We start from the raw sequence: 72,089 nt of genomic DNA, 5'->3' as shown, positions 1-72,089 counted from the left end.
TTTTAGATAGCAACCAGCCTAAGTTCCACATGCAAAAAGAATAAAATCCTGATCCCTGTCCTAATTATAAGCCTCATGTTTGCAAGGATCTGAAAGATGCGCTAGTTACTGGCACTTACCATTGACTGTAACGGAACTTTAGGTAACAGAGACACAGAAAATAACATGCAGTCAGTCTATATATAAGCACCACTCTCAGGACCATCAGAACTAGAGGATCTTACTAGACCATAACACAGACCAGACCACAGCTATTGCCATGAAATAGAGAGAGGGGAAAAGAAGAAAGGGGAAGGAGGGGGGAAAAAACCTGAAAAGCTTAACTGGTCCACCTAGAAATATAATATATAGAAAATAGGAATTCTCTTTGAGAGGCAGTCATCATGGGGATCATGTGAGGAAGGGGCAACAGCAAGTTCATTTTTAAAGTATATTTCTTTGCTGAGTAATATTTTAAGAAAACTTCTTGCCTGTCTGATATTTTAAGACCTGAAGGAAAAGTCAAATACATGTTCCTGTCATCTTTGATAGAACGACCTAATTTCTTGTCCTCTGTCATAGAAAAGGCTTTTCTTATGCAAACCCTCTCTGAAAGAAGGTTGTAGCCAGGTGGGGGTTGGTCTCCCAGGCAACCAGCAACAGGACAAGAGGACACAGTCTTAAACTGCACCAGGGGAGGTTTAGGCTGGACAGTAGGAAAAAGTTCTTCACAGAAAGAGTGATTGGGCATTGGAATGGGCTGCCCAGGGAGGTGGTGGAGTCACTGTCCCTGGAGGTGTTTAAGGAAAGACTGGATGTGGCACTTAGTGCCATGGTCTAGTTGACAAGGTAGTGTTAAGGTCATAGGTTGGACTCTATGATCTCAAGGGTCTTTTGCATCCTAGTTGATTCTGTGAAAAGCTACCAAAGTAGAAGAGAGAATGTATTCCCATCATTGAGCACACCATATGCTGTCCTGAACTGACTCAGTATCTCTGGTCAGGAAACAGAGAAAAACCACAGTGGCTCAGAGGTGGTCCCTGGTGCTTGCACAGCCATGCACATACTCCCATTTGCTACAGGAGGAAAGGAACACCTCCATTTCCAAGTTCTCTGCTCGCTTATTTTTTAGCCTAAGGAGATAAAAGAAAATACTAGCCAAGTCAATACATAGTACAATTGCTGTTTATTCCATCACTGCTACATTCAGTGGTGAAGAACCATCAGTATTGCCAATTTCTTCATATCTGTTTCTCAACAAAGAAAACCAGAAAAGGTAAAGCCCTTGATATTTTCCTTCCTAGGGTTTCCTTAGTAGCATTCAGTGAAAGGGCACTACAGTGTCTACAATTTCCAACAAAGCAGCTAGCAAAACTACAGCCTAGTCACTCCCTGCAACAAGTATTCAGACTGAATTCTACACTGCATTAACTAGGAGGCTTGTAAAAAACATTAACTAGTTCTTCACAAAAGAAAAGGTTTATTCTAGCTGAGGAAAAAAAAAAAAACAAACAGGTTTTTCAGGGATGAAAATAATTACCCTCCGCAACCAGAAAACATCCTTCCTGAAGTCACACACAAGTGAAGGATGGCTGAGCAAAGTTTGGGAGAAAATATCATGACAAGAGTTTTAGTTCATGTTTGGGACCTGGTTGTATATTCATTCAAAGTTCAATCCATAGCGCAGGTAGAACCCAAACAGTTTATTCTGTTAAAATCAAGTTTCAGCTCATATCTAATACAGCACAACTGCAAGCTGTCACCAGAGAAACAGTACCGAGAACTGAAAGCCATAAGAGATCATTTTTATTTATCTGCCAACTCTGGACTGCTCCTTCTGTTGTCACAATTGTTAGCATTTTGTCAAGCTTTAAACAAGGTGGGTTTTATTAATTTCCTTTGATATTAAACCTCATCTTGACCTGCTTCAGTCAGAAAACTTGATTTTACCCCCAGGTTTTCCTACTTTATTTTGAGCATTATTTTTCTCATGATCACAACTTCTGAACTTGATGTCATGTGTAAATTCGCTTATTCTTGTTATGTTGCCCTAGAATTTTCCATGAGGCCAGGTTTATCCAATCAACACCAAAATGATACCAAACTATCCAAAAGAGATGAAGGATTAACAGTTTTTACAACTTCAAACATACTACACGCTAGAAAGGAGCAGGTAAATCAAGTGCCCTCCACGCAATTTTATCAAAAAGTCATCCAGACTGTTCTTGTGTGTTTAACATAAAAAAAATTAGGAAACTAACTAGGAAGTGGAAGATAAATTTCATTTTGCTTTTTTAAAGAAGATACCAAAGAGAAAAGTTACATGATGTCAAACTGCCAAAATTGTTATCACACTTAACTCAGTATTTATTTTCTTTCCAACAAAAAGAGGGGTGAATCACCCTTAGACTTCTCCTAGACCCACAGTCACTGCTCCAACTCCCCATCTTTACCTTTTTCTGCTCGTTTGGACTTATATGTTGTTTGGCTGCCATGTGTTTTCTGTCTCTGAAAGGAGGTTCTCACTCTCCTCTACCATTTCTTTCCAAACCAGACTAGCTTATAATAAAACTGAAGAATGTGCAAAGAATCTTTTTTTTAAGTTTGAAAAATCTGAATTAGCAAATTTTTCTTAAAAGCTTCCTTCCTGGTGATAGACCAGTAAGAATTTTTTTTAACAGGAATTTATTCACACTTTTTTTTTAAAGCTTACATTTCCTTTTAAATATATTTTTGTATTCTGCAGGATCATTCATTACCATTCTATACTAAACTAATAGCCCTTGAGCCCACAGACATATGCTGACTTTATATACTGTGCAACGCAACATTAAAATGCCTATGTAAAGCCTGTTTTAGAAAACATGCCAAGAAGATATGTCACCTATTTTACCATCAATCTAAAAGACCAAGCACTCTGCTACAAGATCAAGTTATTAATTTTGAAAAAAAGGGACTTGTACTCCTCACATCTCAGCTTATTTATATTAATTGCAGCACCTCACCCTTAGAATTCTGAGACTGCATCTGGAATATATACTTTGCTAACTATGGTGTTCAACTCTAGCAACAGTATTAAAATATTACAGGTATCAGCTTTAGAGATCATATTGTGCCTCAGCCTAAATTATCCTAAATGCTGTATGTACATTAAATCATTTACAATCCACACAATTCCAAGACAGAACATATACATGTACTTGGGCAATTTTATCACTATCAGACAACTAAATGCTTGACCCATTTCTTTCCTTACAGAACTGCCAAATTATAGCCTTCAGTTCAGCTAGAGCAAAGACAGGTAATTACTCCTTATTTGCAATAACAGAAGTTATTTGGATTTGAAATATGCATCTTATTGCATTTTCACAGCACTTTAAACACACATCCCAAACCCACCCACCTCTCCACCTATCAAGAGTCAAGAATTACTGTTACCACAACCCCTACACTAAATTCAATCATTAATACACCTCCTTCTAAAAGGCATGTAAGAGCAAATGGCCTTGAATTTGTCTGAAAGACTACAGACTTGACTATTTCAAGTAGCTTAACCTAGAGAAGAAAGCTTTGAGGAGGGTGTGTCAAAGCATATAAATACCTGAAGGGAAGGTGCAAAGACAGAGCCAGGCTCTTTTCAGCAGTACCCAGTGACAGGACCAGAGGCAATGGCCATAAAGTGTTTTATGATTAAAAAACCCCACAATTCAGTTAACATTTTAAACCAAATAGAGGAAACAAAAAGGTTTTCAGAAGCCATATGCTTAATTCTCTATTATTATATCCATCATCCTCAAAACACTTAAATACAGTTAAAAATAACAATTCATTTTCTTTGCTCAAAAGCAATCTCAATATGGTCTCTAAAACATCATCCTACTTCCAGGAACAGTATTTTAGTCATAAGAAATACAACTGAAATGTTCTAGATGAAGCCTATACCACACAGAATAAAACTGCAAAAAAAATTCCTCTCTCTACAGCTAACCATTAAAAATGTTTAGGAATATGATCATGGCTACTGAATTTAAATTTTACATCTTCAACCATAGGGCTGCCTAATAGATTAAGATGAGTACTTCCCCCCCACATTAAACCAGGTTTTAAAAAGTACAACCTAATAATTTAAATCTGGAGGTTAAGAAAGTGTTTGTGTTTTCTCCATTTAACTTTGGATTCAAATAGTGAATAATCCTGTAACACAAATTCCATTGAATCTGCATCTTTCGCAGATCTGTAATAAACAGTGGTTCCTGTACGATAAAGCAAAAAAAACACCCCAACCATAAAGTTTACAAAATAAATACTACTTTGAGCAAACCTTAAGTCTTGAGAAAAATCAAAGATCTCTCAATATGGAAAACATTTCATCGTTTTTAATGCAAAATGCTACACACATCCAGGTTAAGAACTCCTCCAAGCTCATCTACTGGAAGACTGATTTAAGAAGCTGGGGAGGGAGGGGAAAAAAGCTTGGCAAGTTTACCTTCAAAAGAAGCCACAGTGTGTTGCAGCTTTCACAAAGACAGTTGGAAAAAGAAAAACAACTCAAGAGAACTGAGAGTAGAAACAACTCCAAGGGAGCTGAGCAAAGTTGTTCACATAAGCTATCTTACAAGCTTTAGTCTAGAGGGAACATAAATAAAACAATATGCTCAGCAAAATAATTATGCTATAGTAAAAGCAAGTTGAGCAAGCCACGAGATCTTAAGCATCAGATTATATCACTTCTAATTTGTCTTTAGTCACTGTTTACTCTTTGCAGCATTGCAAAGTAGTGGGAAGAAAAGGGATGAGGGTACCACACCTGAAGCAGCCTGCAGGAGCCCCAGGCAGATAGGTAGTTCCAACAAACTCCCAGTTTGGATGGCCAAAATTAGAGTGTGGACTTTCACATCAGAACAAAACAGAGAGAGAAACCCTCTGTATTATTTTTGTAAAATATGAACTTGAGGCAACTGTAAAGGAGCTACTTCACAACCTTTAATCCTGGCTCTCACTTTAATGAGCATAATCTGATTAGGGAAGTTATATGAAAAACAGTACAAGTCCAAACTAGGTCTCTGAGAAGCAAAGAGGACATAATGGGCTACAAACAAGCAGATTTTATCAGAAAAAAACAAACCCATAAATTCAACAAAAAGCTCCAGCGGAGTAACAACACTTACATTTCCTCTAGCACCTTCCATTCAATAATTTGAAGTATACAAATACAACACTAATTTTCTTTAATCTGTCATTTTACAAAGGGGACAAGTCACTTGGCTTTTCTTTTACCAAGGTCATATGAGGCTTTTGCAAACCCAGGCACAGAAAACAGGTCTTCAGAGTCCTGCTCACGTGCTTTAACCAAATACGAGATAAAAGTAAAAAATATTATTAAATTATATTCATTTGTATTCCTAGTCTTTCATGAAGTACCTATTCAAGTACTGATACTAAACATCACAGAAATTGCAAGCAAATATTACTATTATTAGTAATATTATCAATGCTAATTAACAGAATATTAACAGTCTATAATACATAAATTTCTCAAGCCCTATTAATCAGCATACTATTCTGCTACAATCAGTAAGTATCACTAGGGGGACACCAGCAACAAATGTAAAACATAGCAAGAAATGGCAGTCTATGAGGAAAGCATTACATATAAATCCATGAAAGAAATATAAAACACCAAAAACCTGCTCCTAAGTTCTATAAAGGTAACTTGAAAATTAGAAAAACAAAAAACCACCAAAAACCACCAAAACCAAGCCCCCCGAATAACAGACAAGATTTTTTGGTTGGGTTTTCTCTTAGCTTCCTTAGATTTTAGTGGTGAGTCTGTAACTCCAAAGTCCTCTTGAACTGTCAAATCCTTTTGTGACTCATAGCATCAGGAGCTTTTTTGAGGACTGGCCAAAACAATGCAAGTGAAATAGTCTGAATTTCTGAATTTCCATGCCTTTGTTTTTATTACTTAAAACACTTTAAAAAAAAACAACATACTGATAAAACCGCAACTAGAACAGAGCTTGCCCCATTCCCACTCATCCCTACCTCCTTTAAATTGTTGAGGTTATAAACACAGCTGGCTCATTTTCCACAAAATTGATTTACACTAGTTAATCCAGTTTCTCAATGTAACCCTCCAGAAGTCCCAAACATCATTAATGCTACAAAGTGATTTAGCCTTACTTGCTTTCAAGTTACCTAGAGTAAGGTTAAAAACACATTCTTTAAACAAGTTAGATCAAACCACCACAGAAAGATCAGGCCCAGGTATCAATATTGAGGGAATTGCTAAAAGGCCCTGGTAAATATTAAAAAAGCAAAGCCTCGGAAGGCTGAATTGCTACCATTTGTCGTGAAGGGCTCTGTTTCAATGGCAAGTGCTACTTCCCCTCCCCTCACATCCAGCTCCAATGTCTCTTCTTGAAAACAGCTGCTCTCACACCAGAATAGCCCCTCCATTTCACCAGGCACCGCCACCACCACCCCAGAGGCTATCACACCTTGATCTGCTACTGTATTATAAGCATTCAGTATTCACTCAAACTGAAATTACTAAGAACCGATTACTGCTTGGTAGCTAGAGGCAAAGCAGGCTGGCCCTCATGAGCTTCCCCTTACATAGCTCCACACCAAACCCGAAGTTTCTGTTCCACAAGACGGCGTGTTCCTTTGAAGGTAATCAAGGGGGCCCTGCATATCCATACACCAAGCTCAAAGGTGCACCAGGGCCCTTTCTATATCCAGTTTCTTGCAGAAGGGTTTCTACCAGCTCACTTTTCTGCTGTAATTTTCTTCAGCAACAATAGCAAACACAGAAGAGGTTTCATTTTTTTGTTTTTAAATTTAAAAAAAGCCAGTCCAATAGTAAAGCCCTGCAATGACTAGCAATTCTCAACAAGCACACATAGTCAGGGGTGAGGAAAGACTAGGCAGAAATGGTTAACAGAAATAACAGTTCATTTATTGCCATGTCCTCAAGTAACCTAGTGTCACTGCCAATATGTTATCATCAGTGAATTCTGTAGCTGTGACTGAGACACAGCTGCCCTACCACACCACTGAGGGAGCACCGGGGAAGGAGATGAAAACATGAAAGTAACACCCTACACAAGGCAGAAATCAATAGTTATTCACCCACTTGTTCCCTTCCCATGCTACCAGCCCTCCTTTGGCCCAACTCGACATTCGATAGAGGTCCAAAGACATGCCTCCCTCCACCAGATGCACTTTTCCGAAAGGTCCACTGCACAGCCCACCCTTTCTTCACACCCAGAGGCCCAAGGAACCAGGAGAAGCACAAACCCTTCAGGAGAGAACATCCCCCCCCCCAGCTATAATGAGGAGAAGGGGGTGCAAGACTTCCTCTCTAGAATAGAAAAGGGCGGAAAATTAATCCACCTCTCCCGACACCCACCGGGTGGGCTTCCCCTCCCCACACGAACCCTGACTAGAACAGGGCAGGAGCTACCCGCAACCGCGGCCTACTCAGCGGCCCCTAACCACGCCTCTGAGGGAATGGGGGGGGAGGGGGAAGGGTGGCAATCTAGAGCAGGGCGAAGCTTCCCTTGGGCGGCCGCCAGCATAAGTAGGGCAGAGCCACCTCGCCTCACGCCACCACCCCCGTTCCCCCCCCCCCCCTCCCCCGCAGCTGTGAAGGGGTAGCAGGCCCGGCGGGGAGAGGCGGTCCCAGCAGACACCCGCCGCCGGAACAAAGCTCACACCAGGATGAGGAACCGGCCGCAGGCGGCGGGCCCGTCCCAGGGCGTCAGACCGCTGAGAGTCCAACAGCCGCCCCCAGACCGTTAAGCTGGGAAGGGGCATCGGACCTCCCTCGGGCGCGCGAGTGCACCGCAGCCGCTGCGCGCATGGGGCAGGCAGCGAAGAAGGGGGGCAGGCACTCGCGTATCCCCGTCCATCTGTTGTCCCCCTCCCCGCAGGCGGCGGCCCCAGTCCCTCTACGCGATACCTGCCCAATGTGCTCACAAAGCAGCAGTAGCGCCCACCACCGTCACGTGACCACTTGCCTGGCTCCCCTTCCTTCTCCACGCGCACACGAGGCCGCTCCCCCGCCACGCGACGTCACGTGACATCACATAGGACACGCCTCTTCCGCGCGTTTCACTCCTCATCGGCCCTTCCGCTTTACTCTGGTACGCATGTGACCGGGGCTTTGTCCCTCCCCCCAAACGCCCGCGCAGCGGAGGAGGATGGTTAAACCTCTTCATAGCTGCACTGTGGGGAGGTGGCGTAGGGTGCGTCTCCATGAGGGGTTGTCCTCGCACTGGTTCGTCGCCGTTGCCGGCTGCTCCGCGGACGGCTCTGAGGGAAAGCCGCAGCCGTTCCTGGGGTCGCTCCGTAGAGGGCTGATGCGCTGGCGGAGCCTGCCTGGGAAGGGCATTTGTGGGGACAGGCGCCTTAGCGCTCTGTCAGGCAGCGGGGAGGCAAAGATTTAGCACCCTAGGGAACAGCCTGGGCCCTGGTGGGATGGGTTGAGGAACAGGGCGAACGTTCAGAATCATGGTTCAGTACCTCTCACTGGCCAAAGGAGCAGTTCGAACTAGGAGCTCTGGGTTTTTTAGGCTTTATTACTTTTTAAAAGTGGCCTTTATTTTCTGCTCCACAGGGTTTTGGCAGGAGTCGTTTATGTCACAGATTAAAACCCATTCAGATTGCCAGATTATGTTCATTACATTTGGTGCCTCAGTCCCAGATAATGGTCAAGATGAAATTACATGGATTCTGTGTTTTCTAGAGCTCTTTTTGTTATCCCTAAAAGCTGGATTTGTCACCCGGTGTGCAGTAAGCCAATCTCACACACAGAGCTGAGGTATTTGTCTATTTCATATTTGTGCAAAGATGGGTGTGAAAGGAATGAGAGGGAGATGTCTTAAGAAACAAACTGGGCCTGCTGATAGGTGAAAGAAGCAATGGGAGGAACAATAAATTCCAGAGGAATTCCACTAATTGACAGAGGCTGTTGCTCACCCAAGGCTGTGCTAAATTCCTGGACTTAGAGAAAAAGAACAGAGGCACAAAGAAAAAGAAAAGGGGGGGGAAGGGAGGAATGCACATTAGAAGGGGATCTGTATTAGGTGATTCAGGAAGTCTGTACCTTTCAAGTACCTCAGCCAAGGGGGAAAAAGTGAGGTAAATGTGGCCGGGAAATAAGGATAGAAAGGAGGATGTGTCCTCTAACAATTTGAGAGACCCCATGGGAAATTGCCCCATGACCTCTCTCTTTATTAGTGAATAAAGCTACAGGACTCCTCTGTCTCCTTTTTGGACATAAACCTCTGGTGTTTGTGGATGAATTTTCCTGACAGGTGCTAGCACACTGATTCTCAAAACTTTATCTATACATTTTAGCAAGCAAAGAAATCAGGGTTCATTGGCTACAAGTTACCTAGTTCTCTTATTAATTAGTATTCTGCTTTCTATTGGTTGAATGATTCTCTGGCTTCTCATGCTAATTAGTCCACATGCTCAATCTTCTTTTGAGTCAGTGGGCTTCTTGAGTCGGTGGTCCCAATCTCCCACTGCCGGAATTGCCTTTAACCCAGTTGGCTCGGTGTGCAAATTGTAGATTGAGCTCTGGGTAATGGGAGCCCAAGACAAAAACTGGCATTACAAAGGACATGGGTATCTGTGGCTCCAACCAGGTGACAAGAGACAGAGCAGGAGCCCAGGACTCAGCAGGAAGACCTCAGACTACCCATGAAGGGTATAAAAGCCCAGGTGGTCCTTTGTTCAGGGTCCCTCCTTTGAAGCTTTGAGGCCTGTTTCACAACCCCCTTCTCATTCTCTGTAACTCTCTGGGTGAATTGTTAACTATTTCTGACCCTTAGGATATCACCTGCACTAAATATATTCCTCAACATTTGATATCTCAAACAATCCATATGTCTAGAGAATCAAAAGCCTCCTTCATGTTCTTTCTCCACAGTTTCTGAGTCCAATGCCTGAGTGGTTAGGAAATTGGAACCAATTCTGCACTTATGTGTTACATTCTTTTTCCAGACTGGACACAGGAAGGTCCCTCATTGACATGGAGGAGTCCCATGACAAAGGATAGCTACACTACAGGAGGAGAAGTGTAAGGAGAGTATACTAGGGATTAACAGAGAACAGGAAGGGGATGGCACAGCAGAAGTATGTCAGAGCATTTAGTGCAGCTTCTGGCAACCTAAACTGAATAGTGATGAGACAGGTGGCAAGAAAGGGAGGTTGACTCCCTAAAAAGAATAGTTTCAGGTTGTGAGCCAGGAAAAAAAATAACTTTTTCCCTTTAGGCTTTTTTTCCCTTGCTGTGCATTTTTCCCATTCTGTACAGCACCTTGGTTGCCCAAAATGTAGTGATTGAACCCTTCAGGCATCCCTTCTTTGTAAGGCATTATAAGGCTCTGCTCACTTAGCCTATGTGGAAATTGGTCCCTGCTTGGTGCTCTGCTGAGCAGGCAGGGTTGGTGAAGGTGATGGGGCACCAGATAGCAGACTGTTCAGCCCTTGGTGCCTCCAGTGATAACCTCCCATGGTTTTTGACCTTTTTTATGGTCTTATTTCCTTTACTGCTGTTTGCTCATCCTTTGTCCTTTATGATGCCTGATGGGTTTTTGTCCTTTTTATTTTACTTTTATACTCTCTTTATATATCCTTTATATATATCCTTTTACCCTTCCCCATTCCTGTACTTTTACTCCCTGTTTCTTAACCCTACATGTTTATCACCCTAGTACCCTTGCCCTGCTCAGAATCCTTTGGGGAAGACGAAACATCCCCACAATCTCAAAAGCATGAGGCACCAACCTTGAACAGGGCCCCCATCACTGAGACATGTTTTTTGTAAACTAAGTAGTAATCTTTTTGGGGGGAGGTAATTTTAATGAGGGGGGAATTACTTCATTTGTTAGACTTCTTATTGGAGACTTTTAGATAGGTATTCTAATCTAGGCTGTCCATAAATTGTATACAGGGGATATTGTCGGGGCTTGTTCATCGGTGTGCATCTGGGATCCTATTAAACCAAGGTAAAACCCTTTTCCTATACTGTGTGTTTGCGTCTCAAAATTTTTTACTAGTGATTTAAGGCATCATTTAGACCCCATACTCTCCATGTAAGTAGAGAGGACATCAAATCTCATTTTACCTTAAGCAGTATCTGAAAATTAGTCAGTGTTGTTCATGCTTCTCTTTCTCTGCTTAGACATAGTATACAGATTTAAGTGTCATGTGTTCTGGACTGACTCCCTAGCCAAAGTAACTATGACTTTCTTAACATGGGACTGAGCTTGATAACTGGGTGTAGCTGCAGAGATCATCCCTCCTCGTGGTCCTACTGCATGCTCTTCAGGTTAACCAAGTTGATGTCTGCCCCGATGTTTGTTGGGCTATAGCTGCTTCCTCCCTATTATTGGTTTCACTGACCAATGATAGTAGCTAAGTTGAAAACAAACTTTTGGTTTAACCAAAAGCTGGGCAACAGGCTAGTTGGTTGTTACCCTTCCCTAGTCAAGGGCAAGACTGGATTGGCCTCTGTGTTTTGCCACCAGTGAGCTCTGCTCTGGTCGCAACCTAGTAGGTGTTGAGAGGTGGAGATCCATGCCATACCAGACCTTGGTGATGGGGTTTGGGGTTTCCTCTAGTTTGGAGCCTAAAGGTATTCTGCCCACAAGTCCTAGTAGTTGGGCAAAGCCTGTTTTGGTACTGAGGGGTGCTGCCAGACTGAATTACCCTCATTTGTAACTTACTGATTTTGAAACAAGTGGACAAGCCACCTTCACTTAACCTGGAAAAGGGACATAGACTCATCATCTATAAGTCCAATAAATAGATGAGCAGGAGCTATGACAGTTCCTAGCGCTTGGAAGCAACAAGACCTTGCTAATCCCATCTTTTCCCAATGACATAGATGTGGTAAGAGAGGAAAAGGCTGTGGGCAGCCTAGACCTAAATAAGCTACAGCTGTGCCCCTAAACAAGCGAGGTAAACAACTTTGTTAGAGAATGAAGCAGAGAATGCAGACGTGTATGACTAATTAGAAAAGGCACCTGTGGATAGTTTACTAACCAACAGTAATGCAATAAGGAACACCTGTTATGCATGTGCAGAAAGAGTATAAAAAGGTGTACTGGGGAAAATAGGCGGCTGATGCCTACCACCATCTTGTGTGTTGGCCTTTGAGGCCACTGTCAGATGGAGGGTTCTTTAGCGCTAAATTGAAATTCAGACCAAACAGTGCACAGGTAGTGTTGATTTTCTTGAGGCAGCTGTTGATATTTTATTACTATTGGGGAGAAGCAATTAATTTTATTTCTAAATGAAGTTTCACAAACTTTGTAACAAACATGTCTGCAGCTCCATAATCTGTGCAGATTGAATCAGTCTTATTAGCAGTTTTTCATCATGACAATCCTTTGCTAATCAACGTGGATATTTGCTGCGTGGCACAAAACAACAAAGGCTGAGAGCTCTTGGGATGCGGTAGTCAGATGGTGTGGTGCCAGCTGGAATGTGTCTCCAAATATCACACAGAATCCAGCCCAGGAGCATTTAAAATAGGAGAAAATTAAAGATAGCAGGACCAAAGCATTGTAGACTCCTTTCTGCTGTACATGGAGTAAATAGAAATGAGAAAATGGTATACTTAACTGCCAAAGCTTCCAGAGGGAAGCTAAAGGAATAAACTGATGGAGGCTTGGGGACACAGACCCTCACTCCAAATATTCAGCACATTGGGCTTGGAGAGGAGACCCTGCACTAAACACAGGGAAGGTTTGACCAGGCCTGGCAGGCACGTTCTACCTACTGCCTGTGTCAGGGCTTTTATCTGCTGTTACAAAATTTGCAACCTTTTCAGTTTTCCAACCACTAAAAAACAGTCCAGTGCAGGTGCAAATCCCACCAGATTTTTTAAGCTTCCTTCAGGATTGCTTTTCTCAGTCATCTACTGCAGATTTCTTAAATAGCCTACAGTCTACATACCACGGACTGGAAACCACCATTCTGGTGCTTTGGCATTCTACTTGCCAGTCACTTTGGGAATGGGGATGTCACCAAAATCATTGTGAAGAAATGAAACTCTCCAACACTATCTTTTTAAGTGTTAGTGAGCCAGGCATTAATTTATTTTGGCTGGTGTATGTAGCAAATTATTCCAGCTACACATGCCCCTTTCAACACCTTTCACTTATTTATACATTTTTAGCAAATAAAGAAATTAATGTTCGTTGGTTCCGAGTTACATAATTCTCTTCAATAATTAGTATTCTGTCCTCTATTGGTTATTGATCTCTTGTTCTTCATGCTAATAAGTCCACATTTTGTAGTCCTCTTATAATCTTTTTCTCAGACAGGGAGTTGAATCACGCAAATCACGGTGTAGCAACTCCAGAGACTTTTCGTCTTTGAAGCAGGTATTTGTTTATTTGGTGCCGGTTGCATGGGGGATCGCTTCTCCTAACATGTACACCAGGCTAAGTCGCTTCCTCATTCTTATGCTGTGATCACATACATATTCACAAAGGGGAAGGCCTATTCTAAGACAAAGGCATGTCTAAGCTAATAAGTTCTTGGAATTAGGTTGCACAAGCTCGCGCAGCCGCAGTTCCTTCTGGTGGTCATACTGAGGAAGGCTCAACATCTTCCTCGGGGGTCCTTTTGATGGAGGCTGGTAGTCTTCCTCAGAGTGCACTTTTCACCTTTTCTTGAGGAGCATGCGCCGTCTCTCCCTTGCTGTTTCAGCAATTTCTACCCCAGTTCTAACCGCCTTTTTTCCTATTTTCGGCTGCTCCTGCTCCTGATATCTTTCCGGAGGACATTCTTTTTCTTAAGGCTATGGCTAATATTTGCTTACTCATTTGCTAACTTCTTGTTTGCTAATTTCTAGCGTTTGTTAATACTTACAGGGGTGAAATGGCTTTACCTCTTACAGTCTCCAACTCTCTAGACTGTAATGTCTTTGTTAATCTCCTTTGTAACTTCTGGTTACTCCAACATGTCGTTGAAGGGCCGTAAATTTAAGATCCAAGATATCCAATCTTCAACTCCCTCAGGCTTTGTTTATTGAAGCTTATCAGGTCTAGTCCAGTGAAACTAAAAGGCCCAGTAATTTATAGATCAAATTGTCTTAGTTTAAGAAAATTATATGGGGTGGAGATTCCAAAATGAGTTACCTCCCTGTTTTGGTTTAAGACAATTTAAAGGAAAAAACCTCTGTAATAAACACATATTATAGTATTGGCTTTTCACAAATATCAAAATGGATGCTATGTGTATGTTAATTCCTAAAGATATAGTTGTGTAATAATAACTAATGCCTTTATTTTTGTAACTAACTCAAACATCGTTGTGAAATAACTAATATGGTTGTTTTAGAGTACTTGTGGTTGATTGTTGCTGTTGGACCGCTAGCGGAGTGAAGAGTCAAGACCTCTTGAGTGCTAGAAAAAGATCTGCTTTTATTATTTATTTAACAATTTATATAGACATCAGAGGGCCATTCGGATTGGACCAATTTCATCCTCCCCCAGGGACTGATTGGTCCAGGCGTGAACCACCTGTTGTTGGAAAACGCAGTTTTCCAGCAAAACTTATGTTAACTGAATACATCTAAGCAGGGCCTCAGCATACTCAGGCCTCAGTAAAATCCTAACAAGCTACAGTGGCTTGTTTACCTGAGAATGTTCTGTGGGAAGAATGTCATGGGAAAGAATAGGGAGTCAGAAGTGTTATGAGAAAGAAAAAGGGAGTCACCGAGAAGATCCCTGAATGTGTGAGAACAGACTGCAGGTGTGTGTGTAGCTATAATTAGTAACTTCTGTAACAGTATATAAGTTTCTCGTTTGGTGAAATAAAATGGAGCTTACTCTATATCTCATATTGAGACTGCCGTGAGTTCCCTCTCGTCGTTATGTTAAATGGTGATCCCAACGACTACGGACACCAACAGCAGAGTTTTACGACCCTGCTTCTGAGAGCGGCGGGAACGGAGAGGCGCCGAAGCTGTGCAGCGATGGTGTGTCAAGATCTTCGCCCGAATCGGGGGAGATCCAGCGGCACAGGCCGAATAGGACCTGCCTACCGTGGGGGCTACACTTCGGTGAACTGCACATACTGTGGCGACCGCGAGCTCCAGCAGAATGTGGACGGCGGCGACCAGGACCCTGAAAACCAGCTGGACCATAATGGAAACAGAGGTAGCCCAATTTTTATTGTTATGCTTTTTAGAAAAGCACGGACTCAGTAAAAGTAGCCTATCACACTTAATGGGCCTGATAATGGTAGGACAAGCTTATGGATTTTTTACAAATCCTATTACAGTATTCGATGTAGGAGAGTTGTTGAATTATGGAGCTACTTTACTTTTGGACTGTGATAAAATTGCAAGAAAGCTTGGTAAACCATGGAGTACAGTCGTAGCCTGCTTACAGAAGCATTGCACGGAACAAAACCTTGTGTGGCTGACGGCACAGGAGATAACAGCTGCATGGAGCAGAGAGAAACCTGTGAGTTACTGTACTGCTTTTGATATGCGGGGAACTTCGGCGGCCGCGGCACAGCAGCCGGGGAAGCCCCCCCGCCAGGGAGGGGGGGGGGGAGAGAGGGCGCTCCGTGCCGGCAGCCGAGAATACAAAGTTACTCGATTGGATGAAAAAGCTATTCTTGCCTCAATGTATCACAGAGCTTGGCAACTTTACAACGAAAAACATCTTAGCTGCTTTGCTTGAGAGAGTCACTGTTGAATTTTTACCGGAACAACTAAATACGATGTTAGAGAGAGCTCAAATACCGCGGGTAAAGCACCAAAGTAGCCACAAATCATCCCGATGTTATCGATGTGGAAGTAAAAAACACATACGAAAGAACTGTAACGAAAAAGTTTGGTGTTCCCGCTGCAACAGAGATACTCACAGCACAGAAGCTTGTAGAAACAGGAAAAACAAACAGAAAGTGACCAATGACCGAGTAGCAGCGGCGGCCCCTACCCCTCACTGCGCACCGCCGGCATGGCACACAAGCAGACCTGTGGCGGAAGTTGCTCCAGCCGTGGTTTCCGGCCGAATGACGGCGAGAGCAGAGGTCCCAGAGGGTGCCCCAGTAGGCGGAGCCGCGAGCCATCCACGCCTCCTTCACTGCCCCAACTGTGACGTCTGTGGTGAAACTCTAAACTCTGCTCCTCCCCAAGGATGAGGAAATGATTGACAGCTTCAGCAGCGAACCAGAACTAACCAACAGCGTTGCCAGCAAAACAGCAGTTTGATACAGAATGGAGTTGTTTCTCCTCGTAGTCATGGAGAACTTTTAAGAGTTTCAAAGATGCGAATCTTCTTCAGTGCTCTGAACTAGAGGTCCTTCATCTCCCGCTCGGGAATCACGTCCATGTCGTTCCCCATGGCGGCAGCGATCCCGCCGCGCTCTCTAGCTTCAGAAACAAATCTTTGAACACGTTCTCCAGCTGTTTTCTCCAAAACCTCTAATTATTCGCTTTGCCGGGTGAAACACCCATTGCCCCATGTTGACCAGCAGCACAGCCTTGCTATAGCTGATCCAGTATAACCTTGTGACTTTTCAGCTTTTCCAGAGTTTCAGGAAAATGTCTCTGAGCTTGGCTTTTTCTGTAAGCACTTGTCCTGGCAAACCTTCACCACCTGACAGCTTCAGCAACTGAAACTCCCTGAAAATGTTCAAGCAGATGGAGCAGATCGGCTCTTCCTTCACCCTGGCTGCACTGACACCGAGACCAAAACCTATTTCCAGCATTTTACTAATAAAGAAGCATTGTAACAAGATATTATCCTGATAAAAAATAACACCTTGAATACTGAAGCCTTGAACGAAAGTTGAATTTTGCTAAAGCATTACTTAAAATAGAGTTTGTGTGTATGTGTGAATATTGTAGGCCTACTGAGAGTGTGTTGAGTGCTTTAATGTGTAAATGAAGCCTGTGACTGATGAGAGTGTGATTTTGATTTCTTGAGAGTCTTAATGTGTGAATGAAAACCTGTGAGTGAAGTTATACTAAATAGTTTAAACTACCTGTTAAGTACTTTTAGTTAAATATAGATTCTGTTAAAGTTAAGTGATGTTAATTTTAAATTCTATTAAGTTGTAAATTCTGTTAAAGTTAAAATTCTGTTAAGTAATATTAAGTGATGTTAATTTTAAATTCTGCTAAGTTTTAAATTTTGTTAGAGTTAAGTTGTTAAAGTGATATCAATTTTAAATTCCATTATAGTTAAGTCCTATTTGTTAGTTTAAAATCAGATTTATTAAGTTTTATTCATTTTCAGTGATATTGATTTTAAGTTTTAAATTTGTTAGTTTATATTATTATTCACAAAAGCTTTGCAGTTTCATCTTCCTTAGTTAAAGTCAAATGATAATGTCCACTGTTTTCAAATATTTCATCTCACCTTATATAGCTATCTACAAAAGTGGTAACATGTTAAGATACTCTCCTTATTGATATTAATCAAAGCTTGTTTATAAGATGTTCTAAGAAAACCCTTCTACTTAGCACCTAAGCTCTGGCCAAGCTTTGGTTCTAACTAGCTGGGAAACATGCCATGAGTCCCAAGTGTTCTGCACCAAAATGTGATCAAGTAATTTTGACTTGCCAAATTGAGTTCATAAAAGCTAAACCTTCTTCCAAGTGAACTTGGAGTCCTTGTCCGGAAAAGGTTCTCCAAGCTTTACCTGTGAAGTGAATGTTTTCAGCAACGACAGTTCCTAGACCATGGCAACATATCTAAATAACTAGTGAAATTTCCTTAGGTAAACTTATAACAATTCTAATAATAAGAATTACTTATAGCAAAGCAAATTAATCTGATAACAGACAACGTCTGTTCTCACAAGCGAAACGGGGGAACTGTTGGAAAACGCAGTTTTCCAGCAAAACTTATGTTAACTGAGTACATCTAAGCAGGGCCTCAGCATTCTCAGGCCTCAGTAAAATCCTAACAAGCTACAGTGGCTTGTTTACCTGAGAATGTTCTGTGGGAAGAATGTCATGGGAAAGAATAGGGAGTCAGAAGTGTTATGAGAAAGAAAAAGGGAGTCACCGGGAAGATCCCTGAATGTGTGAGAACAGACTGCAGGTGTGTGTGTAGCTATAATTAGTAACTTCTGTAACAGTATATAAGTTTCTCGTTTGGTGAAATAAAATGGAGCTTACTCTATATCTCATATTGAGACTGCCGTGAGTTCCCTCTCGTCGTTATGTTAACCTGTATCCAAAAGGCCATTTCAATAACATAAAAGTTTTATCTTTATAAAACATAGAAGAAGAGAAAAGTTCCCATGGGAAAGGATCTGTGTTGCCACAGCTCCCCCTTTTTATTTAAGAACCAGAAGGCATTGCTTGTGAATCTCTGTAAATTCAGCATAAAGGATCTGCTTGGTAGTGGCCAGTTACCAAACAGATCCTAGGTGGAAAACCAATAAGGGGTCTGCCCAGCGGTGGCCAGCCACCGAACAGAGCCCAAACCAGATGCTTATTTAAGGTGAACAGAGACTCTCAGCAATACCCTGGGTAAAGCATCTATAAAACCTAATTCTAAATACAATTCTATGATTCAGTTAAAACATGCTTTCAAAGTCCTTGCTTTCTGACTCCATAAAACTCAAATTTCAGTCTCTGCTTGTGGAAGGACTGTCTTCCTGATGGTCGGTGTCCTGGTCATCATCAGAAGGATCACTTGGTTGATGTCCTGCATTCTGGTTGTTATTTTGAGGTTGCTGGTTCTGTCTCTGGAGACGCAGGTCAGGGCGTATGCATTTTGCAGGCAGCCATCGTACCCCAGTATCTGTGGAGACACAAGCATACCCCCGACCCCAAGCAATAAGCTCATGTGGGCCTTCCCAGGTGTTAGTAAGTAGGTTCCATACACCTTTGCCCGGGGCAAACACAACTCGCCTGACGACTGCAATGAGAGAAAATGGTTCAAAATCACAGGATTATTCAAATTCGGTGGCACTGTAAGGTGATTGATTGTGTACAAAGCTTTTTCCAATCAGCTCTGTGGGGTTTCCCCATGCATTCCCCCTTTTTGTCTTTCCAAGACACGCTTCAGAGTACCGTGAGCATGTTCAACAATGGCTTGGCCAGTAGGAGAATGCGGAATACCGAATTTATGGTCTACACCCCATAGGTGTAAGAACTGCTGCGTCTTCTGTGAGGTGTTGGCAGGACCATTATCGGTTTTCACAGTGGCTGGCACCCCCAGGACTGAGAAGGCTAATTTCCAATGGGCAATGGCATCACGACTTTTTTCTCCAGTATGAGCAGTTGCCCACATAGCTGAGGAGAAAGTGTCAATAGACACATGCACATACTTGAATTGGCCAAACTCAGGGATGTGTGTCACATCCATCTGCCAAAGCTGCAAGGCCTTTAGGCCTCTGGGGTTTACCCCCGGTGGCAGAGGTACAGCGAGTCCGTGGCAGTCAGCACAAGCACTGAAAATGTCATGAGCCTCAGGTGGCATCAATTGAAACTGCTTCTGCAGGGTATGTGCACTCTGATGAAAGAAATTGTGCGATGCCTTGGCTTGTGCAATTTTGTCAGGCTGAGGTGCCACCCATGCAGGGTTGGCTAACATGTCAGCCCTGGCATTGCCTTCAGTTATAAAACCTGGTAAATTGGTGTGGCTTCGAATGTGCAAAATATAATATGGATGCACTCAAGCCTGAATCACCTTCCACAAGGTTCGCAATAGCAAAAACAGAGCCACATTATTGACTTATTTTAAAAGTGAACAATCCAAACGTTTCGTTATATCCGCTACATAAGCAGAGTCAGTGACCAAATTCAAAGGCACCTGAGAGAACCGCTGAAAAGCCATGGCAACTGCCTTCAATTCAACCAACTGAGCAGACCCTGTCTTGTGGCTTTTCAGCACTTGCCACTCAGATCCTTCCTTTCAGGTGACAAGGGCCTTTCCTGTTTTCCCGGAACCATCCGTGAAGACGGTGGGTCCATGAACTGGCACCTGACTGTTCTTTGGCCGCAACGTAAAACTGATTGAATTTGCCAGCTGCAGCAATTTGTGGCTGGGCAGATGGTAAGCAATCTGCCCTGAGAAACTTTGCAGTGCACTTTGCAAAGGAGCGCTATTAGCAAGGCTCCATTCAAAGCTGTCCTGCGATACTGGAACAACAATCGTTGCAGGATCTGCTGCCATCAATTGTAAACACCGATAACGGCATTTGATTATCAGGCAAGCGATCAATTCGAACAATGTGGGTGCTGTCTTTTTTGGCTGATGGGGCAAAAAGACCCATTTCAGGATATGCAAAGGGTCATCCCATTGTTTGTTCCACTGGCCAATGATACCTGTAGGATGGAGGTCTGGAGCAGTAATGAAAACAGTGATATCAGTAGAGGGATCTGCTCGATAAACCTGATGAGCAGAAACAGCTTGCTGCACCTCATTCAGCACCTGTCGCGCCTCAGGAGTCAATTGCTGAGGTGAGTTTAGATCAGAGTTCCCCTTTAAAATTTTAAAAAGCGGGGAAATTTGTGCATTGGTTAGTCCCAAATATGGACATAACCAGTTGATGATACCTAGCAATTTTTGGGCATCATTCAGAGTCTTAATAGAGTCTGAAAGCTGCACCTCTTGATGTTGTATGGTTCGATCCAAAATTTTGACCCCCAAATATTTCCAAGGGGGCTGCTGTTGAACTTTCTCCGGAGCCACTTGCAAACCCATAGGAATGCAAGGCATCGAGCAGTTGAGGCTGTAACCTCTGCAACTCATCCTGGGTGGATGCTGCCACCACGATATCATCCATATAATGGTAGCAGAGTGCCTCGGGAAACTGCTCACGGATTCCAGACAAGGCCTGAGCGACATACCATTGACAGATAGTCGGGCTATTTTTCATGCCCTGAGGTAACACTTTCCATTGAAATCTCTTTACAGGCTCAGCATTGTTAATTGCAGGCACAATAAAGGCAAATTTTGGGGTGAAAAGGGATTGTGAAAAAACAATCCTTCAAATCAACGATCAAGATTTCCCACCCTGTGGGGATCATTGTAGGTAAGGGCATGCCAGGCTGTATGCTCCCCATACTTTCTATCACTGCATTAACTTTTCGGAGATCTTGCAACAGTCTCCATTTCCCCGACTTTTTCCTTATTACGAAAACAGGGGTATTCCAGGGACTGGTAGGAGGCTCAATGTGTCCCTGTTGCAGTTGCTCCTGAACCAGCTGACAAAGGGTGACTAATTTGTCTTTTGGCAGGGGCCACTGTGGTTCCCATATAGGTGTTTTGGTCAGCCATCGCAAAGATAGCGTGGAATACAGTGCGCCCTTGCACACAGTGACCCCTATTAAAAATTTGTCGAGATTTGCACCCCCAAGCAGCCAACAGGTCCCGTCCCCAGAGGTTAGTTTGAGCTGAAGTGACAAAGGGCCAGATTGAGGCCGTGTGTCCCTCTGGGACCTTCACCAACACTGGTCGCTTACTCAGTCGGCTCTGTGTGGTGTTCCTCCCAGCCCCGCGATAGCTGATCCCACAGGGGCTAAAGGCCATGAAGGAGGCCATGAAGTGGAGGAAAGGATCGTTGCATCATCACCTGTATCAATCAAACCTCGGATCCGAATTCGGTGCAGATACGCTTTCGGCATGATGAGGGTACATGTCATCTGTGGTGACTCATTAGAGATGGCAGCAGCCCAGTAGACCTGCGGAAGTCCCGGCAGTTCAGTGCTGTTACCTCCGACAACTTGCTGGTCTACCCTGGGAACAGAAGATTTAAAAGGCAACAATTGAGCAATGTGAGTCTTTTCAGGGATGGTGATGGGGGGGTCTGATGTGGAAACCGTAGCATAAATCTGGCCTGTAAAATCAGCATTTATAACTTCTGGAATAACAAGGATCCCTTGGCTGGTGGCATCAGGCCCTCCCACAAGCAGTGCACTGAATCCCTGATCTAGGGGCCCATGCACATCCAAGGGAATCTGTGCTGGTTTTGATTGGCCCAAAACATCAGTAAAGTATTTTTTACATCTAGGAGAAATTTGGACCCCTCAGAAGCTGTTGTGGTAGGCCTGGGGAGGTGTCTGAGGGGTAGGGAGTGGCACAAAGATGGTTCCTGTGTGTCCTGAGTGAAAGTTCTGGAAGTTTTTACATCAAGTCCAGCAGAGCCAATCTCTGATGTCTCTGAAGGTGATGGACATACTGCCAGCCAAGTTTGGGCCAATTGGAGGTGCTGGTTATGCCTCTGTGAAAACATATTTAAGAAGAAATCAAAACAAAGCAAGCACGCACTTCTTTCACTTCTTTGTAGTTGGAGGAGGAGGAGGTGGAGGTGAAAATATGTGAGGGAGAACAGCATGGAGACGCGAAGGTCAGTGAAGAAGATGGGGGAGGAGGTGCTCCAAGTGCCGGAGCTGGAAACCCTCTGCTAGCTGTGGTGAAGGCCATGGGGGGAGCAGGAGGTTTCTCCTGCAGCCCATGGAGTCCATAAGGATGCAGAAATCCACCCATAGCCCACTCCAGAGGAGCAGGTGGATGCCTGGAAAAGACTGTGAACCAGTAGGAGTCTCATCTAAGAGTTAAAACTGCAAAGGCCTTGCAAGGGAGAGAAAGGCCTTTTCCTTGTTCCTGGCATGAAAGCAGCCTGGCCTCGGCTCGGGAGAGTCTGCACAGCAACCTATGGATGAAAGGACTCACGTTGCAGCAGGATTTGGTTGGGATGTTGCTCGTGAAATTGGACCCACACCAAAGAAGTTCCCAGAGGACTGTCTCTCATGGGAAAGACCCCGTGGCTAAGTAGAGAACCCCTCTCCCTGATTGGGCTGACCAGAGAACCCCTCAACCTGCCCCCTGTCTGTGTTGCTGGTTTGGAAAGAGGGAAGGGGGGTGAGCGCAGAGACTGCTTCTTTAGAGGGTGGGGGTGAGAGCAGAAAAACTGTCTGAAGAGAAAGACAGAAACAAGTAGAGATAAAGAGTATTTGTAGTAGAAGAATTGTGGTGATGAATAGATTTAAGAATCTGCTCTGTGGACTGAGAAAAGACCCCACACCGTGCCTTCCTACCTGGACTTGTTGATTATAAAGGAGGAAAGGGGGTGAATACTATAGGTTCGTAAGAGGGAGGGGGGGAGTGAACAAAAACTGTATGAAAAGTTTATTTTTGCCTTGCATTTATCCTCCAACTCTGTTAGGTAATTAAATCACTTTCTGCAACTGAAAGATGGAGCCTGTTTGCCCTTTTTTCTTTTTCTGTGCGTCCTCCTACCAACCAGTGTCCTATCTCATTTGACTCATGAGATTGGTGTGTATTTTTATAGGTTTTTTTCTGTAGCAAGAGAGAGTCGAGGTGCCTGGCATTTAGTCAGGGTCAAACCTTACAGAATCCTATGGGCATCGCCAGATTCTAGGACGACTGTTGCTGCGGTGTAGGCATTGACTCGGACTGAGCCTTGGGTGCCACCTCCACATTGACTGGTGTATTGGTTTGAAAACAAACCAGTGGGAGATCACAAGTCATCATTGAAATTAAAAATAAGTGAAATAATACAAGGAAAAGCACTGACAAAGTCAGATACAACCTGACACCCGGTTAGGGTGGTAGTAGCAGTCCAACTGAAGTAGTTCAGTTCAAGCAGTGATCCTGTGAAGGTCTGGTCTCCAGCTGAAGGTCCAGTGGTAGCTCTTGTCCTCTGGGAACCCAGTAGACAGGGCTAGCTCAGGCAGTTCCAAGGCCAGGTTATATCCAGGTGGGAACACCTGGCTCCTCCCTCCTGGGCAGAGCATCCCACAATGGGATAAGTCCATGAGTCATGTGGTGGGTCCCTGATGGCCCATTGTCTGTCATTCGGGGTGGGTCATTAGCAGGTGATAACAGCTAACGGCCCACAGCTGGTGGTAATAGAATACTTAAATACATCTATATTGCAACCTAGGACAACTGGATAGGCCTGTGTTGCCACCCTGTTCTGGAGGAACCGTCGTGATGCGGAGCAAATCCCCCTTTTTGCACCCGTCTTCACGTTTCCCGACAGGGGTCGACCATCTGCATGGTACTTGGACCTGCAATATTCTGGACAGTGACCTGGCCTACCACACCTCTTACATTGAGGAGTGTTGGTCCCCGAATTTTCCTTCTGCTTTGATTTGACTTGTTTCTGTTTGTTCCTAGCTTTGGGCTGGTTTTGTCCCTGATCAGGGGGTTCCCGACCAGGCGATAGAAATGCAGCCAAGGCGGATTTCCCTTGACTGTCTTCCTGCACCTTAGCACAAGCTTGTACCATGGCTTTGACTGAAGGATCCCCTGGTAGGGCATTTATGATCCTTCTACACTCATCATTGGCATTGTCTCTTGCCAACTGCTTGCACAATATCTGTCTCAATGTACTGTCTTCCACCTGCTTTTCCAAGGCTGCTGCTAGCTTCTCTACAAACGTCAGGAAAAGCTCAGATTGCCCCGATGTATTTTTGAATACCGTGTTTGTGGGGTGATCATCTCTATAGTTTTTACAATGGCTCCCATACTGAGCTTTTGGGCTTGCTCCAGAATTCAAGGATCCCAAGTTGTGGCTAGCACAGGTTTTTCCCATGAGAAGTTTTCTTGTGTTTTGTAAATAAAGATAAAGTTTGGATGTTTTTGGAACAGTGTCCCAGAACTTGGGCAGTGCAGGCCTGGCCAATCAGGCCTGGGGGAAGGCTTCTGACTGACCAATCTGGGTGACTTTTGAGAACTCCATATATGTGATGAAATCAAAACAATAAAGGTCATTCCTTCTTGCCACTGAGAACTGATGCATTCATTACTCTGCTAGCTGCTCAACAGCGACACCAAGTAGCTTGGATGTTGGGGTTAGTGAAATATCCTCTACCCATAAGGACATCAGCCCCAATCATGTGCCTAGGTAACATCGCGGCGAGAGGGAACTCACAGCACTCTCAATATGAGATATAAAGTAAGCTCCATTTTATTTCACCAAACGAGAGACTTATATACTGTTACAGAAGTTACTATTCATAGATACACACACACACCTGCAGTCTGTTCTCACACATTCAGGGATCCTCCTGTTAACTCCCTTATTCTTTTCTCATAACACTTCTGACTCCCTAATCTTTCTCATGACATTCTTCCCACAGAACATTCTCAGGCAAACAAACCACTGTAGCTTGTTGGAATTTTACTGAGGCCTGGGAATGCTGAAGCCTTGCTCAGGCCTGCTCAGTTAACATGAGTTTTGCTGGAAAACTGCGTTTTCCAACACCTAGGTCCTCAGGAGGCAAGGACATATTCTCCTTTATCTGTTTTTCAACCATCATTTTCCAATGGTTCTCAAAAACTCTGTATTGCATGGGGTGAAACAAGACTTGAGCCAAATATGTAATATCAAAGGAGCAAGCAGATCACTATTGATCACTATAATAATGTGCATAACATGCGAAGAAGAGCTTCCATGAGTCATTACTTTCATATAAAGGTCGTTTACGACCTTCCATGCAATGACATCATGCTTGCTTTTCTCATCTGAGTCCGGGTCAGGCACAAACACCGGAAAAGTCTGAGCATCTCCTTGCAGTAAGCTAGCATCACCCTGACCTGCCGCAGCAGCTCCATGGCCCTCCCGTCATCTTGGCATCCCTAATCTCTCTATAAGTTCCCAGTGTCCTGCATCAAGTGCCCTGCTTTACTGATTCCCAGAAATGCAGGGAGTCACGTGGGTGTAATGGCCCTGTGCTGTTCCGGCTTCTCCAGGGGTTGCTCAGAACCCAATGCTTTTTTCGCCACCCTGCCAGCACGAGCTTTCGCCCAGAAGGAAGGAACCCCTCTTCATCACTGTCTGAATTGTCAGCGTAAGGCTTGCTATGTGCGAGCCCTATCACAAAGGACGGGGTCTGGCTGGACGAGGTTTCTGTGCCGAAAAACGGCACAGTGGTGGGATTGGGGGAGGGGGAAGAGGATGGCGGTGATAGAAGTGCGTCATCAGGCGCACTCGCTGAGTTCGCTGGCACAGCGTCAGCTAAAATCGCTTGCTGCGTCGGCACGAAAGCGGTTGGATCAGCACGCTGTGCCAAGGCTGCATCTGCCACTGAAACCATCAGAGGGACTGGTACCTGTCTGTGTCCCAGATTCCCCCGCACTCCCGCCGCCATTTCGGGTGCCGCCGTGGCATGGAACCCGGACACCTTCCGGGGTCTTGGGGCGGAGACTTCCGCCCCAGTCCAGCCTGTGCACTGGACGTGCCACGAGCAGATCTCCACCATATCTCGGCGGAATCCGGCCACTTCGGCCAGTAAATCCATTAAAAGCCGAGATGAAGGGGGCTCATCTGGCGGGGACCCAAAGTCCTGTGTACCTGAGTTGCAGGAAGCCTTCCCCAGCAGTGCTTCAGTGGATATGTCAATCAAATCTCCCAGACCGGAAGCACCACCCGCTGGAGGCTTCTTTTCCGATTCCCACATGGCCCTCATGGCCCGTGCAGCCCGCGCGGCCAGCGCAGCGGCCGGGACCCCCGAGTCCGCGGCTGTTCTGGACGGATCCAGGGTCTGTTGCTGTTTGACCCGCGTCACGGCAGGGCAAGCCATTTCTGCACTCTTAGTTCCTGCCCCCGGGGCAGCCTGCGTTGTGGCTGGAAGCTCCGGTGGGGGCCCGGATGGGGGGAGAAGGGCAGTGCCATTTCGCGGAGGCAAAGGGGGGGGAACTCCCGCTGCCGCTGGCGTCTCAGGGCCAGCCCGTTCTCCCTCTTTCTTCAGCATCTCTGCTAACTGCTCATTTGGGTGGGGGTAAGTGCGTAAGGTTGAATCATTTGGAGAATTATACTTGCTCTTTTTGGACCCATCCGCTACAGACTGTGGGGCTACGGGGTCAGTCTGGGTCGGGGTTTCCTCCATGCGGTGCTCGCTGACTGAAAGCAAGGAATCTAGACAGAGAGAAGCGTCCAGCTCTGCAGTGTAAAATTCCTGTCCCCTTCACGCGTCCCAGACCGCTCGCCATGTTCGGTGCAAGCGGATGGTTTTCTCGTCTCGGAATATCATCTCTTTCTACAAAGCCTTCCCAACCTTGAGCCTCAAAGGCCAGTCCACGTCCGTGTCCCAGACCTCTGGGACCCCATTCTTGGCGGCCCACATCATTAAAACCCTGGTCAGGTGTTGCTTTCCTGTGATTGCTGGATCACACCAGGGGTCCTCCAAGAAAGCTTGCAAAAGTTCATCTTTCAGCATTGGAGGGTCCATCTCCATTCCAAGATCAAGCCGCGCCATGCGGCGCGCGGGGGGAGGGGATGGTTGCCAGTGTACCTTTGCAGTGCATGTAGTACATGTCGGTGGTCACCAGATGTCGCTGTTGGACTGTTAGCAGAGTGAAGAGGCGAGTCCTTTCGAGTGCTAGAAAGAACTAACTTTATTAAATAATTAAAGGTTTATATACACATCAGAAAGCCATTCAGATTGGACCAACAATCATCCGCCCCCAGGGATTGATTGGCCCAGGCATTTGACCGCCTGTATCCAAAAGGCCGTTTCAATAACATAAAACTTTATCTTTTGTGGCTAGCACAGGTCTTTCCCATGAGAACTTTCTCCTGTGTTTTATAAACAAAGATAAAGTTTGGATGTTATTAAAACAGTGTTTCGAGATTTGGACAGTTCAGGCCTGGCCAATCAGGCCTAGGGGGAGGTTTCTGACTGACCAATCTGTGTGACCTCTGAAAAGTCTATATAGGTTGGAATCAAAATAATAAAGCTCTTTTCTTGCCACACTGAGAACCCAGGTCTTTTTCTCTGCTAGCGGCTCAACAGCGACAATCTTTATAAAACATAGAAGAAGAAGAGAAAAATTCCTGTGGGAAAGGTTTCTGTGCTGCCACACACTGGTGCTAGGCACTTCCTTTCTTTCTCAGCTGAACTTGCCCATCCCCCACCTTGACTTCTCTACCACTTTTCTCTTGGCCTTGCCGTGCATGGACTTTTCCTCTTAAGACACCCATTGTGTTACCTGCCACTCCCTTACAGTGCCTTGCATTTCCTTGTCATTCCTGACCATTCCTTTCCTTTGCCTTCCTGACCCACCCATTGCCTTCCCTTGCCCTTGCTACCATTCCAGTGCCTTGCATCGACTTGCTCACCATCCCCCACCTTGACTTCCCTACCGCTCTTATCCTGGCCTTGTCATGCATGGAATCTTTTTCTTAGGACACCCATTGCCTTGTCTACCCAACCTTCACATTTCTTTGCCTTGCCTTCCCTATGCAGCCTTGCATTTCTTTGCCATTCCTGACCATTCCTTTACTTTGTCTTGCTTCCCCACACCTTGCATTGCCTTGTTGCCCCCTCTGTAGCCTTCCCTGGGCATTCCTTTCCTCCACTGCCTTGCATTGACTTGCTTATCCATCCCCACCTTGACTTCCCTACCCATTTGTCCAGGTCCAGCCTTGCCTTTTTTTCTCCTAGGACTTTCATTGCCTTGCCTACCTCTCCCTTGTCTTGCCATGCCCTTGAAGCCCTCCCTTGCCTTGCATGACCTTGCTCACCCCTTCTCCACCTGGGATTTGATTCGCCCCAATCGAGCTCAGAGACACTTCAGAGACCAAGTCAGAGAAGTGGGTATTTGCTTTATTCGGTGCACCGGGTTGTTGGAAAATATATCAGGTTAAAATTTTTGTATAACTTTAGTCAAAGGCTTTGTCTTTACCCTGGAAAAAGGAATTTTAGGTTTCTTTCAGGGCATTGTTCTACCAGATGAGGTCTGGTGGTGTCTCGGTTTGAAAGACAGGTGTCTGCTAAGAGAGGTTGAAACCTCCCTTAGGACAGAGAATGTGATTTTCCCCCCCTCCGAATTATTTAATTTTGAAAATCAAGGACTTTCAGGCAAAGGTATGGGAAAAGGAATAACAGTTCTTTTCTAGTATCTGTAAACAAGCAATAACAATAATAGCAACCACAAATAGAACCAGAAAACCAATGGCAGATGACTTTTGAGCTGCTGAGTCTTTTCCCGTGTGGTGTAATCCAGTTCGCAAGCAGCAGGGGCACTGTTGAGCTCCCAGCCAGACAGGGCAAGTGCGATGACTGCCGAGCGGCTGCAGATGGCGCTGTGGCACAGGGTCAGGTCAGCCTCAGACAGCTGGTGATGGCGGAAGAGGCTGAGAAAGCAGGCAGGGCAGCAAACAGCTCTGAGCGACGAGCAGGGCAGCAGAGGGGAGCAAGGGGCTGGCTCTCCCAGCTAGCCAGCAAGGTAGCAAGGGCTCCGCGGTCACAGCAGACGCCATGGTCTCGTGCGGCAAAGCGGGGCAGGCGGCAGGGGCAGCCGGACTTCCCCGGCAGCTGCTGTGAGAGAACGCAGCCGGGGAAGCGCGCACTTCTTAGTGGGAAAGAGGTTGAATCAAAGCTTACCCAGCCAGGAGGAGAAAACAGTGCACAGTTGGATTTTTCTGCGGTCGCAGCCAGAGGCAATGAGCAGCCTCTCCTCTCGCTGTCCAAATGAAAAGAGCCACTTCCAACAGACAGCTCCTTCCTTCTCCTGCCCTGCCCAGCATACCCCTTTGTTTCTTACAAAAGACTTGATGGCTCTAAATCACCCAGCGATTTGTTGCTTAGTAACAGGAATGGGAAGAAATTCGAAATGTACCCAACCCCCGACAGGTGGACTCAGCGTATCAACAGATTGGGAGTGGCCCCGAAGATAACCAGAAAGATAAAGGCCATTAACAGAACATCTGCGGGACATGGTGGCAATCACAAACAGCTACCCCAGATGCCACCTCCCGCAGGGCTGAAGACATCCTGGCCCAGAAAAAAGACTGATAAGAAAAACTGAAGAATGGAGAATCTAATTAGCATCAGAGGCGAAGAGATTCAGATCCAATGAGAGACTGAATAGTGGGGGTTTGCTCAACTTTAGACCAATGAACACCGACCCAATGCTTTTCTATGTATTTTTACTGTATAAAATATCTGAGAAATCAGGTGAAAGCCATGTATCCTGGAATGATTCTCTCTGCACACCCGGGCTATGTGTAGATGAGATGATTTCTGTGGTACATCCTGGCCAGAACAACATTCTGGCCAGATAATAAAGTAATGCCTTGACTCTCTAACATTAAAATGTTGTTGGAGGGTTTTTGTGTTTTTTCCCACAGATTCAGTGACAGGGTGTGGGGGAATTTTCTCCTCCAAACACACACACTGGTACCTCCAAAGGCACAGTGTTATAGGTAAAATTCATGAATATTCATTACATTCCCCAGGATAGGAGTGGTTATACAAATTATTTCTCATAAGTCATAGTTATTATTCAGCGATTTCTTGTGCTTGGCTTCAAAAGGAATCTCTTGCCCCCTTTTATCTTGATAAGATTAAGGGAATCCACAAGGCCAGAACTGTTATCAGCCTTCAGCCCTAGACGGGCGCCGTGCTGGTGGAAGGGGCAAAAGATCAAAGAAATAAGGATGGTTGAAGTGTAAATAGATTTGGGTTTTCTATTTGACCACTCCTTTCTCAATCCCCCCTTTTCTTTTTTGTAATTTGTAATTCTTTACAAATCTTGTATGTCATGAAAAGAAGTACTTTTCTCTATCTCATATCTAAATTTGTACTTTTGCCATTGAGCATAAGCATCGTGGTTCCAAGTACATAATATCATACAACTACTACTACTGCAGACAGTAAATAAAAATACAAATAACTATTACAAACATTTGTTTAAACTAGGATTAACATAATTGCAACAGCTTGTACATATTCTTCCTCCTCTGGCATAAAGCAAATCTATAGTTAATTGTGAGATGCTCTTAATCTTGATTTGTTGTGCTCTTATGGCATCTGCATTGGCATTCATTATGGTTTCTACAGTGGCAGAAAGATTTTTCTCTAGTTTACTTACTCCAGGCTAGGGTATAAACCACTTGGCAAAGCTGTGAAATATGGTGGGTCTATCTCAGGGTAAGCCTTGTAGGTGAGGAACCACACTAATGTGGAAGATACTGGTCTTATTGCACAGCGACCATGCCATCCCAAGGCCAAAACTTTATGGGCACTGTGTTCATATATCTAATATCAACCCTGCCCTGGGGGCACTGGCCGACTCTTGGGCTTTGGTCTTACCTTAGTTTGATTTTTATCTTACATATTAGCCCCCCTAGAGGTCTAGAATTTTGAGCAGTTATTTTAAAGAAAAAGAAAAAAAAAACCAGAATCTTTAGAAATTCTAAGAGGAATGTTAATTCCTTTGGCTTTCTTGGGCCTTCCATCCGCCAGCGGGATTAGATTTCTGGGTTTCTCAGGAGTCAGGGATGGGAAGAATGGAGCACTGCCTCTGCTGTGTGCATGGCTGGCCCCACTGCAGGGCTGGGATTGTAGCTCTGTGGAGCACTGCCTCTGCTGTATCCATGATTGAGAGCACTACTGCAAGGCTGGGATGCTCTGGGGGTGGGGTGAGGAGCAGTTCACTGTCTCACCAGGGCAAGGCCTGACCTGCCCCTTCCCCACACACACACACACCATACACACAGGCATCTTGAAGTGTTTCAGAGACATTAATCTTTTCCGGTTTTTTTGGCAGCCCACATCATGGCTCCAGACAGTGATCAGGACCACTGATAGCTTTTCTTGCTTGTAAATTGGGGTACTTTTCTTCCCCACCTTGGTGGAATTTCTAGCAAACAGAGCAGAAAGGAAAGAGGAAAGCATAAATGATACTCTCGTACTGTTAGTTTTCTTTGCTTGTGATCTAATTAGGCTATCTTTTCCCCCCCTTTTTTCTATTCCTTTATTTTACTCTCCATAAATCTAGATTATCTTTCAATTCACAGAACAAATATGCTCACAAATATTAGCTACACACAAAAATCAACAGACATTCAGGATCTTTTCTATATGATTTTGTGAGCTCTTTCTAGGACCTCAAATCTGCTACTGAAAAAAACTGGCACTTTTAACAATCTGCCTCGGCAGCTTGATGAAGTGGGGTTTGAATTACCCATCCTCCCTTCCCTTTTTGGTGGGAATTCTAGCAGACAGAGGAGAAAGGAAAGAGGAAAGCATCATATGAATGGTAACTGCTATTTTAAATTTAAAATCATCTTTTAAATTGCAGAGCCCAAAGCCTGGCAGATTGGTCCATGACTTTTAGTGATTTTTTCAAAGGCAATATCTTCCTTTTGTGGGGCTTAGCATTCTCAAACACTGGACAAACAAACATGCATGTAACAGCAACAGTTAGAAATGTGACAATTACTAATAATTAGTAGAATAGCCAGCCATTCTTTCAAAACCTTTTCATTTTAAAATAAATTTATTTTGTTATTGTTATACTTCAATTTTGCTACTTTAGATTTAAGCCCATACGCTAATGTGGCCATTGTTTCATGTGCATGCATTAAAAGGGTATGGCTTTCTCTTTTTTTCTGGCTTACTTACCCCTTTGCATCTGAAGCCATACTTGCCATTACAATTATTACAAGGTTCTGCTAGGATAGCTGAATGTGGATAACACTGTTCTGGAAATACAAAAAGCAAAACCATTTAATGTGTTTCATTTTGGTGTTGCAGCTTTTAACCGATTTACTGTATATTATATTGTCCAATATTGTTCTTTTGTGTCCTCTTTGTCTGGAGTTTCACATTAGAGAGGAGTCTCTGGCCCTAGATCTCACAGTCATGAGGGAAGTCAGCAGTTCTTTTGCTTCTGTGGCTTGAGTGGCTCCTTGTCTCACGTCTGGACACACTTAGAAAACAAACTTGCACAGTGATAACACATGTTAGAGTGGGGAGAAGGATGAATTCCTGCCTCTTTCATCACCCCATTGGAAATTCTTATACAAATCAAGTTTCTAATAGGTGAGAAATTAAGATTTAATGAAGTAATGTTTTACTCCTGCAGGTTAATAAACCTCTTTCTTCTTATAATTTCTTAAATGCATGTATTACTCTATATGCATATTTAGAATTAGTAAAAATAATCACTATCCTGCCCCGATATAGTTCGCAGGATCTCACAAGCACCTACAGCTCTGCTGTTCGAGCTATGTGAGAGCCAATGTCCCACTTCTTTTAATTCCCTTCCATTAATGACAGTGTATATTTTAAATTGTTACTCTTCTACTACTCTTGAAGACTCGTCACCAAACACATTCCCTATCCCAGGCCAGGGAGTGCCCCCCAAATCTTCCCTAGCCTGGGTCTGGAGATTTATCCCCTGAATGCCATGCAGTCATGGGTTTTCTTCAACCCCCTCAAGGAGGCTGAGTCAAACCCCCTCGTTTTTCAATTCTAAATCTTCTTGTTCCAATAAACAAGATTCACAGTACAATAACTGCGCTGGTCATCTACCCAGATGCTCTTTGAGTCAATAAATCTTCAACTTGGTGTGAAACTTATGAGGTATATTCCTATTGTCAGCCCTCGGGCCTCATTTACCATCAGAGCCTTGGCTGCACAACTTTTGCAGACAATGCAGCCAGCCTTTGGCTACATTCTGAGACAATGAATAGCCTCCAGCCACTGGATCTGGCAACTTAGCATCAGGCATGAAAATTAGCATCAGGCTGCCGTGTTCTCTACAAGTGGCTGCCAAATTCCCAAAGCATGGGAGAACAACACTTTCTGCAAAAGCTACTTGCAAACTAACAGTATACTTTACAGAATTGGCCTCACAATTTTAACCGGCCAATTCTGGCTTTTCATGACAACGAACCATGTAGAGAGGACTGAACCCCCTTGGGGACTTGAACTAGGCACACATTGTCACGCTCTTGGCTGCCTGAACAGCCCGGACAGTGGCTGAGAGACACACCTTGTCCACACCTTCCCCTCAGCAGTTCTAAATTTTTTCTCCTCAGCAGTTAATTTGCATTTCTAAAGCTGTTCCCCTGGCTGCTTGAAACGCTTAGGCCAAGCACGCACACACAAAAAAAACATACTTCATTGGCACACACTAAAATCGAACAGACACTCTAAAGTTGTTTCAGCACTCTTTCAGTGAATTACTTTATTTCAGAGGCATTTATTTTATGTCTCGACACTCAAACAAACTAACACACACACAGGTGCACACGCATTCTGAAAAGAATTCATAATCGCAATTAGGAACAAATGGAAATTCATGCATTTCAAACCTATCCCCCACATCAACTAATAAAACACACTCCCTCTTCCTTTCTACTCACTCCTTGAATAATTAAAGATCTTTTTGACAACTGTCCCCCTTTGGGGAAAAAGTTCAAAGTGGAACAAGAGGCTCCTGTGTCTACTAGGAAACACACTTCTTCCCGATCCAGACCCACTTTAAAATTTTTCAATGGCTCCTGTGTGGTGGGTCTCTGGTATAATGGGAGCCCCTGACACCCCCAACAATTAATCTCCATTGTCTTCTGGACTTCCTCCTCCTGAGGATCCAGCAGTTTCTTTCTAACCAATTCATTTAGGGGATTATTTTGCCTTTCTTTTAGCCGCCACCCCCACTCCTGCCTGGGGGTGCTCATTCTCCCACATTTCAAAGTCATTCCAGTGACCCAAACAAAACTCTTAACAGACAATCCTAGTCCTGTCACCGAATCTGCAGGAAAAAATACAAAAACTCTCCAACAACATTTTAATGTTAGAGAGTCAAGGCATTACTTTATTATCTGGCCAGGATGTTGTTCTGGCCAGGATGTACCACAGAAATCATCTCATCTACACATAGCCCGGGTGTGCAGAGAGAATCATTCCATGATACACGGCTTTTACTTGATTTTTCAGATATTTTATACAGTAAAAATACATAGGAAAGCATTGGGTCAGTGTTCATTGGTCTAAAGTTGAGCAAACTCTTAGTATTCAGTTTTCTATTGGATCTGAATCTCTTCGCCTCTGATGCTAATTAGATTCTTCATTCTTCAGTTTTTCTTATCAGTCTTTTTTCTGGGCCAGGATGTCTTCAGCCCAGCTGGAGGTGGTCTGCGGTAGCCGTTTGTGATATCCATCATGTCTTGTTGATAACTACAAGGTCCTGGCGAATGTTCTGTTAATAGTCTTTATCTTTCTGGTTATCTTCGGGGTCACTCCCAATCTGTTGGTATGCTGAGTTCACCAGACCTCATCTGGTGGAGTAATGCCCTGGAAGAAACCTAAAATTCCTGTTGCCAGGGTAAAGACAAACAAAACTTTTGACTAAAGTTTTACAAAATTTTTAACCTGATATATTTTCCAACACTTCCATATACAATCCACCTTTTCTAGATATTCTGTTTGCTTTGTCCAAACGCAGCCCTCCCCCTTCCTGCGCTCCCAGCAGAAACGGCTAGCAGCACCACAGGTGACCGAGGTGTCCTGCAGCCTCATGGAGGTTGGGAGGCCACTGCTGCCTCTGCCCCGGAGTGGCAGGGTCAGGAACTGCCTGGTGCTGAGCCTGCAGCTGTCCCACAGCTCTAGCTTGGCTCCGCACCTCCCCACAGGCCCCCATCCCATGCTCCCAGCCCTGCACCTCTGCGAGCGCTCCTGCCGCTCTGAAAGCAGAGGATACAGGGGACAGCAGCTCGCCCTGGGTCAGCTGCCAAAATTTTGGGCAAGATGGGGGAAGGTGCTGAAAAACATCTCAATCCTTTTTCTTTCTCCTCTTTCTTCTTTTTCCTTCTTTCTTTTACTCTATTTACTTGCATGCTCACTCTTTCTACTACAACATTCTACACAACCATATTTCGGCAGCTACACACAGGAGTTCCAAAGAGGTATTTATTAGATTCAACTAGTTATTTTTATCTCGCGTGCATCCCCGCATGAATTTATATGCTGGCAAAAATACAAATTAACACAGGTAAAATTTTGCACACACAGTACACGCACACACATTCCAAAAAATTTCAAAAGCACTTGAGAAAATAGACAATATCACTTCTTCTCACAATACAAGTGCACTAAGTCCAAGCTTCACAACTGTTTCCACACACAAAACACAAGATTTCAAAAGCAAAATCAAATGGAGCAATATTAGAAAGGTGTTGGGGGTCTGGGTGTTCTCAGTTCAATAGCTAAAATCTTTCCCCTTCAATAATACAATCTGCCCCCCCTCCAGATACTCCAAACCAACGGCTTATATATGATTTATACTTACAATAATGACAGACAGAACAAAAATAGCAGTACGATGGTGCAGTACAGTGGGGTCCAACCCCTGGGGGTCCAACCCCTTAAAGGTATCTTTCACTATAGCGGGGTCCAACCCCGGGGGTCCAACCCCTTAAAGGTACCTTTTCTTGACAGCAGGGTCCAACCCCGGGGGTCCAACCCCTTGCCCGGGACTAATTTTGGGAGACCCAGTCTCAACCCACCCTCGGGGACTAGTACCCTGGACCTGCAGCCATTTCTGTTTTATTTTAAAAGTAGCAAATACCTTAATTTGGTGGAGATGGTCCTTGGTCTACCCCCGCCGTGAGCCAAAACACAGCTGAGCTCCCTCTGAAAATTCAGGGTCGCGACTGGGAGATCTGCTTACCCCTGGATCCGGCAGCCGGGCAGAGTTAGGGTCCCATCTGGGGTGCCAATTTTATTCGCCCCAATTGAGCCTGGAGACACTTCAGAGACCAAGTCAGAGAAGTGGGTATTTGCTTTATTCAGTGCACCGGGTGTGGGGGAATTTTCTCCTCCGAAGACACACACTGGTACCTCCAAAGGCACAGTGTTATAGGTAAAATTCATGAATATTCATTACATTCCCCAGGATAGGAGTGGTTATACAAATTATTTCTTATAAGTCATTAATATTATTCAGCGATTTCTTGTACTTGGCTTCAAAAGGAATCTCTTGCCCCCTTTTATCTTGATAAGATTAAGGGAATCCATAAGGCCAGAACTGTTATCAGCCTTCAGCCCTGGACAGGTGCCGTGCTGGTGGAAGGGGCAAAAGATCAAAGAAAAAGGATGGTTGAAGTGTAAATAGATTTGGGTTTTCTATTTGACCACTCCTTTCTCAGATTCAAGACCCCTCTTTTAATGGAATTTCTTCATCTCGCCTTGCCCTGCCCTGTCTGCTTCCCTGAGGACTCTCAAGGCCCTCATGTATCCCCAGTATTTCAGGAGCATGTGAGAAGAAGCCCAGGGGAGGTCCCATGCAGCCAGACCTGTCTTTCTGGGCAGCTTTTGTCTGGGACCAGTGCTTGCATGTGTTAAATTTTGGATAGGCAATTCACATTTTGCCCTTGGGCTCCAGGACCAGAATGACAGTTCTTTTGCATATGAAGGAAAGCAGGTAGCCCAAGTGTTGTAGGTGAAGATTAGAGATGGCCCATTCGGGATCAAGGCCAGACAGAGCAGCCTGTTCTGGCTGCTTTCGTGTACCAGCAATCTTTGAATGGACCTGTCACTTGCCTTGGCAACCCAACAGTTTCTTTGCCATGCACTGCTAACCCTCCCTAGCCTTGCATTCCCTTGCATGCCCATGCCCCACCCTTGACCCACCTACTGCTTTCCTCCAGGGCTTTGCCATGCCTAGCCCTTCCTGTTTCTTCCTGCCCTACCCATCACTGGGCTTACCTTCCTATGCCCCACCTTGCCTGTAACTTCTGGGCCTTCTCTCACCTACCACTCTATTTGCTTTCCCCTCACTGCTCTGGCCTTGCCTACCTCTCCCTTGACTTGCCTACAATTGCCTACACTTGCTTTGCATTGCCTTGCCTGCATGGAAGGCAAGCTAAAGAATGCTAGGCAGGGCAAAGCAATGAAGTAGGAAGGGCAAGGCAAGGCATACATAGGCAAGGGAAGAAAAGCAAGGGTAGGCTAGGAAAAACTAGGCAAGGTACTAAAGGCAAGGCAAGGCCAAGTGGCTCAGAGTGCCTTTCCTTGGGAAGAAAAGTACATAGTGCCAGTGTTGGTGGAGCAGATGTTAAGGTACCATGGGGAGGTATAGTCCAGCAAGACATTTTTGTTCTGGCCCCTTCTGTGTTGGAGCAATTGTTGGATGTATTCAGTACTGGAGGTGGTATGCAACTTTCACTTGGTAAGTTCCTGACTGAGAATGGCAATGCTCTTTCATGGGAAGTGTCAGGAAAATTAATCCACAAACACCAGAGGTTTATGTCCAAAAAGGAGACAGAGGAGTCTTGTAACTTTATTCATGAATAAAGGGAGAGGTCATGGGCATTGCCCATGGAGTCTCTCAAATTCCTAGAGGACGCAGCCTCTTTTTATCCTAATTTCCCAGCCGCATTTCCCTCTCTCTTTCCCCATTGGCTGAGGTAATTGAGAGGTTCAGACTTCCCAGAACGTCCCAGAATTCTTATTAAAATCCCCCCCTTCTTCTTCTTCTTATGTCTCTGTTCTTGTAGTTTATTAACACAGTCTTGAGCAAGTCAGTCAGTGGAATTCCTATGGAAATCCTTTCCATTGTTTCTTCTCTCTCAGTATTGGTCTTATCTTACTCACAGTCTTATCAGACTCACAGTTTGTTTGTAAAGACACTCCCTTATTCCTTTCAGAAGGAAAGCACATAGCCCTAGTGTTTCACTTGCAGATAAGAAGCTGCCTCGTAGAGGTCAAGGGCAGCAACAACTTTCTGTGCAGTAATATTTGGTGTGGAAGCACTGCCTCAATTTGTACAAATATGGAGTCGGTATCCATCTTTGGAAGGTGGTCTCCTGAGAGATATGATTTGGCATGTGGTTTCCACTTCTCAGAGGTAACTTTCTGAAATTATGGCAGCACACATCTTTTGCACAAGGTAAGCAGCTATGCTGAGTCTTGGTGTGCAGCTGATCTAGTTGCCCTGGGCAGGTAATGCCCAGTAACAGTGTTCTGGCGCATTTGTATGGGATCAGTTCCTGGGTGTTTTGTATTTTGGAGGAGGGGATGCCATTTCTTTTGAGATGGGCTTATCGTTCCTCTTTTTGGCAAAGAAAGTAAGTTTGGATCCACACATTAGGTGGTCTTAGTGAATGTAAAGCCTTTTCCCAATAGACAGTTCTCTGAGTTAGACCTGTTGTACTGTCGGTGGGAATGCAAACGCCAAGCTGTCAAGCTTTTTTCTCCTGGGACCTTTACTGTGTGAGCAGTCCTGGTGCCGTTCCATTTGGATCCTGACTCTGTGAGACTGAAGGCTTAGGATGATACCTAGAGCTGAGAAGGAAAGTGCCGATAGCAGGGTGTGTGCCAGTAGTTCCATGGGTGCAGTTGAAGTTGTAGGCAGGAAGAGCTTTCTCAGCTGGCACTTTTGTGAGCTCTGTTTTTGCCAGATGTCGCTGTTGAGGCGGTTGCGATACATATGTATAGACGACACGACTCAGTCCAAGGAGAGAACAGAAGCTAAATTTATTACTACAGAGTTTCTTTTATACTATTTCATAGCATGCGTGTTAAATGTCCATTGGCTCCCAACTTACTACGTTTCAAACTCATTGGCTACCTATAATCAGAACACTATTGATTTAGGGTAAAATAGAAATTACTAATGTAAAAGAACTAGAAGATGGATAATAGTAATAATAATATTTTTGAACTGATTTAGAGAGCCAGAGATTGGATAATGATTTACTAAGATATGCCTGCTGCAACCCATTTATTATTCACGTAATGAATTTGTGCCTACCTGGTATCGGGGAGGATGGAGAGAGGAGAGCCAAATAATTGAGAGAAACCACCAAGTGTAACCGAGCATCCCGCCCTTGGACCCCAGGACCGGTACGAGTTGGTTCTCAGGCTTGGACGTAGACCAAGAACCAAGGGAGCATGCGCAAGGGAACAGGGTGAACAGTTCATCGTGATGAAGAGTATGGATCATGTAGTAATCAATCATTTGGGACCCTTGCCCACAATTAATCTGGGACACTGTGCTTGCGCGGGCATATTTAAATGAACTTTGAACTCATTATAATACGAAGCAGGGATAGATAATGAATATGTATAGGGGCTTTGTCTAACTTTATGCATATGTAATCTGTAACCTAATATAAACTTAGTGAAGTGCTGCTGAGGGTGTGCATGCCTTTGGAGGGGCTACCCCCCATGCACCCCAGCTGGAATAAACACATACCTACTTCATAACTATCTGAGTTGTGGAGTCAATTCTGTGCTTCACTATCTTTGCAACAACAACAATCTCCTTCACACAGGTGCATATTTCTCCCTGGGTTGTTCTTGTTTCTTGTCCGTGTTGACACTAGAATTCTCACAGGCATGAACGGATTGTGTCTGTTCGGTGTCTGTGAACTGACGCAGTGAACTGAGGCAGGCTAGTTGTCAGTTCCCACAGCCAGATGTTTTCAAGTTTGTAGCTGGACTCTGCAAGAGTGGAAAGATTTGTTAGGGCAAAGGAGCTCGTGTTGCTTTTTAAATGTGGTAGAAAAAAGAATTTGCACTTGGAAGGGGCAGATCAGCGAAATCTTTTTGTCCCAACAAGGTTGATTTGAGAGCAGGGTTTCCAACTTGGCTCTGCCCTTGGGGTGGTTCCGAGCTGGGGGAGGTGCGTTTGTTCATTTGCAAGTCGACAGCGCCATCGTGTGGTTATTTCGATGAGCGCTGCCAGTGCCCAGGAAAAAAGCCAAGCGCTTTTCTGGCTCCACCCCATTCGTGTGGGAGCAGTTGGTGAAAGAGCTCCGCTGTGTATCCTGGCTCTTGGAGACTTGAAAGAATGTGATCCTGCATCCAGTGGGGAAGGAAGGGGAATCGTTTCATTGCTGGCTGTGCAGTTTATAGGCTGCAAAAGAAAAGGCAATTCCAGCACAGCTTCTTTCTTTTAGAAGCTTTTCTGTGTGATTGATGCCTTAGGATTTTAGCTTCTATATTTTTCGTGTATCTGTAATCCTTTGATTCTCTAGTGTATAACTCTGGACTCCATATAGGGTGCTAAGCTCCTGTTCTCAGGATTTTTATACAAAAAAATTCCCCTCTGAGCTCGAACCTCAAGGACATATTACTGTCTCAGGCCCCAAGATATGTAAACAACAGTGAATTGAGGGGAGCAAACTTGGAGTAATTGACATTACCTCTAGGGAGCGCGGCAAACCCGGAACGAGCAAACAGGGGCATGGCACGTCTCTGAGGGTGTGGTATGGCAGTTTGCGTGGCAGTTTGCATAGGCAGGGCAAACAGGCATGCTTGCAGGTATCCTTCTGCTAGTGGGATTTTTAGTTTGTTTTAGTGTTGAGATTTGGTTGGTTGGTTGGTTGGGGTTTTTTTCAGTAATGGTCTTTACATGATCAAAAGCTGCAGCAGTGCAAAACCTGAGGGCAGCCCCCCCTGCTGCGGGGGAGGGCTGCCCCAGAACCGGAACACGCAGGATGGTCATTCCATGGCCACGAGCTGTGGGGCTGGTGAGACGCGGTTCTTGTAGAAGCGTTGCAGGTTTAGAAAGGCAGCTGTTTGGTTCCTGGTCTGCATGGTGTTTTTATTGAGGAAAACAGGGGAGGAATGGGGAGACTGGGGAGGGGGAAGGGAAGGCAAGGGAGGGTGCAGGTTCCATATGAGCCCAGAACCAAAGAGGCTGTTCCGGATCTTGCTGGGGATTTTATCTCTAGGGATGGGGGGCTGTCCTGACTCACATCCAGTCAGAAGGGGTCAGGGGGGCGGGGTCAGGGACAGGCAGGACACACGTTACAACAAATCCACTTTTTCTCTTATACAAAAGGAAAAAAAAAATTTTCGAGTTCAGAGTCTTTTGGAGCTGGTAGAAATTTCTTCAGTAGGGCTGGAGTTGAAGCTGGTTGGCTGAAATCAGGTGTCTTGCTGCTCTGCTGTGCGACGGGGCTGTGCTGTCTGCTGTGCCCCCCCCAGCTTGGATGTGCAGGGAGAGGGGCAGAGCTTACACACAGCCGGAAAGACACAGGGATTTTTGGAGAAGCAAATTTTTAGAGAGCATGGTAGAGGAGCTATTTGGGGAAGAAGAGGGTAGGAAAAAAGGGGGTGAGGAGTGATTTTTTAAGGGTGATGGTACAAGGGGGGAACTGGCAAGGCGCCTGAGAGAATCAGTAGCAACTCAGCGTCTTTTTTGACGGGATGCAGCCTTGTTAGTTACCTCCTTATCAGAATGGGAGGGAAGAAGGGACATGGGAAGGAGGAAAGGTATTAATAGGGGTAAACAAAACATACTGTAACTCGAAAAAGGGTTTTAACTAAAGAAAATACCTTTCTTTTTTGAGGATTGGGCAGAGAGGGCCTTTTCCGGAAGCCCTCTCTAGCCCAATTCTCAAAATGCAACACTTGTTAATCTGTCTAAGGTTAAAATAAAAAAGAATGAGCTGGGTTTTAAAACAGAGCCCTACACCCTGCCGTGTTCTATGACTCAACCATTCACACCTCTGCACCCCCTCCCCTGGGGGGTGCCTTCAGCCATTCACACGTTTCCCACCCCCTCCCCTGGGGGGTGCCTCCAAATCACATTCATACAAACATTCACTCCTCCTCTGCTGCAAACTACACCTTTAGCAGAGGTCCAGGGTCGGAAAATTTCCCTGAATAGGCACTGTAGGCGCTATCGGCTCACCCCCAGAGCCTCTCTTACTCTTGGGTAGACTTTTGCCGACTGACAAGACTGGTCACCGCTTTCCGGTCCCTTGCAGCCCTCTTCGTCACTGTTTTATCCTCAGCAACTCAATACAGACTTCACAAGCTTTCTACAAGTCCCTTCAGGGTCCTCTTCTTGGGACTCGCCTGTGTCTTTAGAGAGTCTCACAGCTCGCGGCCACCGCGTGTGCTGCACAGCAGAGATGGTGTTTGGCTGTGCAGAGTTGGTCTCGCCGGGGAGGGGCGCCCGCGACACAAAATGGCGGCTCACAAGATGGCGGCGCCCATGTGCGGGCCACGCGGCCAGGGTGGTCTCCGTCTGCAGCGCAGGCAGCGTCCCGCCGCGTCGGCGGCTCCCTGCCGTGTGTTCGCCGCTCCGCCGCAGCCCCGCGCGGGCTGGCGGGGAGGCGTGGGCCCCGCGGGCCGGCGGCCAGCTCGGTCCGGCCCGGCGCGGCCGTGCCGCTGGCCCCGCCGTTCCCCGAGCGCCGCCGGCTCCCGCCGCCCCCCAGCTCCCGCGGGCTCCGCTGCTCCCCGGCGTGTAGGCAAGTTCTTACCGCTGCCCGCATTCTCCACCATTTGCAGCAGTGCAAAACCTGAAGGCAGCTCTCCCCTGCTGCGGGGGAGGGCTGCCCTAGAACCGGAACACGCAGGATGGTCATTCCATGGCCACGAGCTGTGGGGCTGGTCAGACGCGGTTCTTGTAGAAGCGTTGCAGGTTTAGAAAGGCAGCTGTTTGGTTCCTGGTCTGCATGGTGTTTTTATTGAGGAAAACAGGGGAGGAATGGGGAGACTGGGGAGGGGGAAGGGAAGGCAAGGGAGGGTGCAGGTTCCATATGAGCCCAGAGCCAAAGAGGCTGTTCCGGATCTTGCTGGGGATTTTATCTCTAGGGATGGGGGGCGGTCCTGACTCACATCCAGTCAGAAGGGGTCAGGGGGGCGGGGTCAGGGACAGGCAGGACACACGTTACAACAAAAAGCTACAGCTACTAAAAGTGTACCTAGCCAAACAGAACCCTCCAAGAAGGATGAGTCTGTCCAGACCCTTTCCTGTGAGGAGTGTTTGAGCTTGTCAGTAGTACCAGGGGATGTTGTAAAAGATGCCTGTCTGAGGTGTGAACAGGTGAACAATCTCCTTTCTCTGGTGGCTGAGCTTAAGGAGGAAGTAGAAAGACTAAGGAGCATTAGAGAAAGTGAAAGGGAAATAGACTGGTGGAGCTTCAACCTTCCATCCTTGAGAGAAGCCCCCCAAGAGTCAGAGGACTCCCATGCCTCCTACTGTCAGGCAATAGGAGAACATCTGGTGGATGAAAGGGAGTGGAAATGGGTTCCTATTCAGGGAGGTAATAAAAATTCCTTCCAACACCCATCGCCTACCCAGGTGCCACCAGAATAGGTATGAGGCCCTGGATGAGGAGGGTCAGCCAGATGGCATAGAAGAAAATAATCTGTCCAGTGAACCTCCCAATTCTACTTCGCCTGTCGGATGGATCATTACCTCTAGCATTATAAAGAAAAGAAGGGTCGTCATGGTAGGCGACTCTCTTCTGAGGGGAATAGAGGGCCCTGTGTGTCAACCGGACCCATCCCACAAGGAGGTCCGTAGCCTCCCTGGGGCCCGGGTACGGGATATTACGGAGAGACTCCCTGGGCTGATTCATCCCTCTGATTATTACCCATTGTCGATACTCCAGGCTGGCAGTGATGAGATTGAAAAGAAGAGCACCAGGGCAATTAAAAGGGACTTCAGGGCACTGGTTTGAGTGGTCGATAGGGCAGGAGCACAAATAGTGTTTTGCTTGGTCCCTTTGGTAGCAGAGACAAACAATGAAAGGAGCGGGAGAGCCCACATTATCAACAAGTGGCTCAAGGGTCGGTGTCATCGGCAAAATTTTGGGTTTTTTGATTATGGGGCAATTTTCACAGCACCTGGCCTGGTGAAGCCAGACAGGCTCCATCTATCTGCTAAGAGCAAAAGGATTTTAGCCCATGAACTGGCAGAACTCACTGAGGGGGCTTTAAACTAGGTTTGAAGGGGGAAGAGGATGCAACTGGGCTCTCCAGAAGCAAGCCCAAGGGTGGTAAGCCAGAGTCAAGGGTTAAAATTAGCAGCCCATCTGAAGTGCATGTATACTAATGTACGCAGCATGGGTAATAAACAAGAAGAGCTGGAAGCCAGGGTACAGCAGCGAAGCTATGATGTAGTCGTCATCACAGAAACATGGTGGGATGACTCACATAACTGGAGCGCTGCAATGGATGGCTACAAGCTCTTCAGAAGAGACAGGAGAGGGAGAAGAGGTGGAGGGGTAGCCCTCTATATTAGGGAGGCTTTTGATGCCATGGAAATTGAAACTAATGATGATGAAGTTGAATGCCTATGGGTAAGGATTAAGGGGAAGGCATTTTGCTAATAAAGATGGGCTGGTGGGAGATGTGGTGATTGGAGGTCATCTAGGGCATAATGATAATGAAATTATAGAGTTTTCAATATTTGGTGAAATCAGGAGGGGCAGCAATAAAACTAGACTTCCGGAGGGCAGACTTTGGCCTATTCAGGAGACTTATTCGGAGAGTTCCTTGGGAAGCAGTCCTTAAAAATAAAGGCGTTCAGGAAGGGTGGGTGTGCTTCAATATAAAGATCTCGAGGGCACAGGAACAGACCGTTACGGTGTGCCAAAAGATGAGTTGATGAGGTAAATGTCCAGCCTGGATGGGCAAGGAGCTTATGAAGGAACTAAGGAATAAAAAGAGGATGTATCATCTTTGGAAGGAGGGTCAGGTATCTCAGGAAATATTTGAGGGGTTCATTAGGGCACATAGGAAAAAAATTAGAGAGGCCAAAGCTCAGTTAGAACTTAATTTGGCAACTTTTGTGAAGGATAATAAAAAATGTTTTTACAAATATATTAATGGCAAAAGGAAAGGTAAGAACAATCATGGTTCTCTACTGGATGTGGGAGGCAATTTAGTGACCGCAGATGGGGAGAAGGCAGAAGTGTTTAACCCCTTCTTTGCCTCCTTGGTCCTTATCAGAAAGACGGTTTGTCCTCAGGACGACCGTCTTCCCACACTGGTAGATGGTGTCAGGGAGCAGGATGGTGCCCCTGTTATCCAGGAGGAAGCAGTCAGAGAACTGCTGAGCCACCTGGATGTTCATAAATCTATGGGACCAGATGGGATCTATCCCAGGGTGATGAGGGAGCCGGCAGATGAGCTTGCGAAGCCGCTCTCCATTGTTTACCAACAGTGTAAGGGTCAATCCAAGAATCGAGTTCTGTCTCAATATTTCTCATCAGAAACTACAGGTGCAGGACTTACGCAGAGAATGCTTTGTACTTACCTGAAGCTGGTACGGAGCGAATGCTTTGTGCCCGCCTAAGGTGGTACGGAGTGAATGCTTTGTACCTGCCTAAGGTGTAACGGAATGAAGACTTTGCACCTGCCTGAGTTGATACAGAACAAAGGCCTTGTGCCTGCCAAAGCGTGTATGTGACGAAGGCTTTGCACCCGTTGCCCTAAACCCATTGTGAAAAACCTGCCGACCATGCCTTGGACACTCCTCCCTTGACCCTGTCAAGTGGAGTTTGACATATCTCCATGAGAATTAAGGGGGAGCAAAGGTGGGTCGCAAGGAGGGACCAGGTGTATGGACTAAGCATAAAAGACAGCTCTGGAGTGGCTGAACTCGGAAGATCTTCCCCACCGAAAGATCACATCGATCTTTGCAGAGGCCAAGGAACGCTGACTGAACGGGACCCCAGGGACGACAGACATCTGTGGACCCATGGTGGTAGCTATAGCCCCCTTTCCTTCCCTTTCCTCCCCATCATTTCCCAATTTTCTCTCTTTCTCTCTCTATCGCAGGCTGCTTTATGGGCCAAATTAATAAAGTTCCCCCTTGGATTGAAATTTAACTCCCTTGACTTGTTGGATTTTGTTTTCTTTTCTTTTTACACTCTGAGATCGTATCTGGTACAAACCATCACGCGTCTGCTCATGAGTGGACCGTGACATAAATTGGCGTCACAGACAGGATCCTGATAGAGGCCGAGGGGCAAAAACCCTCAAAACTCATTTTGAGGACTCTATTGGGATTCCGGCTATCAGAACTTAGAGTGCAAAAAAGGGAGTTAAATTTTTGTTTTAGTGACACCTGAGAAAGGGTAAGAGTGGCCATTGGCAAGTATCTAACTTTCTCAAGTAGATTTGAGCTGTTTTTGTTGTTTTTGAAGTTGTTTTGTTTCAGGATAGAGAATTTGTTTCTCAAGTGAATTTTGAGCTGCTGTTTTTGTATTGTTTTTGAAGTTGTTTTGTTTCAGGATAGATTTTGAGCTGTTTTTTGTTGTTGTATTGTTTTGAAGTTGTCTGCTTTCTAAATCAGGATAGAGAAAAATGTTTCTCCAGTGGATTTGAGTTGTTTTTGTTGTTGTTTTGTTTCTGATTCAGGATAAGGAAAAAGATGCCTGGCAAACAGGAGAAGAGAGATTCTCAGTTGGTTGATGATAGAGATGTATTTACATTTTTGGCTAAATATGGTGCTCGACCCTCTCCTATTGGGGAAGATTGGGCTTGAGAGAATTGGAAAAATATGCAGAGTATAGTAGATCGGATTTCTCTGCTACAGAATGAGGCTAAGGTTAAGTTTTTACTACCAGGAAAAAGCAGGACAATAATCTGTTCTGTTTTGGGTGCCAGCTTGATTGCAGCCATTGAAGACCATCATAAGCAGCGTAGTAATGAAGAAAAAATCATAGAATCCTTAGAAAACATGATGCATTATCACCAAGAAATAATCTCCAATCTAGAAAAGGAATTAGAGCGCCAAAAGGAAGAAAACCATTCATTATGGGTTGCTCTTGAAATTAATCATATTATGAATACCACTAATTCACAGAACACTAGTTCACAAAACACAGTATCATCGGGATCAATTAACCCGATATATCCACAAAAAGAATTAGAACAGATGAAAAAACTTGATGAAAATCCTCCTAATTTAAGACCCTTAATCAAAACTGAATTTTCTTACCTTAATGATGAAGATACAGACCCCCACATAACCACCAAAGAAACACCCTATTCTGCCACTGAACTGGCAAAGTTAAAAAGGGAATATGGGCATCTTATCAAAGAATCTGAAACAGAATACATGTGGCGTGTGTCTTTAACTGGGGGTGACCAAATACAATTGAGTGAAAAGGAGGCTGAGGGTTATTAGGGCCACAGAGTTTTCTTAACAACAGGTGATCCCCGTGCCCCATGGTCTCTAACTCAGCGGGCTGCTTACTGGGCTGGAGGGTTAAACCCTCTGGACAGGGGAGACCCCTTGGCAATAATAGGCACAGCTGACCAATTACTAGAAAGTGTACATAAAGCTGCTTGCCTACAAATGATACATGAGAGAAAATTAATTCCTGGATGCGAATCACCAATGATGTTACCTGTTAACCCTGAAATTATGACTCCTTTAATAAGGGGACTCCCCGAGTCACTCAAAGCCACGGGGATAAGTCTTCAGAGAACCATAGCATCAATGGGTCCGGTGGAAAGATTGGAAAGTTTTATGCGCAGAGGTGATAATAGCAGAAATACAGGCAGTACTGATCCAGACTCTTACGCTAATTCCTCTGACTTTTCAACACCAGCCCCGCCAGGTAACAGACCTCACCCTAGACCTAAAGTCTGGACATGGGTGGAGGTAGCACAAGAATTAGTTGACTACAGTAGAAAATACTGTCTGATAAAGCCTCTAAAAGAGAGATCAAGAGGTATCCAGCAAGTAGGAGTTAAAAATGCACTGCCCTGCCCCAGCAAAACTATGGATGCTGCCAAGGAACTTTCACAACCTAAACCTGTTTTGGCCCAACTTGATTGGTGGCATTTAGGGCTTAAAAAAGGAATTCCTAGAGATTTGATGGATGGTTTGCCTTTAGAAAAATTGTGCAAACTGGTAACTCAGTGGCGTGTGACAAAACCACCTTCCTCTGTGAAAGAAAGTGCACCCGTCACAGCTTCTGCCCCCCCTTTCACTGAGATTGCAGACAAGACATTAAAACACACTTTTTCCCTAGAACAGGGAAACTAGAATCTCCATTTCCTAGTGGTGGGCAGGGAAATGGAGAATGGATTTATATTAGACAGCTCACTAAAACAGAAAAAGGAGATGTGTTAATCACAGCTATTGTGGGTCCCAAACATGCACCAGTGACCTTTTTAATTGATACAGGTGCACAAATTTCTGCCCTGACTGAGGAAGATGCCAAGAGGTGTGGAGTTTCTCCCTTAAAGTGGAATCTATCTGTGCTTAATGCTTTGGGATCAAGGGAGATCATGAATGTCACTCAGGTAAAGTTAACCCTACCGGGGGAGGAGAGCTCAATTACTATTGTAATGGTGATTGGTAACATTCCTTTCAACTTGTTAGGGATAGATGTCCTTAAGGGGAGACAGTGGGAAGATACAGAAGGACTACTCTGGTCTTTTGGAATACCACAACTTCACATCAGATTGTTGCAAGAAGCTCCACCACTACCGTTTAGCAAGATCACTAATGTCAAACAGTATCCCCTTCCTTTGGGAGCCAAGGAAGGTATAAAACCAGTAATACAAGAAATGAAAGAACAGGGAGTTGTGATAAATACACATTGTCCTTACAACTCCCCAGTGTGGCCTGTAAAAAAGCCTAACGGGAAGTGGCGACTTACAGTTGATTTCCGAAGGCTAAATGCCAACACTGTTCCTCTGACTGCTGCAGTCCCAAATTTAGCAGAACTGGTAACATCTATTCAAGAACAGGCTCATCCAATCATGGCAACCATAGATGTCAAGGACATGTTTTTTATGGTACCATTGCGACCAGAAGATAAGGATCGTTTTGCTTTCACTTGGGAAGGGCAGCAATATACTTTCACCCGACTCCCCCAGGGGTATAAACATTCCCCTACATTGGCACATCATGCTTTAGCCTCGGAGCTGGAGCAAATCCCAAAACCTGAAGACATTGCTGTCTATCAACACATCGACGATGTATTAGTAGGGGGAGATAAAATAGAGAGGGTAGAGGAAACTCAACAGAATATAATTTCCCATCTAGAAAATCTGGGATTGCAAATTCCCCCAGAGAAAGTCCAAAAACCCTCCCAAGAAGTAAAATTTCTGGGTATATGGTGGAAAGGAGAAATGACCTGTATCCCACCTGACACTCTCACCTCCTTAGATCAAATTAAAATGCCTCGGTCTAAAAAGGAGCTTCAACATGCTTTAGGTCTCTTAGTGTTTTGGAGAAAACACATCCCAGACTTTTCCATTGTTGCTAGACCCCTTTATGATTTGCTCAGGAAAGGTGCCAAGTGGGAATGGACTTCTGTCCAAGATGAAGCACTACAACTGCTGATTTTTGAAGCTACTGCACACCAAGCCTTGGGACCTATCCATCCTACAGACCCTTTTCAGGTAGAATGGGGTTTTTCCTCATCAGAGTTGTCAGTACATTTATGGCAATGGGGTCCCGAGGGTCCAACTTGACCTGTGGGATTTTATTCTCGCAGTTTTAAGGATGCTGAGAAAAGGTATACTCTTTGGGAGAAAGGTTTGTTTGTGGTAAGCCTGGCTTTCATTGAAGTAGAGAAAATAGCACATAATCAACCAATTGTGTTAAGAGGCCCCTTCAAAGTAATAAGAACAATCACTGCTGGAACTCCTCCCCCTGAAGGAGTTGTACAGAAAGCCTCCGTACGAAAATGGTATGCACAGATTGAGCATTATTGCAATGTGTTTTCTGTGGCAGAAGGAGCCCCCAAGAACCTTTCTATCCAAGAAACAGAGAATCTGGACATCAGCCAAGGCAAACCTGCCTCAGTCATCCGGGTGGCCCCTCCTTTTTCCCAAGACCAAACAGTAAATGCTTGGTTTACTGATGCTTCTGCCAAAAGAGAAGGGAAAGCGTGGAAATATAGAGCAGTTGCTCTTCACACTTCCTCTGATGAACAAATTATCACCGAAGGACTGGGTAGTGCTCAAGTAGGTGAACTAATTGCAGTGTGGAGTGTTTTCCAACGAGAAGCCCAAAACCCTTCTCCTGTTCATATCTATACAGATTCATATGCTGTGTTTAAAGGATGTACTGAATGGCTTCCTTTTTGGGAACAAAATGAATGGGAGGTAAACAGAGTACCAGTGTGGCAAAAGGAAAAGTGGCAAGAGATTCTGAGAATTGCTAGCCAAGGCAACTTCGCTGTAGGCTGGGTTGCTTCACATCAGATAGATGGGAGTACTGCAGGAGAGTGGAATAACAAAGCTGATGAACTGGCTAGACTTGCTCCTATGAAAGAAGAACAAACCTCTGAGAATTGGGAGTGCTTACTTGAGTGGCTGCATGTTAAGCGTAAGCACACTGGTGCCAAAGACTTGTATCGAGAAGCCCTCGCTCGTGGCTGGCCAGTTACCAGAGAGATGTGCAAAACCTGTATATCAGCCTGTGAGCAATGTTGATCACAACTCGAAAGGCATTCCCTAGAGGATGATCCTTTGCATTTGAGAAAAGGTAAAGGCTTATGGGATGCCTTGGCAGGTGGATTATATAGGTCTCTTTAAAAGATCAGGAGGAAAACATTTTGTGCTAGTTGGTGTTGAAATTACATCAGGTTTAGTCCAAGCTGAAGCTTTTAAAAGGGCTACAGGAGACAACACCGTGAAAGCACTGAAAGAATGGTTTGGAACTTTTCCAAAACCCCAGGAAATACAGTCTGATAATGGCTCTCACTTCTCTGCCAAGGTGGTACAAGAAGGGGCAAAGACTGAAGGAATTAAGTGGGTTTTCCATACCCCCTACTACCTTCAAGCTAATGGAATAGTAGAAAGGACCAATGGTCTCCTAAAAAGACTCCTGAAACCCCATGAGGGGAATTGGGATGTCCGATTGTGGGAAGCTGTCAAAGGTGTAAATGATCGTTGGGGGGTAAATGGATGTCCAAAGATCACTGCTTTTTGCCCAAAAGCTCCTACTCTAACTCCATCTGTGAAAGAACCTGATGATTCTAAAGAATCATCCTGTTTCTCAGGTCAGCCAGTTCTGGTGGAACTCCCTACAGTGGGAAGTGTACCATTGGTACTAAAGACCCCTTTAAATAAACATGTATGGATAGCCACCAATGTCCTGGGAAAGGAACTTAAAATTAATACCCGCTGGATTACTCCATCATTTTAATTTCTTTTTTACCTGAAAAAGGCAAGCTTTCTATTATTTGTTTTTGCAGGAGAACCCCATGGGACTTCAAGAACTCCTATAGAAGAAATATGAATAAAAATTAAAGACTCGAATCTGAAAATTACCTACAAAATTTTGATTAGGTTGCTTCTTCTTTTCTGCATTACACCTTTTACCTGTAACCAAAATAATAATGAACGGCCTTGGTCTCAAGCTTTTGTGGGATATTCTAGCTCTTTTGGGAACTATCCTAAAAACAGATGTCCAAATTTGGCTGTAGTCGTAATGCATGATGACGAAATTTACCATTCATCCGAGTGGGGTTGGGATAAGAATGAGTGGATTAGAACCCTACCTGGTTTTATTGATGAAAAAATTCAAGTGGGATGCAGAAAAGTAGAACCTGGTTTTCAAAATGAAAAAGCCTCTTATATTTCAGTTCGTGGTTATTTTACAGATTTCAATATGACATCCAAAATTCGTCCCAGCATTTCAAAAGAAATATGTCCTACTAAAGATTGGTAATGTACTAAACAAGATGCTTTTTCCTTGTATTGCCGCCAGAAATTTACAGACAACTATACTCCTGTGGACCCGAGTAATATTAATGTAGAAATTATCAAATCTTGTCAGGAAGAGCAAGGTGATTGCTGGTTCAATTTTACTATGGTTAATTCTTTCTATGTGGTGTGCGAGTGGGTATTTGACCCAAAGAAACCACCATTATCAGGTTTAAACCAGAAGTTCAAAATAAATGCTGTGACTAAACCAAACCTAGTAGCAATACTCACACACCAAAATAAAGATATTTCCCTTGATTTAAACAATAAGGAAACACCCTTTTTTGTCATTACTCAGGGTGATGACATCTATATAAGATGCCGATTAATGGCTGAATCTCTCACCGAACCAGTAAACAGCTATGGTATTGGACCACATGGCTCTATCCTATCATGCAGAACTCAAAATTTGGACTGTTGGTTAAATTTCACTGCAGTAAAATTTTCTCATAATGTTATGTGTGGAAAAAATGACACCAAATATTGGGGAGAATTAATAATAGAAGTTTCAAAGCCTACGATTCCTCCCAAATTAACACTTCAACCAAAAATCTATGAAGTTGGACCCTTTGTGATTGGAAACACTGGCCAACAACAAATGATATTTAAACCAGAATGGTCTCTAAAAAAGGTTGAATTACTAATGCAAAATAATATCTCAGAAATTCAACCTGCCTGTTCTCCCTTTTTACACACCTCTTATGAGGGATGGACCACCTGGCTACGTAGATCTTTTCGGAGATGAGCATCGAGAGAACTGACTGGTATTTTGGGAACTGGATTGGGGGTTCTAAATAGCATTGATTCAGAGGTGTTATTGAACAAATTGGCTACTACAACCTTCGATCTGACAAAAATGCAACAGCCTTTACAATCTTCCCTTTTGGCTTTGGGAACGCATCAGTGGCTACTGTCCAATGTGTTACCGAAATGGGAAAAAATAAACATAAAAGATCATGAACTGATTCTAGACACACTCGGTGTGGCCCAAAGTAATATTTCTTTGGCTCTCAGTTGCATTCAAGCTCAATTGTGGATGCAATCAGTGGCCGCATCTATTATAAGAGAAGGAGAAGAAGGCATTTTTCCTACAGAAATCTGTAAAATAGTTTGGGATAGTGCTAACAATTTTGAAAAGAACCTCCAATCATGGTGGAAGTTAGTAAATTTTACCTATGATCCTGTTAGTAACACTGCTACAGCTTATGTATGTCGCTGTTGAGCTGCTAGCAGAGAAAAAGACCCGGATTCTCAGCGTGGCATAGAAAAGAGAGATTTATTATTTTGATTCCAACTTATATAGACTTTTCAGAGGTCACCCAGATTGGTCAGTCAGAAACCTCCCCCTAGGCCTGAACTGTCCAAATCTCGAGACACTGTTTAAATAACATCCAAACTTTATCTTTGTTTATAAAACACGGGAGAAAATTCTCATGGGAAAGACCTGTGCTAGCCACATATGTGTTAACTATTCACAATGCTTCAGTATCTATGATTTATCCTGTTTTTGCATTAGGCTTGAATCACAATGGGACTATACTCTATCCTTTCGAGCATAGAGCATGGGCCCAAAAGGTGAATGATAAATGGCAAACAATAGACCTGGAATCCTGCATTGTGCGGGAACAACTAGGAATTATCTGTGAAAGTAACACCATCAGAACATGAGACTTTTGTTTAGACACTGACCAAAAGGGTTGCCATTTTGAAATTCGTCCTGAAATTAACCCTGAAACTGTAATAATTTACATTGGCAAGAGTTGTGTATGCTTAAGAACTGTTTGTAGTAATATCACAGTAGGAAATGTAATCGCTTATACCAATAATCATACGAATTTTTGTGTCTGTAATTTTACTGAAATCATGGGGTGTGACTTCTCTTACTCAGCTCCAGTCACTTCCCACCAAATTCTGAAATCTAACTTCACATTGATTCATGAGCTAACGCCTGTATCTATTGGAATGAACATAACTCATACAAAAGAATTGCTGCAGCATTGAGATTATATTCAAATATTAGAGGAGATCAAGAAAAATGAACAAAAAACTCTAATAACAGTTCACCATAATGTAGACAAATTACAAAAGGTTATGAAGAGAGTGAAGAGGGATGGAGAACATAATTGGTGGGACACACTTTTTGGGTGGTCACCTACTGCTACAGGCATTCTGAACAAGCTGTGTCACCCAATTGTCGTTCTCCTGATCCTTTCCCTAATCAGTATCATCCTGTCTGTAATTTTGTACATACTTAATTGGCGAATAATCAAGCAAATGAAACTTTTGTCATCCACATTTAATACACGCAAGCCCTTGAGTGTTATATCCAGTATTGATATACCAAAATCTATTGATATTGAGCAAGCTGCATGGCAAAAGGTTATGTGAAAATTTCCTTCCTTTCTTGTTTCCCTTCCTTCCCATCTCCCCTTCCCCCCTTCCTTAGTGTTACCACCATGTGGTCCCGAAGACAACTCATCCAAAGGACAATTCATCACAAAGAAAGACAACTCACCCAGAAGACGACTCGTCAAAAAGAAGACAACTGGTCCTGAAGATAAATGTTGAGCCACCGGGTGGTGTAAGGGTCGATCCAAGAATCGAGTTCTGTCTCAACATTTCTCATCAGAAACTACAGGTGCAGGACTTACGCAGAGAATGCTTTGTACTTACCTGAAGCTGGTACGGAGTGAATGCTTTGTACCTGCCTAAGGTGGTACGGAACGAAGACTGCACCTGCCTGAGTTGATACAGAACAAAGGACTTGTGCCTGCCAAAGCGTGTATGTGACCAAGGCTTTGCACCCGTTGCCCTAAACCCATTGTGAAAAACCTGCCGACCATGCCTCGGACACTCCTCCCTTGACCCTGTCAAGTGGAGTTTGACATATCTCCACGAGAATTAAGGGGGAACAAAGGTGGGTCGCAAGGAGGGACCAGGTGTATGGACTAAGCATAAAAGACAGCTCTGGAGTGGCTGAACTCGGAAGATCTTCCCCACCGAAAGATCACATCGATCTTTGCAGAGGCCAAGGAACGCTGACTGAACGGGACCCCAGGGACGACAGACATCTGTGGACCCATGGTGGTAGCTATAGCCCCCTTTCCTTCCCTTTCCTCCCCTTTCCTCCGCATCATTTCCCAATTTTCTCTCTTTCTTTCTCTATCGCAGGCTGCTTTACGGGCCAAATTAATAAAGTTTCCCTTTGGATTGAAATTTAACTCCCTTGACTTGTTGGATTTTGTGTTTTCTTTTCTTTTTGCACTCTGAGATCGTATCTGGTACAAACCATCACGCGTCTGCTCATGAGTGGACCGTGACAAACAGTCCTGGCTCACCGGTGAGGTTCCAGATGACTGGAAGCTGGTCAATGTGACGACTATTTACAAAAAGGGTAGGAAGGAGGATCCTGGAAATTATAGGCCAGTTAGTCTAACCTCAGTACCTGGTAAGGTCATGGAACAGTTTATTTTGAGTGCCATCACACAGCACTTACAGGATGACCAGGGGATTAGACCCAGCCAGCATGGGTTTAGGAGGGGTAGGTCATGTTTGACCAACCTGATCTCCTTTTATGACCAGGTGACCCACCTGGTGGATGCGGGAAAGGCTGTGGATGTTGTCTATTTGGTTTTAACAAGGCCTTTGACACCATTTCCCACAGTAAATTCCTGGAAAAGCTGGCAGCTCACAGCTTGGACAGGTGCACTCTTCACCAGGTTAAGAACTGGCCAGATGGCTGGGCCCAGAGTGGCGGTGAATGGTGCTGCATCCAGTTGACAGCCAGTCACTAATGGTGTCCCTCTGGGCTCTGAGCTAGAGCCAGTTTTGTTTAATATTTTTATTGATGACATGGATGAGGGTATTGAATCTACTATTAGTAAATTTGCAGATGACACCAAGCCGGGAGTGCATGTTGATTTGTCAGAAGGTAGGAGGGCTCCCCAAAGAGACCCGGAACAATTGGATAGATGGGCAGAGTCCAATAAGATGATGTTTAACAAGTTCAAGTGCCGAGTCCTGCATTTTGGCCAAAATAACTCCCTGCAATGATATAGGCAGGCGTCAGTGTGTCTGGACAGTGCTCAGGCAGAAAGGGAGCAGGGGGTATGGGTCGACAGCCAACTGAACGTGAGCCAGCAGTGCACCCCAGTGGCCAAGAAGGCAAACGGCATCCTGGCCCGTATTAGGAATAGTGTGGCCAGCAGGACCAGGGAAGTCATTCTTCCTCTGTACTTGGCACTGGTGAGGCCGCACCTTGAGTACCGCATCCAGTTCTGGGCTCCTTAGTTCAGGATGAACATTGAGACACTCGAATGTGTCCAAAGGAGGGTGACGAGGCCGGGAAAGGGCTCGGAACACAAGCGCTATGAGGAACGACTGAGGGAGCTGGGGTCGTTTAGCCTGGAGGAAAGAAGACTCAAAGGAGACCTTATCACTCTCTACAACTACCTGAAGGGTGGTTGTTGTCAGGTGGGGGTTGGTCTCTTTTTCCAGGCAGCAATTGATAGAACAAGAGGACACAGTCTCAGGCTGCGCCAAGGGAAATTTAAGTTGGATGTTAGGAAAAGGTTTTTACTGAAGGAGTGATAAAGTTCTGGAATTGTCTGCCCGGGGAGGCGGTGGAGTCACCATCCCTGGATGTGTGTAAAAAAAGATTGGATGTAGCACTCAGTGTCATGGTTTAGTTGAGGTGGTGGTAGGGCATGGGTTGGACTCGGTGATCTTGAAGGTCTCTTCCAACCTGGTGATTCTGTCATTCTGTGAAAAACTCGTGACCTGTCATCCATTTTGGATGTAGCCCCTCAGGTGGGCTTTGTCTGCCATAAATGCACCTTGAAGGCCCTTCAATAAATTTAACTGCTTTTTATTGTCTTAATTTTGTCTAGCTTCTGTTTTAGGTAAGCTCGTGCAGTGTGGTCTGGCAGAGGGGGAAGAACATGGCAGAGAAGCAGAAGCACGATGGGCGGGTGAATATCAGCCACTACATGCTGGGGGACACGCTGGGGGTCAGCACCTTCGGCAAAGGCAAGATTGGTGAACACCAGCTGACAGGGCACAAAGGAGCAGTAAAAATACTGAACAGGCAGAAAATCTGCAGGCTGGATGTGGTTGGTGATTTAGCGTAAAATAGAAATTACTAATGTAAAAGAGCTAGAAGCTGGATAATAGTTATATTAATATTTTTGAACTGATTTAGAGAGCCAGAGATTGGATAATGATTTACTAAGATATGCCAGCTGCGATCCATTTATTATTCACGTAATGAATTTGTGCTTACCTGGTATCAGGGAGGATGGAGAGAGGAGAGCCAAATAATTGAGAGAAACTACCAAGTGTAACCAAGCATCCCGCCCTTGGACCCCAGGACCGGTACGAGTTGGTTCTCAGGCTTGGACGTGGACCAAGGACCAAGGGAGCATGCACAAGGGAACAGGGTGAACAGTTCATCGTGATGAAGAGTATGGACCATGTCATAATTAATCATCAGGACCCTCGCCCACAATTAATCTGAAGACACTGCGCTTGCGCGAGCATATTTAAATGAACTTTGAACTCATTATAATACGAAGCAGGGATAGATAATGAATATGTATAGGGGCTTTGTCTAACTTTATGCATATGTAATCTGTAACCTAATATAAACCTAGTGAAGTTCTGCTGAGGGTGTGCATGTCTTTGGAGGGGCTACCCCCCATGCACCCCAGCTGGAATAAACACATACCTACTTCATAACTATCTGAGTTGTGGAGTCTATTCCGTGCTTCATTGGGAAGATCAAATGATAAATTCAAAACCTGAAACTCTTCTGGCACCCTCACATTATCAAACTGTACCAGGTCATCAGCATACCAACAGACCCCCGTGTTAGGATCCAATTATTAAAGTTCTTTGAAAATACCTCTGCCTGAATTAAGGTGCAAACAAGACCATATGCCAGTCAATAGCATGGGTTTTATTTGATAGTAAATATGAGAGAGAGAGAGAAGAAAAGAAAGAAAGGGAAAAGTAGGAAAATAGGTGGGGGGAACAGGAAAAGAGTGACAGAGACAGAATAAAGAAAATATCACCATCCGTTCCGCGGATCCCAACGATGTTGTGTTGATCCTCTCCAGCTGGTCTTCTTGGTGGTGATGGTCCCCCCAGAAAGCATAGAAGCCCATGGGTTAATATACACTTAGGCCAGGTGGCAGTGTCCAGGCATGTCCCCGTCCCCCCCCCCCCCCGGGGAGGGGGCAGTCTCTCACAGCAGACTCTGGCTCTGTTGCATCACATGCAGTCTCGTGGTGCAAGGCTTCTGGGTAGCGGTTTGGAAGGTCTTTGATAGATTATGACATCCCCGCAGCTGCCTCTCACATGAATGTCCCGCGGATGTGGCCTGTGGCATTGGAGGCTCCACAGCTGGGCCAGTTTGTGTAAGGGAAGATGGGTGTTTATTGCATCTGACCAGAGGTTATGCCACATACCCAAAACCTCCTCCTCCCCCCTCAGCTGGGGAGGTGTCGGTGATTGATACAGGAACTCAGCTTGGTTCATGCAAAGCCCACTTTATTGTACAAAGCACATCTTTTTATACCATTTCCAACTATAGCTCAGCCATTACAAAAATCTTCGGTTTCCAGGGTTACATGTTTTGCATTTCTTAAGGGCTACAGATAACAGTCTTCTCGCTTAATCTCTGCTGTTAACTACTTATGCATAAGGTAAACACAGTCTTATCTTACTCTTTGTTTCGGCCCCTGCCAGGGGTGACCCAGTTTATCTCTCTCCATGTTTCATGTTAACTGAAGACAAAAGACTTCTGCAGCCCTCCGACCCTGCAGCTCCACCCTGAACTCCCACAGGGAGGAGTCTGTGTAAACCTGGCTTCTGTGAGCTGTGGTCTCCCCCACCCCAAACTCAGCCAGAAATGATTCTCAGTGCAGCTGGTGGGTTTGGCCTTTTGTGGGTGCATTCCTTTCCTTCAGCCTGAGATGATTGAATAGGTTTCCCCTTATCTAATCTCAGCAGTTTGACTTTCAGTCCAACGTCCCAGTCAGGTATCTTCAAGGGAGGATTCTTTGGTTGCGGCTTCTTTATACAGCTTTTGTTATAATGAGCAAAACTTTATATCAATGTTTGAGGCATGAACTATTTCAGTCTCTGACACCCTACTGAAGCACGGAATTGACTCCACAACTCAGATAGTTATGAAGTAGGTATGTGTTTATTCCAGCTGGGGTGCATGGGGGGTAGCCCCTCCAAAGGCATGCACACCCTCAGCGGCACTTCACTAAGTTTATATTAGGTTACAGATTACATATGCATAAAGTTAGACAAAGCCCCTATACATATTTAATACCTATCCCCGCTTCATATTATGAGTTCAAAGTTCATTTAAATATGCCCGCGCAAGCGCAGTGTCTTCAGATTAATTGTGGGCGAGGGTCCTGATGATTAATTATGACAGGATCCATCCTCTTCATCACTATGAACTGTTCACCCTGTTCCCTTGCGCATGCTCCCTTGGTCCTTGGTCCTAGTCCAAGCCTGAGAACCAACTTGTACCGGTCCTGGGGTCCAAGGGTGGGATGCTCGGTTACACTCAGTAGTTTTTCTCAATTATTTGGCTCTCCTCTCTCCATCCTCCCCGATACCAGGTAGGCACAAATTCATCAAGAAAATAATAAATGGATCGCAGCTGGCATATCTTAGTAAATCATTATCCAATCTCTGGCTCTCTAAATCAGTTCAAAAATATTAATATAACTATTATCCAGCTTCTAGCTCTTTTACATTAGTAATTTCTATTTTACCCTAAATCAGTCCCCCCTTTTCTATAAGATTAGTAAATTCTTTTACTAGTAAATGGAATCTTCTTCCAGCAAGCTTCTGTGATAAGTATCTCTCAATGCCTTACCATGTACATTCGATAAGGTAGTTAGAATGGATAGCCTCTTTAACATCCTACAATTTCAAACAAATAGCAGAACAGATAACACAAGACTAATACCTACCAAAATCAGTAAAACAATCATGGGGTGACATAATGTATTAAGGATACCAGTTGCCGTAGGTGACCATCCAAAAAGCACATCCCACCAGTGGTGATCCGCATCCTGTTTGGCTCTTTGCAAGACTCTGCTTATTTCCTCTGTATCATTGTGAATGGTTATTAAAATTTTCTTTCCACTTTTTTTGAATTCCTTTCAGGATGTTAATTAAGTCTTGGTGCTCTACCAATTGTCTTACCAGCGTAAGGTTCATCCCAATAGGTGTTGATGATAAGTAATTGGATTTTATCAACTGATGAGATACAACTGGTGCCAAATACAAAAAGTCACACCCAATGATTTTCACAAAATTACAAATACAAAAGTTAGAATGATTCCTAACATATGGGGTGTGAAGCTCCCAGTCCATGCCCAAATGATGGCTAACTTGTTGTACCACCTTTAAAATGAAATGTGGTCCTCTATCTGAGGACATTGTGGCTGGAACACCGAAGCGTGGTATTATTTCTTGTAACAATACCTTGGTTACCTCCCGGGCTTTGACAGTTCTAGTGGGAAAGGCTTCTGACCATCCTGAAAAGGTATCTGTTAATACCAACAAATATCGATACCCCCCTTTTCTTGGGAGTTCCGAGAAATCAATTTGCCACTGCTGTCCAGGCCCATTCCCTTTCCCAATTTGGCCCAATTTTGGTTTGGGAATATTTTCAGGGCTAGTCTGGAGGCAAAGGTCACACTGTCAGGTTACCTGTGTGATGGTAGCATATAAATTTCTGGCAATAATTCTTTCAATTAAATATTTGTGTAGGGCATCTATTCCCCAATGTGTCTTTTGGTGTTCTGTTCTTACCAGTGCCCTGTCGGGGGTTGAGAATTTCTTCCCATTCCTGTTACTAAGCAACAAATAGTTAGATGTTTAGAGCGATCAAGTCTTTTGTAAAAGACAAAAGCTGGGCTTTGGGCAGGGCAGGGTAAGGATAGAGCCAGCCCTTGGAACTGGCTCTTGTGGTTCGGACGCTGAGAGGAGAGGCTGCTCTTTCTCTGCTCTTCGCCTTGGACCAGAGCGGATCCAGCTGTGCCCTGTTTTTTCTCTTCTCCTGGCTGGGTGAGCTTTGATTCAACCTTTCTCCTCACGGGGAAGGGCACGTTTTCCTCCCCCGGGCTGCGTTCCCTCGTGGCTGCTGCCAGGAGAGTCCCACGGCCCCTGCTGCCTGCCCCCGCCCTCTGCCGCACGAGACCACGGCGTCTGCTGTAACTGCAGAAATTCTCGCTGGCCGGGAAGAGAGAGAGAGCCGGCGCCCGCCCCTGCTGCCCTGCTTTTCTCGCTGCTCTGAGCTGTTTCGCTGCCCTGCGTGTTTCTCAGCCTGTCCGCCGTTGCGGCTGCCGGACGCTGACCTGACCCTGCGCCACAGCGCCACCTGCAGCCGCTCGGGAGTCATCGCACTGCCCTGCCCGGCCAGGAGCTCAACAGCGCCCCTGCTGCTTGCAACTGTGATTGCACCACACGGGAGAAGGCTCAGCAGCTCACAAGTTATCTGCTGTTTGGTTTTCTGGTTCTAGTTGTGGTTTGCTATTATTGTTATTGTTTGTTTATAGATACTAGTAAAGAGCTGATGTTTCTTTTATTCCCCATGCCTTTACCTGAAAGCCCTTGATTTACAAAATTAAATAATTTGGAGGGAGGAGGGGAAGAAAAATCACATTCTCTGTTCTAGGGGAGGGTTCAACCTCTCTTGGCAGACACCTGTCTTTCAAACCAAGACATGCCCACACTAAATGAGAGGGAATGACCAACCTCCCCTGTTCAGCAATAGCCCAACCCTCTTCATTGTATATAGGTTGGCTTACCTTCCAAGGAGATTTGGCCATCTGGAATTAAAGCCCCTTCAGTTGTCACCTCACCTTTCGCTGCTTCTTTTGCCTCTCTGTCTGCCAGATCATTTCCTTCCTCCAATTCTGAGCTCACTTTCTGGTGTGCCTTAATGTGCATGATTGGTACTTTCTCGGGTAGCTGGACTGCTTCCAACAACTGGGTTATCTCTTGTGCATGTTTGATGTTTTTTTCTTTGTGAGTTCAACAGCCCCCTTTCCTTCCAAATGGTTTTGTGTGCATGTACAACTCCAAATGCATACTTTGAGTCTGTATAGCAATTATTTCAGCTTTCTGGACAGAAGTGTTTATTGGTAGGGGTCCAGATTCTATTACCTTTTTGCTGGTGGTGACTGCATACCCTGCATGTCGCTTTCCACTGATGATGTAGCTGCTTCCATCAGTAAACCAGGTCTCTACATCATCCAAAGGTGTATCCTTCAGATCTGGACGGCTGGAGTATGTGGCTTCAATAGTTTCCAGGCAGTCGTGGTGCACCTGCTCCCCGTTGTTTCCACTGAGGAAAGAAGCTGGGTTGCCAACATTAGTGACCACTATTTCCACATCGTCCTGCTCCACCATGATGGTTTGGTATTTCAGGAACCTCTGTGGGGAAAGCAAGTGTCCGCCTTTCACTCCCAGCACTGCTGACACTGTATGGGACACTAACACAGTCATTTTCTGGCCCAAGGTGAACTTGCGTGCCTCTTGGATGTGTAGCACAACTGTTGCGACAGCCTTGAGGCACCCCGGCCATCCTTTGGCTGCTGCATCTAGTTGCTTAGACAGATAAGCAACTGCCCGTCAATATGGGCCCAGGTCTTGTGCTAGTATTCCCAAGGCAATCCCCTGCTTCTCATGAGAAAACAGAAAAAATGGTTTACTCACATCTGGAAGTCCCAAAGCTGGAGCTTACATCAGGGCATTCTTCAGTTGTTTGAAGGCCCTCATGGCCTCTTTTGTCCACTGAAGATCTCTGCTTTCCTTTTTGATGAGCTCATACAAAGGTTTTTACAAGGACCCCATAACTAAGGATCCAAAGCCTGCACCATCCCGTCATCCCCAGGAAAGTCCGTAGCTCCTTTACAGTTCAGGGTTTTGGGGTTTGGCAAATGGCCTCTTTCCGGTTTTGTCCCAAAGTTCACTGCCCAGTACTGATTTCATAGCCCAAATAAATGACTTTTGGTTTTACTTCTTGAGCTTTTTTCTTGGACACCCTGTACCCTTGGAGCCCCAAGAAATTTAGTAAACTTACTGTCCAGAGTACACAGGCTTCTTCTGTCCGGGTAGCTATTAAGATGTCATCGACGTATTGCAATAGCTTCCCTTCTTCAGAGGGGGCTTCCCAGGATTCCAGGTCTTTTGATAGTTGATCCCCGAATAGGGTGGGACTGTTCTTAAATCCTTGAGGCAACACCGTCCAAGTGAGCTGAGTTTTGCGTCCGCTTTTGGGATTTTCCCACTTGAACGCGAATATTTTCTGGCTGGCCTCGTGGAGAGGGAGGCAAAAGAAGGCATCTTTCAAATCTAAAACAGTAAACCAGGTTAGTTCAGGTGTTAGCTCAGTTAGTAGCGTGTAGGGATTTGACACCACAGGATAGAGGTCCTCAGTTATTTTGTTTACTGCCTTTAAATCTTGTACCACCCGATATGACCCATCAGGTTTGTGGACTGGTAAAATGGGGGTGTTGAAATCAGATTTGCACTCTCTCAATAGCCCTAGCTGTAAAAAGTTTTCAATCACTGGGCTAATTCCTTCCTTGTCTTCTTTCTTAAGGGGGTATTGTTTAACCCTGACTGGTTGTTTCCCTTCCTTCAATTTAATTTGTATCGGAGGTGCATTTTTAGCTCTTCCAGGTACGTTTGTTGCCCATACCCCAGGGAATACTTGATTCATAATTTCCTCACTAATTTCTCCCTCAGCCTCTGTGGTTGTTAGCATTAAACTTAGTATTTCAACATATTGTTGATCATTTACCTCCAGAGTAATTTCCCCATCTTTAAATGAAATGGTTGCTTGTAACTGTTCCAGTAGATCTCTGCCCAAAAGGGCTTTTGGAGATCTGGGCATGTACAAAAACTTGTGAATACCCCATTGCTTTCCCAGTTTATACTTTAGAGGTTTGCAAAAATATGCTTTTTCAGATTGACCAGTTGCCCCTTGGACCATGATATAATCATCCCACACCGGCATTAAAGCTTTATTTAAAACCGAGTATGTTGCCCCCGTGTCCACCAAAAATTCTATTTCTTTTTCTTTTTCCCCTAGCTTCATTATAACCAGTGGATCCGCTAGGGTGGAGTCCTCCGGTCTTCTTCAGTCTTCTTTCATGTGTGCAATGACTCCTCCTCAGCCTCATCTTCTTTGCTGGTTGTTCTATTTTCTTTTTTTTTTTTAAAAACAACATTAATTATAATAGTGTGTTATATTCTAAAAACCCATGTGGAGGCCATCTAATTCTGTCATCTAGCCTGTACAAAGGCCACTACTAAGTTAAAAATGTAATAAGAGTTCTTTTATCTTTTATACTTCTACTCTGTAATTTTCTTCCAATGTGCTAAAACACAGCCAAGGAAGTTGTTTTAGGAACTTCTTTGCTTTGCCCAGTTCCCATCTTATCTATTTCCTTCTCTTGGTTCGATCTCTTTTCTAGGCAAACCTCTTTTCACACTGACTTACTGGATTTTTTTGGTTGTTTTTTTTTTCTTTTTTTTTTTTTTTTTTTTTTCCAATTTTCCTCTTGCACTAACCAGGTTTCAGAAACTAAATGACTCTTTCCACACACTAAGGCAATAACAGCTGCTTCTGACCACTCTGTCACAGCACACTCACACAATGCCCAAACCTTACAGTAATTATTTTTACATTCAAAACAGAAAGGTATTTTTGGCATCAAACAAGCATCTCATTTATTTCACTCAAAGCCAAGCTGGTATGAGAGAGAGAGAAAGAAAAAATAAAAATCAAGATTAATTACTGAGAGGGAGGAAGGGGAAAGAAAAGGAAAAGAAATAAAAAGGCAACCACTCTTTATATGCTCCTAAGTTCACTAAGTAAATTAACTCAATATTCTACAATTCCGCTGCTAAAAAGAACTTGGTAATTTTGTCTACACAAAACTTTTATAATGCACCAACTTATTCTCTTTACAACCTGCACAGTTACTCTCTGACAGGTCAATAAAAATAGTATCTCTTAACTCTGCAAGCCTGCAAACCCACAAATCATACTGTGGCACAGCTATGTTCTTTTGATGTAGTCACCGAAAAAAAGTGTCTCTAACTGGCCACGGTAAAAAGTTTCTCTTTATTCACTTACCACAACAATTTCAAGCAACTGCATACACTCACTCACCCTAACACCACAATAAACACGTAATACAACACAACAAGCGCTTTTACGACCACAACAGCAAAGTACAACAAAAGTTCCAAAAAAAACCTCCACACTCATACACCAAAGCTAATAATTCACAACCATACCCAAATATTCACTTCTATTAGACCACTCCTCACACTTAATCAATCATTTGCTCATGCAGACTAATCTGCACCCCACACACATACACAACACCGGTGCTAACAATACTTCAAACTAGTTCTCTTTCAAACTAGTTTCCTTAGGGATCCACTCGATTCACCACCAGAATCGCTCGCGGCCACTCTATCGGACAGTGAATCCCCCCTGCCAGCTAAGGACGATGAATTACTTCACCGATCTTCCTTAGCCAGCCCTAACCAGTTGCTTGCAAGCTCACCACTCAGGGACAACGCTGCGCACAGGACGTCTCTCTGTGTCTTACCAGCAGCCCTAGCCACGTGTATATGACTTACAGGCTTCCCTATACCCAAAACACATACCGTTTCTCCGCTGTAGCAGGTGGTCGTTGTTTGCCCCCGCAGTGAGCGGCCGAGGAGCGGAGGTCCTCCAGGAAAATCCCGGGGCGTGCCTAGGATGTCAGCCCCTCAGTCAATCCTGCAGCCAAGCAAATCTTGTCCACCTGGGGTGCCAAATGAAGCACGGAATTGACTCCACAACTCAGATAGTTATGAAGCAGGTATGTGTTTATTCCAGCTGGGGTGCATGGGGGGTAGCCCCTCCAAAGGCATGCACACCCTCAGCGGCACTTCACTAAGTTTATATTAGGTTACAGATTACATATGCATAAAGTTAGACAAAGCCCCTATACATATTTAATACCTATCCCCGCTTCATATTATAATGAGTTCAAAGTTCATTTAAATATGCCCGCGCAAGCGCAGTGTCTTCAGATTAATTGTGGGCGAGGGTCCTGATGATTAATTATGACAGGATCCATCCTCTTCATCACTATGAACTGTTCACCCTGTTCCCTTGCGCATGCTCCCTTGGTCCTTGGTCCTAGTCCAAGCCTGAGAACCAACTCGTACCGGTCCTGGGGTCCAAGGGTGGGATGCTCGGTTACACTCAGTGGTTTTTCTCAATTATTTGGCTCTCTTCTCTCCATCCTCCCCGATACCAGGTAGGCACAAATTCATCAAGAAAATAATAAATGGATCGCAGCTGGCATATCTTAGTAAATCATTATCCAATCTCTGGCTCTCTAAATCAGTTCAAAAATATTAATATAACTATTATCCAGCTTCTAGCTCTTTTACATTAGTAATTTCTATTTTACCCTAAATCACTACCACCAGCGGCAAGATGTCGTGGCACTCACAGTACCGCAGCTCCAAGTCCTGCCACATGTATGGCTGTCGGGGGTTGAGTACATTAGAATTTTTCCCCATTCCTGTTACTAAGCAACAAATAGTTGGGTGTTTTAGAACCATCAAGCCTTTTGTAAAAGACAAAAGCTGGGCTTGGGCAGGGCAGGTGAAGGGAAGAGCCAGGCCTTGGAACGGGTCTCTCGTGGTTCGGACGCTGAGGGGAGAGGCTGCTCTTTTTGCTTTTCGGCTGGGACCAGAGGGAATCCAACTGTGCCCTGTTTTTCTCTTCTCCTGGCTGGGTGAGCTTTGATTCAACCTTTCTCCCCACGGGGAAGGGCACGTTTTCCCCCCGGGCTGCGTTTTCCTCGCAGCTGCTGCCAGGAGAGTCCCGCGGCCTCTGCTGCCTGCCCCCGCCCTCTGCAGCACGAGACCGCGGCGTCTGCTGTGACTGCAGAAATCCTTGCTGCCTTGCTGGCTGGCCGGGGAGAGAGAGCCGGTGCCCGCCCCTGCCGCCCTGCTTTTCTCGCTGCTCCGAGCTGTTTCGCTGCCCTGCATGCTTCTCAGCCTCTTCCGCCATTACAGCTGCCGGAGGCTGACCTGACCCTGCATCACAGCGCCACCTGCAGCCGCTCGGGAGTCATCGCACCTGCCCTGCCTGGCCGGGAGCTCAACAGCGCCCCTGCTGCTTGCAACCGTGATTACACCACACGGGAAAAGGCTCGGTAGCTCACAAGTTATCTGCTATTGGTTTTCTGGTTCTAGTTGTGGTTGCTATTATTGTTATTGTTTGTTTATAGATACTAGTAAAGAACTGATATTCCTTTTTTCCCATACCTTTGCCTGAAAGCCCTTGATTTACAAAATTAAATAATTCGGAGGGAGGGAAAAAAATCACATTCTCTGTTCTAAGGGAGGGTTCAACCTCTCTTGGCAGAAACCTGTCTTTCAAGCCAAGACAATGGCATAGCCGCCAGCAAGGACAAGTGCTACAGCTGCGTGCCCATCACTCGCAACATCCACAACAACCACTTCTGCACCGTGAGCCCCAGCTTCATTGCGGTGGTGACCGAGCGTGCAGGCAGTGGATCCTTCCTCGTCATTCCCATCAAGCAGATGGGCAAGCTTGACCCACATTATCCCAAAGTATTTGGGCACAAAGGAAATGTTCTGGACATCAAGTGGAACCTATTCAATGACTTTGTAATAGCTTTATGTTCAGAAGATGCTACAGCTAAAATCTGGGAGATCCCCAATCAGTTGCTAAATAGAAACATTACCAGTCCAAAGAAAGAACTTCTTGGACATACTCAATGAGTCGGTCTGATTGAATGGCATCCCATGGCTAATAACATCCTCTTCAGCTCCAGCTATGACTACAGGATAATGATCTGGAACTTTGACATCAAGGACACTGTCCTTTCAAAGCCAGCAAAGATTCTTGATGCTCACAAGGATGTGGTCCTCTCCATGACATTCAACACAGATGGCAGTCTCCTTGCCACAGCTTGCAAGGACAAGAAGATATGTGTGATAGACCCTTGTGCTGGAACAGTCCTACAGGAAGCAAGCTACTAGTCTCACAGAGCCAATAAAGTCTTGTTCCTTGGAAACATGAAAAAGCTGTTCTCTACTGGAACCTCTTGTTGGAATAATAGGCAAATTGCATTATGGGATCAAAATTACCTTTCTGTGCCTTTACTGGAGGAGGATCTGGATGGCTCATCAGGACTGCTGTTTCCCATCTATGAATTTGACACTCACATGTTTTACATGGTGGCAAAGGATGATGGAAACATACAGTACTATGAGATAAACCCTGAGAAACCATACCTGAACTACCTGATGAAATATCTTTCCCGCTTACCCCGGAAGAGAATTGGAATGATGCCAAAGAGAGATCATGCTGTGGCAGCTTGTGAAATTTTCCATTTCTACAAACTGATTCCAACTAAAAGCCTGATTGAGCCCATCTCCATGATTGCACCTTGACCATCAGAATTGTACCAGGAAGACACCTACCCCTTGACTGCAGCAGCCCAGCCAGTGCTGACAGCACTACAATAGCTGAATGGAATTAACAACGGGCCTCTCTTGCTATCCCTAAAACCAGGCTCTGGACCTGTGTCTTGGGGTGATTTTATGATGACACTCTATTCCTGATCATCTGCTTTATGCCCAGAAATAAGTCCTGTCACTTTGAGTCCGGGGGTGGGGCAGGAGCCGGGGGAACTCTAGGAGGTTTCTTCCAGAACTCACTTCTGGCATGGTCGGCACGTACGGGGGCACGTGCTACTTTGTTGCTCTTAGCTAGCTCAGTTTGCGTTAGCTGAGGCAAGAATTTTTTTCCCTGGAGTGCAACAGTATCCTCTGGCAGCTTCTGTGGTTTCTTCTGGAACTCTTTGGCTTAGCTTTTGTCTGAGATTGTACCGTCAGCTGGCGCCGACTGGCAGGGAAGCTGTGGGGACACCCCATCTCAGCCAGACAGCAGAAAAAGCTGAGCCAGCAAAAGAAGGGACTTCAAAATTCACCAGTTTCATCTGCAGCAAAGAGGAGACCAACAACATTGGAGTTCACCAGGTTCCCATCTGTTTTTTCTTGTCCCTGACCTGCTGTGTGGACTCTTCTTCCCTCACAAGAGACAAAGGCATCAGCCATCTTGTTTTTCCCTAGCACCTGGCCAGTGGAGTTCTTTTCCCTTCCCCTGGCATTTCTGGGTTTGTTTGTTCTGCTGTGTGTGGGGGGAGGAAAGTAAGGTTCTGAAGGTTCAATATCTAACACTTATTCATTTCTTTTGCGTCGTGTGGGCACTTTGTCAAATAAGCTTTTTTTTTCCACTTTCACTGATCAATATTTATTTCATATTGGCAGGCAGGGATTGCTAAAACTCCTTTTCCTAGAGGAAACACTAATTCCAAAGTGTTCTCTCCCAAAACTTGTCTCTAAACTGAGACAACCTGTGACCTCCCTACCACAGTTTCTTGAGCCAGAGCCACTCACAAAAACTACTGACTGTGGCAGGACATTCCCCCCCCTTCTGCTCGATGGCAGAAGATAGATAACCCCAGTGGGGTCAACAGCCTGGCAGGGGTTATCTCTTAGTGCCCAAAAGTCTAAGACCTCTAACCTTAATTCATATTTTGTCATGGAGAGAGGATGTGAAAAGGGAAACAAAATTGTACATACTGACCAAATAAGCACACTTTTATCCTATAAAAGATGCACAAATTTTCCACAAAGATAGAAGCTTTTCTACATGAACACTGGAGCGTGAGAAAGCCTCTCCCCAGAGTCTGGATGTAACTCTGTGGTAACTTCTTTCAAGACTGGGGGAGGATTCTGATGTATCCCAGCACCAAAATTGGATTTTGGTAAGATCATTGGTTTCCTAAATTGTATTCTTTTTTTTGCTAGCAATAACAACAACAATAATAGGCACCTTTTGCGCGCTGCATTTTAGCTATTCATAGTTTTCCCATTTTGAGTAATGTATAATTTTTTTAGCTATTCGTAGTTCTCCCATTTTTGGGAATATATAATTTGTTTAGCTATTTGTAGTTTTCCTTTATTGTGTAGTATATCAGTTGTTTAGCTCCTTGTTCTGTTATCGCTGGTGTCTAATCTGTTTTATATTAGACCTAAATCGGCCATCATTAAAGAACTTGCAAACGAGACTGGGTCTGGGGGTGCTGGTTGCTCCAAGTAGGTTAACTGCCAGTTGTCACAGGCCTAGGCAATCGGCAGAAATCTATTAACCCTCTGTCTCCATTCATAACACTGACATGAGCCAGCAACAGGGAGGGGGAAGAAAGATGCCACTGGAGGACAAGCAGAAGCCAAGAGAGATATAAGAAGGCATCCAAAGGCTAAACATGGAGGAGAAATTGCCAAAAAAGGAGCAAATGTGCCTCTCCAATGGCTTTGATGTATTCGAGTGTCCGCCACCAAAAACTGAAAATGAGCTTTTGCAGATATATTACCTGCAACAGGAGGAAATCCGTTGACTATGTGAGTTGATAAACCAGAGAGACGTCCAAATTAAACAGCTGGAGCTCAGAAACCTCTGCACGGACACAGGCGATTACTGAGGGTGCTGGCCTGCAGCTCTTTGCACCCCTGGAAACTGGGGGAGACTCCAGTTCCTGCGGATAACTCCTCCTAGGTTTTTACTGGGAGTAAAATTGATATTTCAGGCAGCATGGACTTCCTTGGCTTGTGGTGATCACATTTCCCTAATCATCACCAGACAGTTTTTGATGGATTTGCTGTGCTTCTTCAGGCTCCCCTTGCTTGCCTGCTCACCAATGTCAGAAGCTTGTATGTTAATGTTAGTGAGAGACATTGGAAAATCTTGCTCTTCTGGTCCTGGAGAAGCTACATGTTAAGCTCTAGGAACAAACCGTTTTGCTGCCCCTCCACATGACAGGAGGATGGCAGATTGAAGGCAGCTGCCAGTTTCTTTTCTCACCCTGGGACTGACTCAGCAATGTGGCTGCTGTCCTCTTGCCCAGGGAGTCCATGCTGCTGAGCTTCAGAGGCACCTCTAACTCCAAAGTGATCCTCATCAAGGCATCATACCTTGTCAAGGCATCATGATCAGCTGCTCAACATGTACCCCACACCCACTGAACTGCATCAAACTCCCTGGAGATATGCACTTTCTCTCAAGCCCTCTCACTCTCGCAAATCCCAAACTCCTTCAAAACATCCAGCAGCTCCTCCTAAAGAAAAAGTACTAGAAAAAAAAGCCAGCGTTGGCCTTCATAGTCCCTTTGCAGTCTCTAAACTAGATGAAACACACTAGTGATTCACACTTTCCTTTTCAACTATACACACAGCATCATCATATCCTCTCAAGGTGGCTGAGTCCATGGCTAAGCGTTTCCAGCTGCAGTTCAGAGTGAGAGATGTGCCAGGACAGAAAGCATTCACTGACCTTCCCTCTTCCCTATGCAACCTGATATTTGAAGCACAATCACATTCACACACTTTTAGTGTCTCTGAGTCCAAGCAGCTAGAGCTCACACAGATGGAACTGTCAGGGCAGAAGACATTCCAAAAGTAACCCCTTCTCTTAGCAGCATGTAAATTGTGCAAAACACACTGCGGCTCTGTACCTTCCTTTTAAGATATACGTGCCCTCACTTTGTGCACTCTCTCAGCTCGGTTGCAAAAGTCCAGCAGCTGCTCTCATAGAAAAAGCCTCTAGAAGAAAAAGCCAGTGCTGGGCTGCACCTTCTCCTTGCCGCACATAAGCCCCAGCAAGCTTCCTGGTGCACTCCATACTTCCCTTCTCCACTGCATCTACCAACGTGTTCTCTGCATCTCAGCATCAAAAGCAAAGCACAATTGCTTC

General features: G+C 44.9%; 1 protein-coding gene and 4 pseudogenes across 2 annotated transcripts in view; 4 read left to right on the top strand and 1 right to left on the bottom strand.

Moving 5' to 3' along the window:
• LOC146425479 (ubiquitin-associated protein 2-like) overlaps positions 1-8,066 on the bottom strand; it is a 147,373-nt gene extending 139,307 nt beyond the window's left edge. For both annotated transcript variants that reach the window (XM_085041574.1, XM_085041571.1), the window contains exon 1: positions 7,946-8,066. The gene's annotated coding sequence lies outside the window, so the exon portion shown is untranslated. The remainder of the gene's footprint in view (positions 1-7,945) is intronic.
• A 39,228-nt stretch (positions 8,067-47,294) lies between these two features.
• On the top strand, positions 47,295-48,670 carry LOC146425478 (uncharacterized; annotated as a pseudogene).
• Positions 48,671-52,183: 3,513 nt separating this feature from the next.
• On the top strand, positions 52,184-53,405 carry LOC146425477 (uncharacterized; annotated as a pseudogene).
• Positions 53,406-53,659: 254 nt separating this feature from the next.
• On the top strand, positions 53,660-54,571 carry LOC146425476 (uncharacterized; annotated as a pseudogene).
• A 12,160-nt stretch (positions 54,572-66,731) lies between these two features.
• On the top strand, positions 66,732-71,847 carry LOC146425475 (coronin-2A pseudogene; annotated as a pseudogene).
• The last annotated feature ends 242 nt before the right edge of the window (positions 71,848-72,089 follow it).

The sequence above is a fragment of the Lichenostomus cassidix genome, chromosome W, assembly GCF_008360975.1.
Source record: "Lichenostomus cassidix isolate B80296 chromosome W, HeHo_3.0, whole genome shotgun sequence".
NCBI lineage: Eukaryota > Metazoa > Chordata > Aves > Passeriformes > Meliphagidae > Lichenostomus > Lichenostomus cassidix.
The sequence above is the reverse complement of the archived record's forward strand: the minus strand, read 5'-3'. Positions and strand labels throughout refer to the sequence as shown.